This window comes from Sylvia atricapilla, chromosome 4 (assembly GCF_009819655.1).
Source record: "Sylvia atricapilla isolate bSylAtr1 chromosome 4, bSylAtr1.pri, whole genome shotgun sequence".
NCBI lineage: Eukaryota > Metazoa > Chordata > Aves > Passeriformes > Sylviidae > Sylvia > Sylvia atricapilla.
The window spans coordinates 18,544,870-18,607,919 of record NC_089143.1 but is presented as its reverse complement, the minus strand read 5'-3'; the positions used below and the strand labels follow the sequence as shown (position 1 = coordinate 18,607,919).

At 40.0% G+C, this 63,050-nt stretch overlaps 1 protein-coding gene across 1 annotated transcript; it reads left to right on the top strand.

The window, feature by feature from the left end:
- The first annotated feature begins 31,188 nt into the window (after positions 1 to 31,188).
- Positions 31,189 to 59,598, top strand: LOC136360174 (SH3 domain and tetratricopeptide repeat-containing protein 1-like). Its single transcript, XM_066317209.1, is given in 21 exon segments — positions 31,189 to 31,266; positions 36,449 to 36,700; positions 39,052 to 39,126; positions 41,180 to 41,307; positions 43,781 to 43,886; positions 44,093 to 44,236; positions 44,940 to 45,105; positions 45,419 to 45,492; positions 46,322 to 46,517; positions 47,505 to 47,632; positions 49,763 to 49,804; positions 51,454 to 51,723; positions 51,726 to 51,764; positions 51,767 to 51,979; positions 51,982 to 53,139; positions 53,506 to 53,686; positions 55,535 to 55,685; positions 56,867 to 56,989; positions 57,284 to 57,434; positions 58,322 to 58,518; positions 58,739 to 59,598. Coding segments are annotated over 20 exon segments (3,981 nt in total). The 5' UTR covers positions 31,189 to 31,266; positions 36,449 to 36,492; the 3' UTR covers positions 58,970 to 59,598.
- Positions 59,599 to 63,050: the final 3,452 nt, after the last annotated feature.

Below are 63,050 nucleotides of genomic sequence, written 5' to 3'. Positions count from 1 at the left end.
TTTCCAGCATATATTTCCAAAACAGAAGATAAACAGATAAATCTCCTCTCAGTTCAAATACTCCTAAAGTAAATGATGACTCACATGGTAAATACCCTTTCTATCACATCCCACTTCTCTATCATTTGGAGTGGCAGCCCTGCTCTCACTGAATTAAAGAAGGACAATTCTGCTTTGTAATGAATGAAATCAACATTCTCTCCTGTATGACTTGTTTTTCTGCACTGCTAAGCCCTATCATTATCTGGACTTTAAAACTTCCTCATTTTAACAGTGTTCCTGTAGAAACAGACCTGAAGTTCAAAAAGTTACTTTGCTTTTTGAGGTGCTCTCTTGAAATACAAATGTGATTGCCGCACTGAGCAAGGTGCTGAACAAAAACATTAATAAAGTTACCCTGATCAAGCTGGAAGCAGTGAGTATTAATTTCATATTCAAAGCACGATATGCAACTCTATGAAAAGACTGATGGTTTCCCCAGGGTATGAAAAAATTATATGATGCAATTGAATTATCTCAGCAATATAGTTTCTTACATAAGAGCGAGGAAAAGGACACAGTAAGGGCTAATGTGTTAAATAAGTGGAGAACTACAAACAATTCCTTAATGCAATCCAAGCCTTACCTATGTAATAATTTTAGCTACAGCTGTCACTGGGGTTGTGGAAAATGTGACATCTTGTGGAAATGCTTCTCTCTACTGACCACCAACTAGCTCACTCAACCAATGAGACCTTAGGTGCCAAAAGCAGAAAACTCTGAATTAGCCACCATGACTTGCAGAAATCCTTAATTTGACCTAGCTTCCAGACTCAGTCATTCTGACAACATTTTTCACATTGTCAATCACGAATCAGTCCCAACTCTTTAAGTGACTCTATTAGTAACGTTTGCTATATCACTAAGCATTAGAAATTCTGCTATCTCAATTTAAGTCCCTCTTCCAACGCTGAGCTGAAACACAGTTAAAAATTCTGGTCTGAATTTCAGTCTGGCACAGAACAATGACTTCCACTTATGCTCCAAGCCACATAAACTTGATGACCCCATGATGTCACAGGTTCCCTGTCTGACACCCTGGCAGCTCAGGGCAGACAGGTTTTAATGCTTTGCATTGCATCACTGAGTTAATAACAACAATGCTTTTAGGCACCTTCATATTTCTGCAGCACTATGAGCAAGACTAACATGAAATCTTTTCCAATGACAGCTGTAATCTTCAAAGGAACAAGTTTTCAGTTCTTCCCTCTATGTAAACATGAGCTTTATACAAATAGGGAGATCAGGTAACACTTCAGCCTTCCATTGTCTGCTGCAGTTTCCTGAAATGCTACTGCCAATAGCAATGCAAATTTTATCAGAAGAGTTAGTAACTCCCAAACAAAATCACTCGGTGAGAACACTGTATACGATACAATGTGCAAATATATTTTATTCAAAGCAAAGATATAACATCTAATGGTTTTAGCATTTCTCTCGGGCAAAAATTAACAGTGTGTGGTATTGCGTAATAAAAATGAAACATCTTTAATCTCTAGCTTTAAAATTAGGCACTGGAAGAAAAAATTCTTTCTGCTTATTATCAAAATGTTACAAACTTGTACTTCCAGATGCCAATTATGCAAATTCAGGATATAACCAAATATTAAATACATGTGCAAAAGGTATCTTTAATGTAGACCCATACCAAAACTTTACAGACTAAGTAAAGAACAAAGGAAGAAGAAAAAGAAAAAAGAACAAAGCTGTCCCTTTTAGGGGAAGATTTGTAAAATAGAAAACCCCTGCATACAAATACCTGGGAACTGCTGGCCAGAACAGATGTGGTACTGAGGAAAAAAAAGGACCAGGGGAAATGTAAACCCCACCAACTACTATTTTCAATAGTAGGAGAACAACAACAGGTTCTCTAGAGTTGAGAAATAGCAGATCTCTGCCTGATCTTGGGCCCTGCTATTCATACAAAATAGGACTTTCTTCATACTATATTCTCTTGAGAAAATGTAATTTTGCAAGGAATTCCTACTGTCAAATTCCTCTTAGCCAAAATAATAAAAGACTAGCTAACCATTTGAAAAAAACAAGCCTAATAATACTGTGTCATTCTGCAGTTGACGTCTAAAAATACAGGACTTTTTGATAAATATTCTTTTGTCAAGATAGTGTCATGGAAGTTCTCTATACACATAGCAATAATATACAAATATTATCTTAATTTATAAATACACCATTAACACAAGGCCATTCAGTTCTTGAGAAAGCTGCAGAATCCCTGCACCTCTAGTTCAAGAATATTTTCTGCTGCACTGCACAATTTTCTTCCTTTAAACCTCTATTTAACTTTTTTCCCAATTGCAGGTCAAATCTGCCACCTAATTCCTGCCTTCAGTGCCATTACTGACAGTCTGCTAGAGTGGTTATTTCCATACAGGTCTAATCAACACTTATTTACAAAGTGATTAGGTTGATTTCAGCTGTGAGTTCCACTCAGCATCAGGTAAGGGTAAAGGAAAATTGCTGGAAGTCATCTCTTCGTCCTCCAGACAGGCACCTAAGTGTCCAACTCTACAGCACTATAGCAGCAGGCCCCAAAGATGCTCCAGCAGACTGACAGATTCCCTACTTCCATATTTGCTCTGTTAATAATTACCAGAAACTATCAAATGACAGAAAATAAATTCATCATTATCATTCTGAAACCTATTGAGATGGAGTTTTCCATTAATTTTGAATGTTCTTTTCAGCCAGTGAGATTACATTTGTACAAAGGTAGAATTATAACAATCACTTTAAAGTTTATTATGCTACTCGCACAGTAAGATTTAATTAATTTTATTTAAAGCATTAATCCAAAACCTTTCAAATACACTCAGACCCACTCAAAAGCCTTAATACTTATATGCTAAACCTCAACTTTGGCACATACCAATCCATTTATTGGTTGTATGATTATGTATGGGCATAATTAGAAAATGTAATAAAATAAAGTTTGTTTTTTAAAATTTGAAATTGCATTATCTTTAAATAAAAGGTCCTTTTTCTCCGTATGTTTTGCTACCATTTTACAGACAGTTTTATACTACTGAGATTATACCTCTCCTATCTAGGAATTTCTTATGTATTTTACATTCAGTCAAAAAGAAAATAACGGTCCCAAGATTCAACTTTAAATCAATACACTATCTCAAAATTGGTCTAGCTGTAGTAACAACATATTAAATTATAATGAGAAGCTGTATACTCTGCTGTGCAGCAAATCCACAGACCATTAGAAATTTATTCTCAGGTCAGCTGTACAAGAGATTAGATCTTTTAATTATCTGTCACAGAATGGGATTTAGGAGCCTTGAATCCATTCAGCTGTCCAGTTTGTGACTTGTAGAAATAAATCTCACCTCTTAGAAGCACATGTATGCACCACACCCACTCTTGAGGCATGGCAATGGTTTTAAAATCACTATGTTACTTGGTTATAACCCTGGGCTTCAGATAACTGAGCTTCCCTTATATGTGAGCCTGTGTTTTTTGGAAGTGCTGCAGAAGCGCCCCAGAAGCATTGTCTTGCTGTCCTGCTTTAGCTTTAAAATGTATTTCAATCATGCAAAGTCAAATTTAGCACTACCACACGCTATATTTAGAACCAGAATAATTTAGGTTGGAAGGCACCTCTGTGAGGTCATTTAGTCCAGCCTCCTCCTCAGCACAGATCCCACTAGATCAAGTTGCCAGGGCCTCATCCCGTCCAAATCTCAAACCTCCAAGGATGTAATGGCTGCCACTTCCTGCTCCAGTGCTTCACAATCTTCTTGGGAATTTCGTTTTCCTCTTGTACCTAACCAGAACTGGCCAAGTTGCAAGCTGCCATGGGGTTGCCTTCTGTCCTTTTGCCCTGCACCTCTGAGCAGAGTCTGTGCCCCTCTCTCCAGCCCAGCACCGGGACGTGAAGACATTGATGCTCTCCCTCAGCCCCCCAAAGGAGCCTGGTTCCTGCAGACCCTCCCTTGGACATCCAGCCTCTGCCCACCCAGGCAGTCTGTCCACAGCCCTGCTCCACTTCTTCCACAGGACCCTGGCATGAACAGCAAAGCAGATCTCTCTAAAATCCTCTCTAACATGAACACCCCATAGGAGAGTGAGGACACAAATTTAAGGCAGAGTGATTAAAATTAGCATTCCAAACTCCTATTTGTATCATTTGAAAGGTGACCCAGTGTTAAGTACTGCTGAACACCTTTATCTCACAGCATCTTGCACTTTTTTACACAGCCATCTTCCATCACAGTATCATGTATGATAAGTAACAAACCAAAACTCTTCTCTCTGGATCTGCCATAAAGGAACTTGGAATGCCCTGAGGTAGGGTGTCAACATTTCTTACCTGAACATGTAGCTTTAGATCACTGGATTCTAAAATAATAGAAACTAATATTATACTCATGTTTAAATGGCTAATAAATGCCTTCTTTTAGATATAAATGCCAGAATTCATTTATTGTCCCACAGTGTTATGAGTCACAACAAATATGTAGATTTGCAGCAGCTTAACCCAAGGACTGACCCTACAGGGCAAATATTAGATACACAGTGACACTGGTGATCCCACCACCAAAATTCACAGTGGAAACAGAGCAGCCAAACAGTTTTTAAATCTATGCACAGACCAAACATAAGAAGAAACCACGGCAGCTTACAAAGTTACACGTGACACTGAAATTTGCCTTAGAAGTAGAGACTTTGTTGAGACAATAATACCAATCCCACCTAACATATATCCTCAGGATCACAGGCATTACTGCACAGGTATCCAGTTTCCAGCATCTACACCCTGCCCAGGTTCCTGGCAATGTAAAGAACAGCAATATGATTAACACTGCTAATCTGGCTGCGCTGTGAATTTTGGATGACTCTTCCATATGGGAGCTCTGGGAGTTTTGACTGCAATATAAGAGTATTGTTAAGTCTCAAAGTTCTATCACAGCCTTGAAATACTTGTTTGGTTTAAATTAAGTACCATCCCTCAGAGATATGTGACTGTGCAGCAATCTGTTCTTCAGTTTTTTATTAGATTAATTTGGTTCTAGTTGTCATAGTTGCAGAAAAAAGTTAAAAGTTTTTAACATTTTAGAAAATCTTCTCATCCCCTTCCAGTATGAACAACATAAACAAAAGGCAAATGGTAAAAAGAGCTCCAATTTCTGTTCCAACTTATGATTATGGATGCCACTGCTCGTGATTTTTTCCCTTAATGTTCTTGTGCATGTATATGGCCTAATTATAGATCTCAGATACATGCATAAGGTTTTGGTTTCTGCCTGTATACTCTCTAGTAAATTGATGCTACTATAGTATTTTTTAAAAAATACAAAATGCACATATTTTATGTATTTTAAGTCCTAGAGATACCCTATAATACCTTGCTTTAGAGAAAGAACACCAATCCCATGAGTTTTGATCTGAGGTGACTTTCCCAGCATGTTGGGAAGAGCTGGCAGGGCAATCCCCACTCACCAGCCAAGGAAAGGAAAAAATATTCAGGGAAAAAAAGAAGAGAAAAAAGCAAGTAATAGTCCTCTTGGAAACAGCAAAAAAAGGCCACTGGAGCAGGAAAACAGGACAGTAGTGACATTGCACACAGCTGAGCACCTTGTACCAAACCAAGGCAGGGCCAAAAGCATCTCACAAACGTGGCTGGTACCAAGGGACCCAGAACTGGCCCCAAGCAGTTCTCCATCACTTGGAGCAAATCCTGAGCTGCTGGATCCATCTGTGAATCTTTTACTATAATACCTCATTTTCCAGCCTGTAGGCAACTGACAGAGCAGATGTCACTGAAATGACTTACATATTAAGCTGCTATTTGTTTAATTCTGATGTGGAAAATGTGTCACACTCTAATAGTTTAGATGTTAATGTACCACTGCAGCAACCTACAGTAACCTTTAATCATTTTATTTTAGACTTGTTTGCTTATTTTAATTTAAATCATAATTAAAACCTGTTTTCTTGCTTCCTTTTAAGTGTAGTTACTCTTAACTTCACCTCCAGTTTCCTGAAGCTGAATAAACATAACTATTCTCACAAATAAACATTTAACGTCCTAGGATATTTTATCTACAATTTATTTGCATTAAATTACAAAGGACAGATGCAGATAAATTTTTCAGTATAATATATTCCGTTAACAATCTGCAGCACAACAGTTCATAAATGAAGGGGCTCTGGGGGCTTAACTTTAGGGAATAACACCTTAATTTCTGTGTCTGCATAAGAAAGCTGACCAAAGCTATATTTGCAATGGGTTTCTGAGTAGTAGTATTAAAATATGAAATCTAAATATTCTAACTTGAATCAAACTTTTTCAAAAAATTATTCTTCAAAATTTCAATTCTAAGGTAAGAACAGATTTTAATATCTACAGAATGAAGTTTTATTTCTTATACAAATACATAGTTTCTTATGCCTCAATAGGATTATATGTGACAGTACAGCTAGTCTTGAACCTGATGATTATTCATCTCAAAAACTTTTACGGAATCAATTTTAGAATAATTTTTACAACATTATGATGAGCAGTACAAATGAGGAATTCCAAGCCATAAAGATGAACACTGCACATTTCAACTGAAGGAGCAATATGAAGTCTACTGAACTTTTCTGAGTGTTCACAAGAGATGTGGCAGAGCCTTATTAGCCTGACAAACCCTAAGCACGTATTAACAAAAATAATCCCTTGCATGGAGCTGCAGCCCTTTGATAAGCCAGCATCCTTTGCATCAGCACTTCTGGGCACGAGTAAGACACATTTAGTTGGCCAGTGCCTTACCTTGCTGATCTGGGTTAGGCACTGCACTGTGACAGGCCTTTCCTACAGGCACTGCAGGGCTGGCTGCTGCTTCAACAGAGGGGTCATGCCCACAGCTCTGCAAATAACCCTCATGAACTTCTTAATGAACTCTAATGTAAGAACAAAACTGTGGAGGGCACTTTTAAAAATACAGCTTCTGAAACATGCTTCTGTGCTTGCAAACCCAGTTAAAGGATAATGCTGTATGACAATGAGGAATTCCTGCACAGAAACACTTGTCTGTGTATTTCTGTACAGGCTCATCTGACCTGATGGCGGGCAAACAGCCACTCCCCACTGAGATTGCAATGGTCCATTGCACAATGGGTGCAGGCACAACCCACAACCTCTGGAACAAAGGCCAAATGTCATCAAAAGGCTTCTAACAACAAAAAAGCTGGAAGGAGTGTGTTCAGCAGCAGTTCTTCATAACCACCCTGTGCTGGTCCTCTGCGTGGCCTTGGAAGAGTCCTCATTATGCATATGTTTTTCCCCCCAACTATTAAATGATACAAATGACTCTCTTCTGCAGTAATAAAATTATCAAAACCTGCTGTCAAAGAATATGAACAAAGGAATGTGATGCTTCCAAACAGAGAGCAATAGGACACAATCAACACGGTGCACTTTGGTCAGATCTTTAAGATTAGACTTGGTTGTCTCAGTGTCTTTTGAAGAGGAGTGCCATGTGTGGCCTGGAGCAGGTTCCCTTTATCTAGATAAACATACTCAGTAAAGAAGTTTGACTCAGTACCAGCCCTCAGAACTGAAATAATCTTCACCCCAACAACCCAGCTTTCAGGTCACTGGGAGTTACAAAAGCTGACATTTGCTATCAGTGTGACCTGGAACGGATCACAAATATTTTCTAAATTACCTACTGAATCCATATGATTGTAACTGATGAAAACTGCAGAAATTGAAGAATTGGAAAGTTGCCTCAAACCCCAGGTTCCCAACCGTCTGGGAAAGGGAGATGGGTGAGCAGAGGGAAACCCGGAGCTTTTCCACTTTGCTGCACTTATCCATAACAATGGCCTTTGGGGAAATATTAACTTAAGCCTGTCTCTAGAGGAAAAAGCTGCACGTTATCTCTTTGCCACGTTATGCCACCTTTAAAGAGCTTAAAGAACTGGCAAGTGACAGTGACAGCTGCTGGCAGGGGTCTGCTGGGACAGGCGTCACTGTGGGCTGCACAAATTCCTTGGTGGGGCTGCACGCTCACAGCCTGGTGCCAGCACATGCTGCCTTTTCCTATCACATTAAAAAAAAAAAAATAAATCAAAGCTTATTCCAGGGTAAAGTTTTAGGGAGGGGCTTTTTTTAAAGTATTTACATGTGCAGTGTTATCTGATGGGTGACATCAGTTGCAATCTTGGTTCTTTTGAAATGAAATCTCATGGATATGATCCAGAGAGGAACAAAAATCAAGGGCAGGAATATTTAGGCTGCCAGGGGCATGGAGTGAGCAGCAGGAAACTGGCTTTGTTGCAGACGGTTTTCTCAAGCCAACTCTTCCCTCCTTCCTTGAGCCACTGGACAACGTAAGGACCAGATATTATTTTCAAAACTTAGGGAAGATGGCAAAAATTAACCTTTCATTTTCCTTTCTTACATCTACAGACAAATGTCAGCCATTCATGTCAGTGCCAAAAGTAACCCAAAATGTATCAAGTCTTACACATGTAAAGTCAGAACCATATAACAAAAGGAACATTTAATTCAGACTTCTGTATTTCAGATTCCTCTTCTCTTAACTAATCCTACCCAACACAAGTCACTAATCTCTTCTCAGTTCTGCATGCACAAGCAAACCCTCTTCTCATGTAAGAGCTTTGCTGTCAATTGACAAAAATACTATTAGAAAGCTAAATATATTTACAAAAATATGAGCACCATCATGAAATTCTACCAAAAAGAAATCCTGACATCAGAGAACATAAATGTGATACATCCTACCAAAAAAGGAAGGGGCTCCTGCAAAATATGGCAAAGTTTTCCTAAAGATAAGATGTTACCTTTTAGTTTGGGATTAAAAATATGCAATTGATTACCTATGACACAAAGCCTGAGACAGCATCTCCTCCCAAGAGTTTACAAACTATATAAACTGCAGTCAGAAAAAATACAGGGAATATTAATATAACAGCAATTACTGTAATAATGACATTATTAGTATTTAAAAATTTTCCAATAATTTATTGAATGATTGCTTTCTTTAATCCATACTATTCCAGGATGCTTACAAAGAAGTGTATGCAATAAAAAGTTGAAATAAATTGATAAAAAGAGATTTAACACTGACAGTGAGATTCAAGAGCCATGTTGGAAGCAGCCTAGAGACAGGAAGGAGTGGAACACGTCGGGTGATTTGTTTATGGGTCAGGGCAATTGCTTTGTACATGTGCAGCTCCTCGTGCCCTCCCAAAGTGCTCCCTCCCCTCTGCTCCAGTGCTACACAGAGCTGCCAAGGTGAAATGCCAGGTAGCCTGTGACCAATCTGGTTCTTTAGTAAGTGTTAATTCTTCATGGTACCACAGTATCAAGGCAATGGAAATAATGTCCATATAATATTTTTTTTCCACAGCAAAGCTACAATGACTTCCCTAGAAAATTCACAGGGGCTATCTAAATTCCAGTCTTTTGCCTTCCAGCACAAGAGACATGATCTGTCTTCCAGATCCATGGCACAGAGCCACAAGGCAAGGGTTAGAATCTTCCCTTAAAATGTCAAGGTGTTTGTTGTTTACCCACTGCTAAGGTCTCTCTGAGCAACAATGGATGTGCAACTCCTAAAAACGGTTCATTTAGGGAAAAAAGAAAATTTATTTATTTATTACAAAAACGTAAACCAGTACAGCATTTTCTAAGCACGCAGTGTAACTAGCACAGAAATGGACTATCAGGAGAAGTGATAGGTTTAATACCTTTTATTGTCTTGAAAGCACACACTTCTGCTTTTGCGAGCGACTCAGTATTGGGAGATCCATGAGTGAAAACAACCACTTATACAGGAAGTAAGAGAGGATTAGATGGTTTAGCAACTTAATTTGACCCATAACTTAGGCATAAAGTAAAAATAGTTTATGCAAGTAACTAGAATTAAAGATGGCATTCAGAACTGAAATATCTGTGCTTTTTGATGCCCACAGTGCAAACAGCTATACTGAAAGCATCCATCACTCTAATAAATACATAATTACTGACCATACAAAACACATGTATGATAGCAAAATTACTAGGATGGAAGCTGGGACTGTCTCCAACATACAGGATTTCTATATATGTACAAAAAATACTATTTATCCTTGTATTTAGAAAGGCTCTGTGAAGCTTTGTCTTTTTAATTCTTAACAGGACAGGTAAATCAAGCATCCAACAAACGATGTGGCAGTTTCTGGCAGCTATAGCTTAACATCCAGACTTCTTCTGCCAACGTAAATTTGCAGCTCGTGCTGTTTGCTGCTTTCTAAAATAGGCACGACTGTGGCACATTTCTAGATCTATGCAGACCTCATGTGCTTCAGAGACAAGAGACAGAAAGCTCAGCCGAGCATTTCTTCAGAGCTGGCAGCACTCCCCTAACATCAATCTCATAAACTTCACAGGACACAGCCCGAGTTGTTCCCATCAAAAGTCAGCTTTGACCTTGGGAAAAAACTCAGGCGTATCACAAGTTAAAATTCTAGATCTATGGAAAGAAATGCCAAACATGCCTATTGCTTCAGCAGTTTTTCTGAAAATGTGTCATGACTTCAGAAAGATGATTTGACCCCGAAGTTTAGCAGTAACAAAAGTTAAGGCTTCTCAGCACAACCCAGGCTTTAGTCTGAGGTCAAATCCTATTAATAATACAGACAACCAAATCTACAGCAGTGTCAGTGGGTAGCTCTATTAAGATATAAATAGAACTTTGTTAAGTTGGCTTTCTGCATTCAACGAAATTTAGGCCACGCTACCAAAAAGAAGTTAAAATTAATCATCTGTGGTGATGATCCCTTAGTACCATCTTGAAAAACATACAAGACCAAGATGGACACAGCCACTGTCATCGTTAGTTCCCAGGTCAGGACAATGGTCACAGCTGCAAACAGGCTACTGGGCAACACAGACATTCAATCTGAGCTGGTACAGTCTAATGATCGGAAACAAAGACAATAAATGTCAGCAAATTGAAACACAATCTATTGTGTTTTATCATTACTAAAGGTCTCATGGCTCAAACGGACAGAAGCTGTAAAGAAGATGCTAAAAAAGTTTTGGTCATGCTCTCACTGACAACACATTAAGGCAATCTGTGAGATGCTTGCTACCTTAGTTTGGTATCATGAAAACCTGTGGCTATTAGAACAAAGATGCTGAAATGATTGCACCTAATTCCGTACAAAGGCACATAAATAAATGCCCTGGTTTCAAAGAGACAAAACACTGCAGTTCACAGTGATCTCACCCACGGGTGATGATACTTAGAACTTCTCAAAGTCTCAGCAGTGGAGAAACAAGATTTTCACATCAAACTCCATGTCCCAGTTGAGGAGGGGTTCTGCAGCTGCACATACATAACCCCCAGGACAAGTCTGCATCTTTAGGCAATTGTTCAACAAATTTGTGATACATAAACCCTGTTTCTCCATGGGGCCTGTTTCAGGAAAACTAACTTACTTCATACATGCAGCTGACACTAGTTTTTCTCCAATTCTCCAAGGCAGGAATGAGCCATCAAAACATGCCCAGGAAGACTGGTTGGTAAATGGCCACACAAAACATTCAAGATTAATCTGCCTCTGGATCACTGTAGCAGCACAACAGATGCTTTGCAGTCAGTAAAGGACAGTTTCAGATATCCACCAAAAGCTTTGGACCAGAGACCCAGCTGACTGCATGGCAATCTTTGGTTTGGTAAGTGCTACAGCAACCTGGCCTACTAACTTTAGAAAATCTCCGAGGCTGGGGATTTCACAGCCCCTCTGCTACCCTCCTTGGTTCAAGCACTTTCACTGGGATTTTACTTTTCCGTACAACCAGTATGAACTTCTGCTCCCCCTTCTGATTGTTGCTTCTTGCCCTTTTTCCATGCCTTTGTGAGAGGAGCTTGTCTTCATCTCCCCTTCACCCACCCATTGGGGGGTTGATAAACACAATTCAATTCCCCTGTCTTATCTTATCTTCTCTTCCCCAGGTGGATCAAGAGCAGACTTCTCCATCCCCTCTCACTGCCCGCCACACTCTCAAAAGAAGCGCACAGCAGCTTCCCCCATCATGCTCACTGCACCAACCCTGGGAGGTCCACTCTGTTGGAGCGGATGGGAACACAAGTGGGTGGGAACATCACAGCTGAGTTACACTATTAGTCATGGAAAGGTCAGTGCAAAACAACTCCCCTCCCTTATCACCACTATTTCCCCGCCACCTGCACCCAGGAACGTTTCCGTCACTGCCTGAAGCCAGTGGCAGAGCACAGGGTTGAGTTGAGTCTGAGCAGGGCAGGAGCTGCCGAGCAAACCAAGGCTCAGAGCACAGGCAGAAAGCCTGCAATTGGCAAGCCTGACTTGCAGCCAGGTTAACAGACAGCAGAACAGAGAGCATATGTGCGAGTCACAGGGGTGAGGTGCCGGAGCCAGCGCCAGACACGCGCGGCACAGGCACACACAGCCCCAGCTGTTCCCCACCGCCTTGTGCCCCGGCTAAGGCACTTGGCTGCACACCCGTTTCCATTCCCATCTTCCTCTCATCAAGGGTAATAGTGGCAACACAGCCATTTCTATGGTTTCCTTCGGTATCAGCACCCAACTGTATATGTGACCTTTAAGATTAGATCCTCTGTATCTGTGTTGCATCTAAAACCGGAGCCAAGTGATTGCCTTCATGCTGCAAAGCCAAAGGAAACACCACAGAAAACCCTGCAAGACTCCATAAAGTCAAACTTTCCAGCTGAACTCAATCAAATATCCTCAGTGGGCTCTTACAAGGTAAAGAACAGAAAAGCCTGTTTGACTTGCAGGTCCCAGCTGAGTTTGCAAAACCGAGAACACCATCAGGAAAAGAGAGGGGAAGAATTTGTAACCAGAGCAAAGCAAATGATGGTAACTGAGACAAAAAAACAAAAAGGAAACTGTATGAGTATTTTTCATGACTTTCAGAGTATTCACAATATTTTAAACTGCAAAATTTAAAGTGATCTAGGATTTACAAATGCACCTCAGTAAACTCTCTTGACAGAGGTAAAAATAACTCAAGAAAAAAACAAAGTGGTCTCTGATCAACAATTCTCGAAATGAATCCCTGCACACAAGGCTACCCATTCATCCAGTCCCACTCAGAGCTGCTCAAGAGAGAAGATCCCAGTATATATTTAGACATCAACTAGTAAACTGCCTTATGAATCACTTCTGAAATTCCCTTTATCCTAAGTCACACACTCTATGTCATATAATCTCTAAGCCATATACTTAGGAGGAGAAGGAAGTATATGACCTATTTTTTAAAGTGACAAGAGCTCTTGCCTGACACTTAAGCAGAACAGGTTCTGTGGCTCGTTCTTCATATGATATGCATCAAACTTTAACTCTTTCTTCACCACGAATTTCACCAAGTGCAGGTGAGGGATTTTTTTCCCACTGAAGTGCAAATGAACTTGGCAAAAGCAAAGAGGAAGAACCATATTTCATCCTCTTCTGAAATATCATAGTGCCTCATGCTAGAAATGAGCTGACAGAAGAGGTACTTGAAAACTTCCCAAGGAACTGGATGGTGTATCTGTGAGCAGCTACTACACAGTAACAACCAAGACTACACACTTGTTCTTCAAATCCACCATGAGGAGTGACTGCAATCTGTTACTGTTTTACAATGACAGCATTGCTTAAACCTAAAAATAACAGTTTCTAAGTAGAAAAAAAGCCAACTCGTAATTAAGAACATTGAAGTATTTTCAAAACCTCACTAGTGATCTCCTGCAATTCAGGAATGTGTATTTTTCATGGCCAACTGCATGTAGACTTTGTTTTCTTTCATCTACAGATCAAGAAACTTGTCCTGTAAGATCAGGAGAGTCTTCAAAATATAGTTAATGATCAATTTGACTAATGCCAGTAGAAGGACTTGATTTTACAGAGAAAGGGAAAAAATGTCTCCTAAAGCTACAGAAATATTCACTGAACAAAGTTTATATTCATCTCACATTTCCTGTCTGAAATGGAAAAATAAATAACAACGTTTCATGCAAAACAATACTCCATCTAGATTTCAGAGCACGAACATCAACTAATAAGCTGTGAAAAAAAAAACATTCCAGTGTTTCAGACGGTAACAGTTATGGACCTTGACACGCTGCTAATGGATCTTGACACAGGGAATAATCTAAATCCAGAAATGTTTGCCTTAAGGTTATAGTTAAGGATGCAGAAAGCAAGTCAGCAAATTGTCCAATAATCTCCAAGGCCCATGCGCTGCCCTCCATGTGATGCTGGGCTTGTGCAGAGACCCAGCCCTGCTGCCGGGGCCCTTTTTCAGCCTGGCACTTCCAGAGCTCTGTTTCTAACAGCCCCATGCAGCACAAGCCCTTTTAAAACAAGTATGTTTAATCCATTCTTGTGAGTGCTGGGTGCTTGGTTGGAGAACCCAAGATCCAAAGGTGAGTTAATGGCACCAGCAAACCCTTACAGGACCGGAGAACGAAGTAGTGAGCTTACAAATAACAGGAGAGAGGAGTTTCCACTACTAAAGCCTTAATTTGTGTCGTTAGAGGGGAATTGTTTGTCAAATTGAGCAAAACTAAAATCAGATTTCTTCACTTCTCCTTGAATGTTGGCCATCCCATTGCTCAGAGGAAGAGAGATAAAAGTTACCTCAGCAGCCATGCTTGTATAACTCAATTCTCTCTACATGTCTTAGCCCTTTATGTTTTTATGTCAAAGACAATCATTGGTGATTAAGTACATAAGCAATAACGTCCTGAGGTGCAAAACTGAAAGCATGCTACTTGTACATGGTACTGCAGGGGCAGTGAGATGTGAACAGACACCAGCCCACACCAGCCCAGAAGGGTGCTCAGCACTGGACATTTGCTGCACTGAAAACAGGCAAGTGGACAAGGAGACCTCACTCAGAAAGGCTGAAATACCTGAATTTTGTTAAGCAGATCTAGCCACCTTTCCAGAGACAGGCTGCAGCACTCAGGCAGCATGTGAAGGCCACTGGGAGACAAGATGTCCTGCAGTCAGGACTTACCAGCTGATGTGACATCATCTGAGAATCTCTCCTGACCTACTTCAACCTCACCTAACCGTGTTGTGTGTTTTCACCATCCAAGAACATGCTGCCGTTTAAAAGATACATACACTGAGCTGAAACCATTTTCTTAAGAGCTGTAAAGAATTTCCCAAAACCATACAAATCCCAAGGTACTGCTTCCTGTTTTTTGCAGTCTAAGAAATTAAATAGAGTCTTTGCAATTCAACCTCAGAGGAAGAAAATACCATCAGGAAAGATATGTAGTTGTTTATTTTTTCAGGGAAACTTGGCTAAAATGCCAAAGAAATGAAGTAGTTCTGCTTTTGTTTAATTATGAAACATGGAGGATTGCATCTAATAAGGTGAACATGTTCATTAGCTGGCAAACTCCAAAGCAAGCTGACCTCCTGGTGCTCCTGTCTAGTAATTCAATGCTCTTTTACCAGTGCTCAGAACGAAGGGCTGAAACAAAAATGCTGTATCTAAGTATAAAATATAGCACAGTCTGAAACAATCATAACTATTGTCTCTGGGGAGGATTCTTATCAGCACAGTTGCATGTGAACTTTGAAAAGGAATTAATCATCTCCAAGCTGAGCTGGACCCTGTGTGACCAACCTGAGTAACCTCTTTTGTAACCAGAGCCACTACATTCCTGCTCCATTTGGGCTGTGACACTCGATTAGCTGTTCTCTGATCCATGCAATCAAATTGTCCCTTTAACATAACAGTTTAAAGACTAAATAGCCGTGTGAATTTGTGTCATGACATTTAATTTAATCTAATCTAAGATAACTCACCTAGTATGTAATTAGCTCTGTGATTCCCTTTTTGCACTTAAATAGTAGACATCGTGTTACCCTATTTCTGGGAATTGAGGAGAACCTCATTTTCACAATCTCAAATATTTAACCTATTCTGTTCTTCTTGCTAGGATTTCAAGATGGCAAAGAACTGAATCATTACACTAAAAACCATATAATAAACTTTTAAAAGTACCTTTAGTATCCTAAAAGCACAAGCATTTCATGTAAATCTCCCAGGTACAACAAGGCTCTTTCTTAGAAATAGTTTCAGCCAAAAACTAATGTTAAGTACATAAAAGACAGCTGAGGAAAATAATGTGTGGAAAAATCTAATTACAACATATGTAATAATGCATCTAAGCCGTGTTACTATACCAGATGATCATATGCTTTCTAGATTTAAAATAATAGCATGAGTCTGCAGTCCATTCATCAGGACAATAGCTCAGTGCATGTACTACTGAACCATTTTAAATTGTATTACCTAGATCAATATATTACAAACTACATCAGATTTATCAAATATAAGCTTTTCTATATCTAATGCCAAATCTTATGGTTAAAGTGCCAAAGCAACGCCTAAACCCTCATGATACAGACAGTGAATGATGTCTTGCCTTGGCACAAGAGGGGACACTCAGCAAAAGTTTCTGGAGCATTAAGACAGATCCACAAAGTTTTTTCCATCTCAGGGGTAAAAGAAATATTGGGGATTTCTCCTAGATTACCAAACTATGCAGAAATTTCTTGGATCTTGTGTGGGGCTGATTTTGACACCCCACTGCACCTTTGTTTTTTCTGCAGAACCAGAAATATCTTCCTGTTACAGTAAACAGCAAACTTTGAATTAAAGCCTTTCTATAGTAATTTTGGTGAAATCTTTTGGGAACAGCAATTTTATAGAAACTGTGGCACTGAATTTGTGTACAATGCTTGCCCCAGCAATGTTAATGGAAAATTTCCATTGATTTTACTGAGTAGATATGGGCTCCTCACATTTAATTTATCATGAGAATTGATTGCACATTGTTTACATAGCCCACACAGACACAGAAAATCAAAATCTGGAAAGATCAAAGCTAACCCTGTACTTAAAACCAAAACTCCTAAAACTGCCATTTATTCTTTCAAATGAGACCTAAGAACTCTCAGGGGTTTTTTTCCACTCTCTTTTTTCCCAGGATGTTATTTTTATCTTGGCACTGTTCATTTTTTGCTATTTAATTTACACCGTGTTTGAAGCAATTACTGAGATAGAATTGTGTCAAGTCTTCTCTGTGCTAACTTTTCTACTGGGTTTATAATTTAACAATCTATTTAACTGACATTTAGAATATTATAAAGAGAAAAATTTGGACTCTAATATTTCCTCTACCACACTTAGCTCTACCACAATAGCATTTAAACATTTCTCAGTATTTCATCTTCTTGAGTTCAAAATTACAGCCAGGCGACCAAGGAAAGGATGCCGTACTGCATTTCACCAGTGCCAAAGGAGATGTTACCATCCCTGTTAACTCTCTCGACGCTCTTTAAAGACAGGAAACAGACTTGGGATTTCTATCGTAGTTCAAACACCCTGCAACACACACTTTTCTCTCACCTGCACACCTGCCTTGGCCTGGGCGCTTCCAACAGAGAGGAGCGGCAGTACGTGTTTCACCCACGTATGAGAACGTGGACAATCAGCCCACATGAAAGCACTTAAGCCATCAAAGAAACATGAGGAAACGCCAGAGTAGGTTTTCAGCTGAAATCTGCAGCAGGTGCCTGACCCCAGGTCACTCGCTGTCCTGACCTGGGGCTCGTTCTCCTCGCTGCGCTGTTTGCACCAGGCTCCCGTTTGGCTCCGTGCAAGGATGTGGTATGATTACGCATGTTGACATACAGAGTCACCACATAATTGTAGCTATTCAGCCTCTCCCTGTTGTTGTGGTAGCGCTTATATTTAGCACTACAGTTACCCTCAGAAACGAAATGCACAACCAACTCCAACAGGCCCCCCTGTCCTCTGTGCACAACCCGGCATTTGGCTTCAGGACTGTAACATTTTGCGATCAGCTGTGCTCTGAAGTAACCAACCCCCGCTGACACACAACGCAGTTGAATGCTGAATCGCTAAAAAATACAGTTCCGAGTCAGTTCTCAAATCCTGCATGTATCACAGGATAAATTACTTTCGTATTGCCCTGGCTAAGTGGATTCCTCCGGGTGGCAGTCCTAGCTTGGGCTTCGTGGCACATCCCCAATATCCACCTTCTCTATGACCACAGTATCTCGGCCAGCATAAAAGGCCGGGCTTTTAACCCGAATATCCCCGTCTGAAAAGCCGTGTGCGCCCACCCGGGATGCCGGGCGGGCCGGGGCACCAGCTGATGCCGCCCGCACCGCACCAGGGCTGCGGGGCCGCGGCGAGCGCCCCGAGCCGCTGGGTACCAGCGCGGGGATGGGCACAGGGCCACGGCCGGTCCAGCCCGTGCTGCGGGGCTCGGGCCGGGCCGCGGGGGCCGCCCGGGGCGGGGCAGCTCCGCCGGAGCCCCGCGCAGGTCCCGCCGCCCGCGCCGCGGCGGATCCGCAGCCCCTCCCGCCTGACAGCGCCCGAGGCTGCGGCAGCTCCCCCCGCGATGTGCGCACACACCGATTCTCGTATTTTCCGGTGATTTTAGGTGAGCAATTTTTATCCGGCCGCCCGCCACCCCGCGCGGCAACGACACGGACCCGAGCTGGGCAGCGGCAAAGGTCGCCCCGAAACATCGGGGGTCGCGGCCGCCCCCCGCGCCCGCCTACCTGTGCCGGTGCTCATGGCGCGCCGGAGGGACAGCTGCCGCCGCCGCCGCCGCCCCGTCACCGCGTCCCCGCGGGCGGCACCGTCCCCGCCCGCCGCCGCGCAGCGGGGCCGCGCTCCGCCCCCGCCGCCAGGTGCCCGCGCCCGCAGTCCCGGCTCGGCTCGGCTCGGCTCGGCTCGGCTCGGCTCGGCTCGGCTCGGCACGGCTCGGCTCGGCTCGGCTCGGCTCGGCTCGGCTCGGCTCGGCTCGGCTCGGCTCGGCTCGGCACGGCTCGGCTCGGCTGGGCTCGGCACGGCTGGGCTCGGCTCGGCTCGGCTCGGCTCGGCACGGCTCGGCTCGGCACGGCTCGGCTCGGCAGGGCTCGGCACGGCTGGGCTCGGCTGGGCTCGGCTCGGCTCGGCTCGGCTCGGCTCGGCTCGGCTCGGCTCGGCTCGGCTCGGCTCGGCTCGGCGGCACCTTGGGAAGTGTAGGCAGCCCCGCGCCGCCGCCCGCCGACTACATCCCCCTCCGTGCCTTGCTGCGGCCTCTGCGGGCACAGCTGCTGCAGCACCCCCCGCCCCGCAGAAACTTCTCCCCAGGTCTCGGCTGGAGCCGCAGCCCGCTCGCACCTGCCAGCCTCCACAGCTCCCTCCAGCCTCCCTCGCCCTGCGGCTGAGATCTTCCTCTGCATTTTCCTGTCCCGCTTATGCTCGGCTCCTATGATGCCTAGGCTAAGCAAAGAGGTGCACGGGTGCTCCGGCGTGTCCCCGAAGCGCCCGGGCAGTGACGATGAGGATGCTTGCGCTGTCCCTCAGCGCAGCCCCGACTCCCAGGCAGCGCCGCACCGCACGGAAGGTGTTGGCAGCAAGTCTGGGCGTTCAGCGGGGAAAAGCAGTGCTTTCTGGATCAGGTGAACTTTCACTGATCCTTTCTTTGGATTTGAAAGTACAAGGGCACACAATTACAATTAAAGCCATTTGTTTATTAAATAGCGATTTATTCGGTATTTCATCAATCTGAAAATCTCTTTCTGTGAGAATTAATAGGTTTAAAAAAAAATATCTGTTTTAACAAATACAAAAGCAGCCAGCGTGGTTGCATAAGCGTGCTGTACTGCACACCTGCTCTGATGCTGATTTCAGACAGGGCTCAGGGCAGCTTGGGGTTACAGTAACAGCGTGAGGAAATAAGGGTGGGAAGACTCGCTTTGCATTAGTATCAGTCTGATGATTACTCTGTTCCACTGACAGTTGCCTAAAAGTTATAACTTAATTAACAGTTGTAAGCATAAAACCTACACAGCTTTCCCAGCCTACAACTGAAACTGAAGAGAGATGAGCTCTGTATCAGTGCTTACACATCACACTTTGGTAGAGAATCATGGTCCTTGGCCCTGTGTAAGAATAGCAGTACCTTATGGCTCTTATGTCATTTGTCTGATGTTCGTGGGGACCCCCTGGACATAATCGCTGCTGTTAGGAAGAATGTGGACCTGCAATTTGATCAGACAATTCAAACAAGTACCATCCCACTCCTGACAGCCACCATCAGTGGGCATCTGCTGAGGGGATTTCCTGAGCCAGATGTGTGTTTGTTTAGAAGAACCTTCCGTGTATTTTCTTCTGTTGTCTTGTCCAGTTGTAGCTTGAACCCATGCATGCTTCAAACAACTACAGCATCCTGTGCAGGGAATTTCACAGCCAAACTGTCTGGTGTGAAGAACTATCTGCTGTTGTTTTGAACCTGCTGTTTGCTGTTTTTTACTTGATACCTGCTCATTCTTGTAGCAGAACAAAAGCAAACATATAATTACCTGTTCACTTTCTCTGTGTCACTTATGAATTTACATTCTCTATCAGATTCCACCCTTCACTCCTACTCTAGTTAGTCATTCCTTAAAGCTGGTGACTTCTAACTTCAGTACCATGCTGCTATCTGTCAGTTTCTATCATTTCTTCTGAAGTTTTATTGTTTGATTATCAACTTTGGGTTTAATCATCAAGTGTCTTTGCATGTAATAATCATCATGAGTTCAAGGCAATGTCTGAGTAATGTTAGTGACATTCACCCTGTGGCTATGCATATGTGTTGCTTTAAACGCTAAATTAGACAGAACTCTGGTCTTGAACGTGGTGGGTGTACAATCCCTATTGGGAGTAACGACGGGGAAAGTGCCTTGGGCTCAAAGGCTGTTAAAAGACAGTTTCACCCTTCTCCTGGGTGGCAGTGAAAAAGAAGAATGCATGCTAAAGCCTTTCATAATTCATTGCATTGAGAACCCCAGGGCCATAAGAGGTTTTTGGAAGTTTTTCCTGAAAGTTATAGAGACAGCTTAAAGGTCAAGGTTACTACACAAATGCTCAAAGTGCCCACACAGTGCACTCAGGGACCAAACACTGTGAGAAACAGGCCATGGACTTCAAATTTCCCCTTGTTTAGGGCAATGCCACCTTCCACAAGTTTGATTAAAAGCTCCTGTGAACCACTGGAAAAATCATGCTCTGCTTCTGGTAAGATCCCATTATTCCAACCAATGAACAAGGGAATAATCAGCACTTAAAAGGTCTACTGTCTAAAAATTGTCTTCTCCAAGCTCATCCAGGAAAAGTCCTGCTTCAATGACTTTTGGAGGTAGTTCAGTATCATGGATGACACAGATGACACAAGCATTACTTGGGAAGAGGTCACAGTTTAGTGCATGAGTGGTCCATGGCAAAAATAATCACCAGAGTTTATTTTTAGTTCTGTTAGATTTGATGCTGTCCTTGCTCTCCAGTAAGACATTGTCTCTTTCTCTGAGAAGCTGGCCTTGAAAGGGTGATAGCAAAAGTGTGGCGAAATTGTTGGCTTCACAGTCAAAATGAAACCATCCAGAAAGAGTTGCCAAGAAGACTTGTACTAAACCATTTAAACTGAGCACTCAGTCTCACAGAGGAAATAGCTCAAATCTTTCAGGACAATGATCCATCCTGAGAATGGGCAGATACACTCTTTGGCGAGCTGTAATATTCAGCCCCTTGTTACCAATCTCACTTTAGTGGGCAGTCATCTCTTGATTTTCGTTTTTGAAAGCAATCGGCTTGTTCAGCTACTATGAAGAAGGCTTTGAAAAGTCAGCCTTTGACCTGTCAGCACTTAGCACCACTTCTGTCATTACTGGGAATTGAATTGGCACCTGGCAAACCTGATGATCCTTCATATCCTCAGTGTCATCCTGAATTCTTCTAAAACCATTGATTTTTATTTTTTGGAGGAGCTTGAAAAATGCTATGCAAGACAAATTTACTTTTTAGCATAGAAGTGTTTCCTAAAATTTCTCCACTAATATGATTTGGACAATGTTATGGAAGAACTTTGCATTTTACTGTTCATGTGCATTTAAACTGTATGTCTCTTAAGTACATCTTTGTGTCTTGCTCTACTGTATTAGCTGTATCAGGAAAATAAAACCTTCACTATCTACTGAATTTTTAATCCCAGTTATCAGAAATGAATCCTCCTCACATAAGGGAATATATTTTTCTGCATCTGCCCTCAAGTAAGGGAATATGTTTTCATGTAAAGAAAAAAAGAGTGAGCACTGTCAATGCTGTAAATGTAAAGGAAAAAATTTATATTGCGTGTCTTCAGTTAAAAACAGTCCAGCTGAAGCAAGCAAAAAGGATTGTTTCTAATATTTCTGAAGCTTACAACTTCAGGGTGGTCATGGTCTTCCAATGCAATAAAATTATTACTTATTTGATTATTTGTCTGCAAAGTTTTTTTAGGCCATTGCCATATGAGAGAGGTCATATTTTAAAAGCACCTCAGTGATGGAGGGTCCAGTGAGAGCGAGAGAGGAACTAGGATTTCTGCACTGGTAAAGAAGCAGAACCTTTATCTCTTCCCAAAAAAACCCAACCAACCAACCAACAAAAAAAAACCCCAATAACAAACAAACAAAGCAAAACAAACAAACAAAAAAGTGAAAAAAGCCATTATCCATCCAGTTGCCAGGAGTCTTTTACATGCTAATGCAGACTATAGAAAACTACAAATCTGAGCAGCTCTTTAACCTGATGAAGTTTTCCCCTGGCTTCATGTTCAAAGCTGATACAATATCACAAGATTCTCAGGTCAAATACCAACCTGGAGTGAAACTCAATAGAACAATTAGTTTGTACCAGCTACGCCATACAATTGTTAAAACCCTTCTGAAGTTGTCCTAAATGGATATCTCAGGAAAAAGAAATCAGAAAAATTGCATAAATTAGGCCTGCTTTTGTAAATCTTACTGTGCAGCTCTGTGTTTGATGCCATTAAGTCCTATTGTATCGTTTTGAAAACTAAATTTAAGCTCCAAAGAATCTACAGTAATTTCTACCTTTTAACTTGAAATCTACTTCATAGGCTGATATTCCATCTAAGCTACTGTCTTTTGACAGCTGTTATATCTTCTGGAAGACAAAAGAAATCTTGCAATTCACAGTAATGTATTTTGAAGTGCTTCTGTTTTAAATGAGAAATTATCCTTCAATCACGTTCTATAAATTTACAGAAATATGTCATTTTCCTATTAATTCAAAAATAGAAATTCTTTTGTATCACTGAAGATTAAGAACCTGACCTGACATGCTGTCTGACCCCTCTTTTGCTTTTTACTGATTCTCTTTTGTGTGAAGAAGGCTCCCTAATCAACTCTGTGTTAAAAACATTTCTGCTTTTAATTTTCTGGTGTCATATATCTCTTAGGAATTCAGGGCTAGGCTACTTTGCCTGGGTTACAGTCCTGTAACAAGACTTGAACTTCTTAACTTTATGACTAATTCCATATTGAGTTACGAGTTTTGACATTAAAATTACCATATTGCAGAATTGCTGGTACTGGGGCAGTTGCCAAAACAAGCCACCCTTGTGTCTGCAAGCAGTGACAGCAGTTACCTCTCCACCACCTTACTCTGTCTGTTGCATTGGAATGACTTTGGCAGTAAATAAAATATAAGGCAAGTCTGAAGTCCCAGAAGAGTAACAAACTGGGATCTTAAAATGAGATTCTGGATATGGGAATAAATTGCCAGCTACACACTGAGCCAGAAGCACACGTGTTTATAAATAATGAATTAGTGTGAAGCAGCCATTATGAAATAATAACATGGCACTCTATTAAGATGTCTGAGTTGCACTATCAAGATGTCAGTAATAAGTTTCATACAAAGCTCCTCTCACACCGTGGGAAGATCATAAACACTGCATCAGCAGCTATAACTTAGACATCCATTACCCATTACAAACCTAAATGCATTACGATCAAATATGGTCAAATAAAACTCCCAGGCAAACTTTGAAAACAGAAAGCGTGAAATAACATCAAAGGGAACAATGGCTGAGGATGAAAGAAGTCTTTGTTACAGTAAGACAATCAAGGACTGTTCTCTCATGTCAGCAGTCAGCATTTGGAAAGTTGATCAGAACAAATAAATTTTAGTATCACAGGCTGCTGCACATGGCAGGAAGTCCAGCAGGTAATGATGAGCATCCATACAGAATTCCTACACAGGGAAGACAAACTCCTAGGTTACAGCAATGAAATGGGCAGAAATACAAATGCAGAGAAGGGTCTGGGGAAGAGCCAAAACAAACCATGAATAATATAAAAGTCACTACACTTGCAAAAAACATTGGCAAAAAAATTAATTTTAATTTGGGAATGGCAGATGAAGCTTGCAAGGATTTCAGTGCAATATCACACAGTCTGTGTAACCACTGATATCAATACTTATGACAGTAAACATGTAAATAATGTTGTGCTTTCTGTAGCAAATAAGAAGAAGGATATTGTGGTCCCTTTTGTTGCAGAGAGATCAACATTTATTAAGCATATTGTGATCCCTTGCGAAGCTGACTCCTTGGAAAACCACTCTATGTGAAGCTACAGCTTCTCCCTTGGAGTAGATGGTATTACAATCCATTGGCCCTGAGTCAATTTAACTCTGTTTTGCAGCCCAGGCTGATGTGTGCTGATTTCCCATTCTTATCCTACACTGCCTATCTAACACTGTTCTTACTTTAAAAAAACCCCCGTACAATACAACCTCATGCCAGCAGAAGTCTTCTGAGGTGATAAAATTCTCATGTAGCACTGTCTGTGAGTGAGGCTTTGCCTGGGAAGATGTGTGAGAGTTTGCAGGAACTTTTGGCCCACTCTGGCAGTGAACATTCCTGAGACATCAGGCCCTAGAGAAATGCAGCTGTGACTGATACTTCCCTCTGCCTCTTCAGCTGCAACAAAGCTGTCCTGTACTATCAGGCTTCCTGTACTTTCCAGGCTTCACTAGGGAAGGTCTCAGTCCATGTGAAATGGCCTGGACCAAGCCCAGCTAAAAGAGAACATAAAGTTTACATGGGGATTGTGGATAGCATATGCACAGATGTCAACTAGAATAAAAAAGGAGGAATGGAGACATAATTTTTTTTTTTTCAAATGTGGGAAAAACTGGAAAAAAATTCACTGAATATAATTAATGAGCATGAAACATGCTGTGCATTTAACAGAGTGAGTCCAAAATATGTTAATGCTTATTAAAGTTTTTGGGTTTAGCTGCATGGCCTTAAACTTAGTAGGAATCTTTTTGTAGCATCCCCCCACATATTCACACCTTAACACCATTATTGTCTGTAGTGGCCAATGCAAATACAGTTGATTTAATCAATAATGCCATAAATGAAATTGTAAGATGGTTCCAAGTCCATATTTCAGAGAGAAAGTTTTTGTGATTATCAGACCCATATTGACAAAAGTTCCACTGTCTCAAGTTTTCCCTGATAAATAGGAAATTTTTGCTCATACTTCTCAAGACTGTGGGTTGCTCCATACCTTTTAAAGATTTTATTTTTCTTATAAGAAATACTACCTCGAGCATACAAAGCTGGATACTTAAGCAGGAAATATTGTGCTTGTTATGTTTATGAACACCTTTTAATATACTTAGTTCTGGTACCTGTGCCCAAATGGTCTAAAAAGATGAATGTGAAAGGAAAGTTGTTACTAGATATTATAACTTAGATCTACAGATAAAGCTGCAAAAAATGGACATGTAAGCCCTTCTTTGGGTCTCAACTGGAGGGCAGCAGTAATTTGGGAAAATTGCAATTATTTTGCTAGTTTTATGTGAAGACAGACTTTTATAATTATTAGTTGAAGTCAAAAGTATCACTATAGGATCTTCTCTACTGTAGACATTTTGGTGGTTGGAAATGCTAGTCTTAAAACTATAGGAAGACAGAATTTTGGGCTACCTTGATTAAAGGGAAAACTACTGACACTAAACCCACTTGCACTTAGTGAATGGAACAGAGCTTATAGGATAATAAATTCAAATTCTGTGATTGTTTCTATCTTAATGGCTGCCTATTGGTTTTGGTTTTCCAGATATTCCTTCAGGCATATTCTTTCACAGAGCGTTAGGAAAGCCAAAAGCAAGCCTTTATTCCTACTGAATCTATATTGAAATATCTTTCCTCCACTTTTTGAATGCCTAAGGAAGTCAAAATCCACTTTCTCAATGCCAAAACTAGCTCAGGAGATATATGTATTCGATACATATATTTGAGGTCCTATAAATAAATTTCCATGGCCCTGCACTTTTTAGCACTAAGCAGAATCACCAAACAGATGGGTAAAATTTCAGTTCTGCAAATTAAGTGTTTCAGTGCATGGCTAAGGATTGTAAGTGCTTATTTCTTGAAAGTCTTTTTATCCATCCCAGAAGTGCTCTGGCATGCTAGTAAAGAAAAGAGTTGAATATGTATATAGAAATATAAAAAAACATTTCAAATAGTACACATTTATGCAAATCCTCAGAAGGGAGAAGGAATTGAAGCAGAACTAAATATTCATTGCTGCTGCTCCTCCTTCTTTTTTAAGATCAAGGAGCTGTGGCTTTCTACTCCACTCATCAGAATAAACAGTTTTAGATATACTGACATAGTTTTCTCTGCTTTAGGACAGCAGGAAAGCTGTGACAACCTCAGGGAGAAATCTTATTCCAGGAAAAAGCCTTGAGTGGTGCCCTTTTCTACATGCTTAATGTGGGACTCGATGGTCTTGAACTCTTTTCCAACCTTGATGGACACGTGACCATGTGAAGAGAGTCCTCTGAAGAAAAAGAGATATCAAGTCCATTCAAACAGCATAACAAATAATCTCTACTCAATATATGGTTATAATATATAATTATTTTGTGGCTACCTATAAAAAGGTTTCCTTAAGAATAAGCTCTTATTTCCACCTGTTGGCTTCAAGCAGCTGAAAATAGTCAACCTTTAATTAAAAATCACTTCACCTAATTATAAAAGGAAGTACCTAGTTTTCCTTTAATTCCTCTGTAATGCTGCAAAAGGTGGGGATTTAGCTTGTCAAGGGGAAGGATTTTTTTTTTTTTTAAGGCTGATCTGTGGGAGTTTAAGTGTAAATTGCTTGGAATACAGATGGCTTTTTTCCCCTTTTAATAGTTGGAGGTTTGTAGATGAACCGAATTATTGTTTCCATGTCAATACATATTTCCTAATTTCTTGACACTTGGATGTTTTAGAGGATCTATGTGCCAAGTGGTTTGTTAATTCCAGTATGTAAGAGTAATTTAATTCCACTTGCAAGATGAAAGAAAAATAGGGAAAGCTCATTTCCTATGCTGAAGCTTGTGAATACAAGCTCTCTGAGTGTGTTTGGTTTGGGGTGATTGAGAAGTAATGTGTTTTCTGTACTGCATGAAAGGCCAAAGTTTTTGCTTGATTTGGGGAGGCTGTTATTCCTATGAGGCAGAAAAGAAATCCTGCTCAGCCATAACATATAGAAATGAAATGATTAATCGAAGTATTAGTGATTCTAAGTGGTAAGTGATGAACACATTTTTTTCTCAGAGCTGATGAGACTTTTAGAAGTTTCTCCTTCTCTTCTGTAGGAAGGCTTATGATCCATGGCTGAGATGAAATTGTGAATCCAGTCATGACCAGATCCCTTTTTGCCTGCTGAGATTTAAATACGGGCTTCCTTGGTTAGGAGCATGTTGGCTTTTTGGTCTGCAGATAAAAGTGTTTTCAAGGGTGTAGCAGCAGCAGCTGCGAGATGCTAAACCTGGGAGGAAGCTTTGCCAGGTGTGTGCCATGGTCCTTGTGCTCAGGAATAACAAGCCCAGTAACATCTATTATTAGCATTTGGTAATTGTAAGCAAACTTAGCCATTATGTAGTGGGCTGAGTAAATAGCTCAGGAACTGTGTAAGTGGTGTAACAGCTGGATGTTTTGACTCAGCATTTTCCTGCAGACTATAAGGCGACGGCATTTCCGTACAGATGGGTGGCAGTACGTTTTTCTTTTCATGTTTTCTGTTTTTCCTTTCTGAACCTGGCTATGGAGCTGAGATGGTGTTTTTTCAAGACCTGGTGGGGAGTAAAGCTATCTGGGTCTCAAGCAGGCAGATGCAAAGATGACAGGACACCAGAAGAAAGCACTTTAGCTAGTTCTATACGCAGTTGCTGTGGAGAGATAACATGCTAATCAAAAGGAAACATATGGCTAAACCTATTTCTGTGGAAGTTGTGTGCAATCTTAGCATGAACATAACACAACTAATATCCATGCATGCTGATAATCTGGCTAGTTAATTATAATTGGGTAAGTTTGCTAAAATGTTTCCACTGTGAGTTAGTACTTCAAGCTGAATGTTTTTCACATCCAGGGGCTCGACTGGCTCAAATATTTCTTTTTGAACTTTGTGATACAGATTGTACTTCTTTTTACATGGGTGTACCTCAATTACTAGATGAAAGAGGAACCAACAGAGACCAAATTAGCCAAGACAACAGTCAGTATCTTGTATTATTTCAAATTTGCCATGATAGATGCAAATACTGGAGAATGCCAGTTTCAGCAAAACATGGAACAAACAGGGTCATTTCGTGACCGGTAACAGCAAGGGGCAATAAGCTTGTTAATATATATTGGACTTGGGATGAAAGAAAGCAGACAGGAATTCAGTAAGATGTGTAGAAAAAATCGCTTCTCACCAAAACCGGTATTTCTGTCACTTATCAGTGAATAATCAAATGAGTTATGCCTCAGTATTTTTACAAGTTAGAGTTAGTCCCTTTGGCAGTGGGTTGTTCCTTCGTAGGTATTTCCCCAGCTGTGATGGAATAGTAGTTATACTGGAAGGCATAAGTTGGCCATAATATTAAAATGTATTGTTTTTGCTAAAACAAGCTGCTGAAGTGAAAAATAGTAAGAAAAACATGCAGCTGCAGAAGGACAGACAAACAGGATGGTGAAAAGCAATGCCTGAGAGAGACAATTAAAGGAAGTGTTTTTATCAACACCCAATGTCCTCCTCAGCCTCCTGTCAGCTTCTTTTAATAATTCTAAAGCAATCAGGGACAATCCAACATAAACAGGACTATTGAGTCTTCATGTGATTTTACCAGTTAAAGAACTGACTAAAAGAAGCAACTTTGAAGCCTATTTTTAGCAAAAAGAAACATGAAACAGGTAGCACAATTCATAGTAATTATAGGCAGTAGTAATATATAGTAGTATAAGGGATGTGATTACTAATGGAGAAACCAATCTGTGCTACCTGTTTTTTCCTGTTTGCTGCAATATATTGGTCTCTGGAGTTATTTCATGAGAGCAGCTGTCCAATGAGGTTATCCACCTAGATTTTTGTAATGCAGATTAGTACTGTTCTATTCTGATAAGACAACAGGAAGTCCAGGGCCAACTTCTGATGTCATTACCTTAAAGCTGAAAACTTTGTTTTTCTTGTTTCCACCTAAACTACATGTCCATGTACACCATCAAGAACTGAAGTACGGGCTGGGTGTGATGAAATACCATGGAGCATGACTTCTGAGTAAAATCATAAAGGAAGCAGAACCTTTCTGATCTAATTGAAGATTACAGGGAAGAGTTGGATAAGACAACTTTTGAAGGTCCCTTCCAACCCAAACTATTTTATGATAATAAGGAAAAGGGAGCTAAGGAGCCTGGATTTCAGTTGGTGCTATTTTTTAATGTGTTTCTTGAAGTGAGTTGCATCTCTCCTAATTTCAGTACTCTAAAATAATAACTAGTTGTATCTTTTAAGATTTTAGGAACATTCTAATCAGCGATAGATTCTACAATGATTGTGACTCAGAAATAGAGACTAAAAGATTATTATCCATTGGGAAAAAATATAGGCTTAGATGATTCTTTGAGGCTTTTTCCCAAAACTACTTTGAATCATATAAAAGAAAGAGGAATACCAATGAAGAACTGATGTAATAAAATGTAATCAAATATTCTCTTTAAATATACATATAAAATAAATGTGATGAAAAGACTTAGACATTTATGAAACTCATGGAAAATTAGTCAGTAAAGTGGTGACAGAAGTGTGGTATTTCACGCTGTTGGCATAGTTACTACATAAATAAATTACTCCTGAAGTGGTATGCTTTGTGTACTGCCTTATAGTACAAATATCAAATTAATTCCCTCTGGGATGATTGCTTGGTTGATACACAATCACTTGAGTAACTTCCAACTTCATAATTTCTGGAAAGATGGAGAGTTCCCAAGCACACTGCAGGAACAGACTGCCCGATCAGTGTGAGCTAGCATTTATAATTCATGTTTACATGGTGTGAGGGGATGAAGTAAGGTAAATGAGAGCATGACTTATAATTAATATCTGATTTCTAATGTTTAAAAACAACTCTTAAGTTCATGTTCCTTGAGATGGACTGGCAGGAGTCAGAACTGAGGCCTCAAAGGCATTTGAAGGGTGTGGTTCTGCTACTCCTGCTGGCAAGGGCTGTAGGAGGCAGCAGTGCAGTGGGGACAGCCCATCACCTCAAACCCCACTGCTTTTGTGGGTCATTTAGGATATGGCACATGGATCTGTCTTGTTACACAGAAGATAAACTCTGTGTGCATTCCACAACAGTCTTGCTCAACTCCCCAGAGTGATATTTAATGTTGCACAGTGCATGATAGGTCTGCTAAATAACACACATCTGCGATTTAAGCCTGAGCATACTGGTGTAAATTTTTTGTCAAAAAATTTTTCACCAGTGTTTTTTTTTTTCAGCTGTAATGATAGCAAGAAATCTAATTTTTCAATCAAAAGCAAAGGTGTGATAAAGCCCTGTACTATATATGAAAGACAGTTTGTTACTTTTTTTCTGAACAATACTTTTTTTAATGCAATGTCCTGGATGTGTCCTTTGGAGCCTTTTAGCCACCAGTGCAAAATGCCACAATGAATTATTACTTCAAAAAGCTGGAGTGTGTGAATGAACCTTCCAGGTACACTTCTGCTTTGCATCATGAACTTTAGTAGCACAACTCCAATCTCAGGAATGTTTCTTTCTTAAAAAAAAAAAAAAAAAAAAAAAAAAAAAAAAAATTTTGAAATTAACAGTATTGGTTAATAGACAACTTTTTGTACTGGCCACATGCAAGCCAGGCCGTGCAATCAACAGGAAAGATAAGAAGGTCAAACAGGAAGAGCTGTGCTGGAGTCAGTCGTGAGCAGAGCTGAGGAAGGCAGGGATCTGCCTGCTCTTTACCAGCATGTTACAGTGGATCAGACCTGGAAAAGGTAGGAGATGTCCTGTGTTCCATGTCTACATCTCCTTCTTTTGCTCTCTTTTAGGTCCTTGTGGTCTGGCATTTGACCGTGGGTTTATTGTCAATGTGTTGGAATTGGAGCCAGTTAAAAGGGTTAATTTTCATAGTGTCCTGTTCTTTGGTGTGTCCATGAGGAAATCACTGGAAAATATGTGTAAATGTGATCTGTCACAGTTATGAGGACCTGCTGGGATTTTCTCTGCTGCTCTGTTTCCCTCTTCTAGGTAGTGTGGTGTTAGCTGAGCTGCAACTCAGTAGCAAGAGCTCCTACTTTATTCCTCTGCATTATCTGCCACAGGCCAAATTGTGTCACATCTAGCACTCAGAATGAAATACAGAGATTCACAGATGCCTTTTATAGTTTTCTAACAGTGATCTGATTTTTGTTTTAAAGCATCCCTAGAGTTTATGCTTATTCTTTAGCAGTTATGAGATTGTGGAACTTAGTCTCCAGTTTTCCATATCTAAAGTTGGAAATTTTGGATGTATGGTGCTTTTAGAGCTGTGTTGAGGATGGAAAATATATTTTGGTGGTACTGAGATATAAAGAAAATTAATCATAGAGAGGACAAAAGCTTTTAAAGGCATCTATTGCGTGGCTGAAGCTTGCTAGGGCTTTTTTGTTTGTAGAACAGCTGGGAACAATGATACTGCTTGCAACATTGTTTACTGAGAATTGCTAACTAAAGTTACTTCCGTGATAAAGAGGGTCAATCTTCCATTTTTGGAAAGCACTCACATTCCTCAGTTTGTTTACCTCGAATATAGATTTGCTTACCTTTCAGTGGAATACATAAAAATTGTTGCCTATACATGGCAACCTAATATGGATTTTTTTTTCTTATATTCATGCCTGTGACTGAATTTCATAGAGATCAAGTCTGTGATTTACTCTCTAAAGAAAAAGCTTGTAATGATCTTGACTTTAAGATGTTTGTAGCCTAGTACAGAAAATGTGGAATGTTAATTGAAACTGGAAGGAAGGAATAAAATGACTACTCTAGTAGTCAGTTTGGGAAAATGACCTCAATTAATTTAGGGCAGTATAGTTGCAAGACAGGTCTTTAGTAAGTCATTAGTATGTTGTCCTGAGGCTCCTCTAGAGGGAAGATGATAAATGAAAAAAAATTGTATTGCATACAGGTTTTAGGCAACTATTATTGCCATTATAGTATACCAGATCCTAATCTCAGAAATACACCTTTAGAGGGTGAGAGAGAATCTGGTTCAGTGAATGTTATTGCTGTTCTCCTACAACACCCTTTAAATGGGAATGAATTGGTGTTCCTGTCATCCACAATACCTCTTAAAATAAGAAAAAAAGGCAGGAGAGAAAAACAACCCTCAGCCTACATGGAAAATATCAAACTATATGTTTTCTTTACTGCTTAGCTGGGCTTTGAAAACACTCAGTAAAAAGGAAGCAGCAACATACAGATAAGCACGATAAAGGAATTATTCTATTTAACTTCCAGAAGGAAAAATAGTGTCTCATTTCCACCTGATGTTCAACAGCTGTTGGATACTGTCCTTTCCTGCCTGCTGTGCCCTGAGAAGGGACAGGGAAGGTGGAGTGACCTTCTGAGCCTGGACAGGGGTGTGGGGCAGCACACAGAGCCATTGGACACACTCCCAGTGCCCAGGGAGCACAGGGAGGGAGGACACCAGTGCACCCAGGAGCGCTCAAGGTGCTGAGCTGCCCAGCATCTGCCACTCCTCCCTCTGCTGCCTTGGAAACTGGGGGTCCCCTGACCTGTGGGGAGTGCCACATCTTGACTGCATGCCTTTTATTTTGATTAGAGACTGGCTCTGGGTTCAGAAAAACAGGAAGATCATTAAGTTTTATGGCCAACATCCTGCATCAAATAGGAATTTTTTTAGTCAAGCCTCTAAGAGCATGAGAAAAAAATAGCTTTATCGTAAATTATAAATAAAATGCCTAGTCAGTACACATAATCTACACATAAGTGTAGATTCTAAGAACTAGTTAGGGATGACAAACTTTATATGGTGAGTGCTAGATCTTTAATCTTGAAGCTCTTAGTCTTGTATTTGTTGCCATCAACAAATGGTTAGTTGCTAACTTACCATTATACTTACTAGCATTATGGGTTTATGAAAAAATCTCTAATAATGAAAGTGACTCAAGCAATGCAGTTTAATATTCTCTAAAGCTGCTTTATATTGGATGAATGTTTTTCTCTGGTTCTGTGCCATTAAATCTGCTTTAATTTGTGGTGGAACAGTTTAATAATTGAAAAAGCATCTGCATAATAAATGGGAAAATTATACTGCAGCTTTGCTTATGTGTCTTGGGGTACTTACATGAGAGTTAAAGGCAAATAAAAATAGTACAGAGATGTAAATCTTTGTCACTTGGGACCAAATTTATGTCAGGATACATTTAGATGCCAGATAGACGTTCAGAAGGGCCTAGGTAAATGAGGGGTCTAGCTACAAGAAAGTTCCTATTTTGTTCTCAGCACTTAGACAAAGCTACATGGGTTGAAATTTGGTGGTTAAGGTAAACAATAAAAATGGGAAATGAATCTGTAGAGGAGAATATAGCTGCTACAATATTCGAGGTTTGAGTTTTTCTTCTGTGCATCTTGGAAGAACCCAGAGAAGACATACAAAAGGAAATACTTGTTTTGTATTCCTTTCACTCATTCTGATTTTTTTTCCCTTGGCTTGGGCTCTATGACTGAAACTTCTTAAAAAGTTTATATCCATTCTGATATTTTCAGATGTCCTACTTGCTCTTACAGCACCAAGCTTTCTATGTTCATTCAAGGACCTGCATATATGTTACTCTTACCAACAGAATGGAATGTAGAAGACATAAAAAATTTTACCAGTATCTCTTCTCCAATTCAACTGAATTCTAATAATTCCAGTCAGAGTATGTTTGTTTTCCTAAATTTTGTGAAGGATGATACTTTTGCTTGTTGATAGGAGCTTATGGAAAAAAATGAATAATCTGAACACTGAATTTCATTTCTGGGATTAAGGGTAATCCTGATCTAAAAATAACAACTGGCTTTGGATTCGTGGATCAATGTAATTTAAACAACATCCTTTGGAACTAAATTGTCATAAATACCAAAATATTTACATCTTCATCAACAGGAGATACTATTATTTACAAAATATATGCAGAAAAGTATTTTATTTCTGAGTGTGAAAATTGGAATGCATTACATATAATCCTGGTACAGTAATGAAAAGAATGGTGTTAGCTACTGTCATTACTTCAAGGAAAAGATCAGGTATATAAATGGAAAAACATCACTGGCAAAGTGAGTTTGGCCTTTGGCAGGCCTGTGTTTTTAATCATTTATAACTAGGTCATCAAGCCTGATAGGCAGTTTTCCAGTGCCAACCAAATATGTTAATGAAAATTTTCTTTTGTGAGAGAAGGGATAAAAAATGCTTGTGTTTGAGTTACCACCTGTGTTTCATAGGTATATATACGGATTTTTACACATAGCTTTAGATAGACAACTGTGATGCAGCACAAAAAGCATCTTCTTTTTTTTTTTTGAAAGTCAGCCTGTCAGCCTCAGCCTTCTGATGGGCACCTTTGAATAAACGGCAAAATGGGACAATGAAAACATTAAAGCAAAATCCAGCCTAGATTTCTTCATACTTCATTAACTTGTGGTAGATATGGTTATGATTTAATTCTCTGAGCTGGTCATACAACCTGTAACTATACCTCATTAATTCTCTATAATTGCATAACTTGCCTCGGTCTATATATAGTTCACTGTTTTTTCAAGAAGTGCTCATTTGGGGTAAAAGTTTCAATGACTGTACAAGAGCAGGGAAGTTGTGCAGACAGATCCTGCCTTGTCCCGTGTACCTGCCTACCATGGCAGGCTGCTGGCAGCTGTTGTGCTGTGCGTGTTGGTACCTGGTTTGCTCAGGTTTAGGGATCTGTGATGTGAAGCTTGGAGGGCAAGAACTGCAGGAAGGCAGGGTTGTGAAGAAAAAAGCCAGAACCATGTGATTTGGGACACCCCATTGCATGGTAAATGGAGAAGTGAGACATTTCTTGACCAGACTGAAGGCTGATCATAAGTAGATACTAGGTGAACAGGCACTCATCTGAGCCTTTAGGAGAGCAGAAGTGCATCTTTCATCTACAGCTTTAGATTTAACCAATTTCTGCTGGAAAACAAATGAGATGAAATTTCTGGGAGGCCGTAACCTTGGACACTCATCATGACTGTAGCTCATTAAAGAGTATGGCTGGAGTAAACACAGAGGAATTCAGAATAAATCCAAATGACAGGACTAAAGTAAAATCTCTCCTGTGGCTTTATGAAATCGTTCAGAGACATGTGCAAGCCCACTGAGGAAAAGGGTGTAAATATCACTGGGCATGTTCTGGCTACGTGAGTTGCATCTTTTGTGGATGCTTTGGCTGGTGGCCTGGCTGCACCTTCCTGACCCTGAAGTAGCTTGTGCCCAAGAAATGGGATTACAGGATGCCTCACCTCAGTGACTGGAGGGAGCAGTGAAGCTTGCAGCTGCCTGTGCTCTACTTCCATTTCTATTCCTTCTTCCTGATGGTGCCAAATGGAGGCTTGCTGCCAGACTCAGCCTCTAGCTTCAGTAGGGCTTCATTTTTCTGCTTTGCTGCAAGGTAATACTTGGCTCCTTGGATGCCCGTCTTCCTGCACAGTGGGTTCCTGTGGAGGATTCATTCTTTAGCTGAATTTATATAAACCTTCTTTGTTTCAATTCAGCATGCAGTACTTGTTCCATTCTTGTCACCTTTAGAAAATGATGTTTTTCCCCTCCAATTCCTCTGTTAATGTGAACGATGTTATCCCTGGGAGGCTCTGCTTTATAGCTGGCCAAGAATGAATAATTAGCAGTGGGCACAAGTACATTTCACTTCAGGCCTTGGATTGTTGCTGTTAGCCAAGCCTATTTCTTTGTTCCTAAAGCAGTGATGCCACCTCATTGCAGGAGCTTTTTCTGGGATAAATTTGGGTATTACACAAGAGTTCCTCTGAAAGAAGCCTATAGGAAATGCTTTAATCTGCATTACAATTAAAAATAACTCCTGCAGGAGAGGGACAGCTTTTGAATATGCTAATCTTTTCTGACTCTTTTTTTTTAAATTTTTCTTTCCTTTGCAGGTTGTTGATAATGTTAATTGTGTCACTGTGAAGAACTTCAAATTATGGAGAGTTTGGCAGTGGCAGGTGGCTCATCTGTGCTCAACACTAACACCACTGTCCCTGCTCTGGAGGGAGAGCAAGACAGGAACTTGGAGAGGGAAGAAACAGAGGAGGGAATGTGTGGGTGTGACTGCAAACAAGCAGGGAGCAATGCCGCCATCAGCACTCTCAGGGATGGAGTTGGAATGGACACGTTGCAAGAACAAGTGGGTAAGACCTCAAACAATATATCCTGGTGCCTCTGCTCCCACCTTCTCCTTGTGCTTGAATTACTGTGTTTTTTAAATGGTGCACAAGCTGAGAAACTGTCATGTATTTTTCACAGCATCACAGAACCCAGATGGGCTTTTTCTGAAATACAACAAGCAGCTATGTTTCCTCCATAGAAACGCTGCATAGATTGGACTACTGAACAATCTACACTGAAATTCACTTCAGGCAGGCAAATGGATTATCTTTTAGTAAGATGAGATCAAAATTATCTCACCAAAGAGCCAGAGTACTGAAATATAAGTTCTTTTTCTAGCACTTTTTGCTATATCTATCAGATTCAAAAGCCAGATTTCTATTTTAATTATTTTTTAAGTTGCTTTTTCATCAGAGGTGTAGAACTGCTTTGTGCAAAACAAAACCTATCTTGTGGGGTAAAATCATGCAAGTCAGAAGGACCCTTTGGGTAGAGGAGTGGAGTGACACAGGTAGGTGGCAATGGCCAGGCTCTTAGTTTACAGTAGGCTCAAGTGCTTTCTTAATGTGAAAATACTTCAAACAATCACGGAAAAAACTATTTCATTTTGAAGTATATGTCCTGTGACTTGCCCCATGTGTTTCTGTTCGCAACAGCAATGCTTCTGACATCAAAGACCAGGTACAAGCATCCCAGGGCAGTATAAAGTTGCTCTTTAGCTTTCCAGGGAGTATGCAAGACAATCCACCAAGTAGGAGTTCATATTAAGTTTTTGAACCTAATTATATATAGTACTTTAAACTGTTTAAACATATTCAAACTGTATTTATAGTAACTCTAACTTTTTACTCAAATTGAACAGCATACTATTATTTTAAATTAAACTGATGAGTAACAAAAAAAAATGCTTTCTGATAGCCTTTGCCTTTTCCTAAAAGTCACAGAAATGGATGTTAATGTCTTGATAACTACCTTTCAAGGAAAGTTCTAGTGTTTAATTTGAAAATAATGGTGATAATAGTTCACATTTCAAAAACATATGCTAATTTATTGTCCTTGTCAACTATTACATGATTATCAAAATGAAAAAAATTGTCAAAGTTTTGACAAATTCTGTGTTTGTAATTATGACTAAAACCAGAAAAGGTAGAACTACAGGTAAGTCTCGTCCCAGAAGCTCTGGGGGACTTAAATTTAGAAAGTTTCCTAAACACAGTCAGCCTGCACTGTGGTGAGCCTACTATCAAATTTCTATTTAATAACAAGCATCACAGTAAGAAATATATTAAGTCCATATTAAGAAAATAAATAAAACCCCAACCCAATGCTTCTGTCAAACACCCAACCAAAACCCTACAAAGCAAAGTATTTGGGGATTTCAATTTCTAATTTGAGTGTGTGCTAGTAATAGGACTTAAAGACAATGTTTTTAGTGCCTACTTTTTTTTCTTTGGGAGGTGGGAAAACTCTCTTTTATGTATACTTATTTATTTGCATGACTTTTTTCATGTAACATTCATAGATGCACTTGAGGGAAGATGCAAAAGACTTGGAAATTACCATGCCCTGCTATGTTACAGAGTTGTTTTTAAAAGCAGAGTTTCATCGGATAATGTCTTGGGATACATAAGAATTACCTCAGAAATTTCCTACTAAAAATGAAAGATCTATTTCTTTTACTTTTATTCTTGGAAATATGAAGCTTTGTCTTCACTGATATTTGCCCAGGGAGCATTGAGAAAATGGAAGTGGTTGCAGTGTTTTATCAGCATGAAAATATATCATTCCCTGAAGGACAGGAAGAAATATGGGCTAAAGGAAAAAAGCAGATTACTATTAATACAAAACATATCTTTTTTGTGCTATTTCTCTGAAACTTCAAGTCACTTGTTTTATAGCACCCCCTCACATGTCTGTAATACACATGTAAGAGATAAAGAAAAGAGTTATTTTTCTCTGTATTAACTGGTACAAGGCACAGCAATTTACACCACTGAAGCATCAGTGCCATTTTTAGTGTAGGTGAAAGGGAAGAGAAAATTAAGTCTGACCCTTGCTCCTTCCCAAATGAAAATTCTGTTTCCTGAGGACCTGTCTTTCCACCAATTCTCCATCTTGAAATTTCATATCAAAATGATGCAATAAAGATTTAACTTCCCCTCCAGCTCAGGAGGAAAGAAATATTCTGCAGATACTTTTTGTCAGGTTTGGGAATTACATGTCAGGAAGGGGAGAAAACAGTTATTCTCTCTCAGAAATTATCTGATGCATCAAATGCATTGACAGCATGTGGTATTTTGTTGGGGTTTTTTAAAAGTGTGATTAATATGACTTAGAAAAGGCACATAACCATTTCTTTCATTTATCATAATAGAGTGTTCTCCAAGTGAAAAAGGCATGAATGTCAGTTCAAGGACTCTTCCCAGTCAGGCAGAGAATTTTCCAACTGGTAAGGCATTTTCCCCCCAATCCTATCTTTATATTATAATGCTTTTCTCATTGCTTACTTTTTATTTTTGAGACAACTCAACTATGTCAACATTTGCAATCATCACTGCTGTAAGGTTTATAATGTATTTCATGGCACCTGTGAAGTGAGCAACTTGTACATAAGATTTGTTGAGAATTTCTCACAATTAGAGGGAGCAACTGCTATAAAACCCAGAAATAATTTATGTACTATATTGTACTGGTTACAAAAAAGAAAAACAAGAGAAGCAAATAAAAAGTTCATCACTTATTTTACATATGCCTTTCAATCCTTCAAATGTCTTATCTTTTAAAGCTTGTGGCCTTTCCAGGTATTTATTTTTATTGTTCTTAAAGCTGTATTTTCAGTGAAGTGTCAATTGAGTGCAGTTCTTCAGTAAGTGGGTTCAGTAGGCTTCACCTCTGGAGGGCTCATGGCACGCACAGTGAACTGAGGGTCTTGGCACATTTCCCTTTTTGTGCCACCAAAACCAGCACTGAGCTGTTCCCTGCTCTCTGGCTTGACCTGACAAATCACATCAGTGGCAGAGTCTTCCCCAGGCATATGGTTATTTCAAATAGTCAAATCATTTGTGCTTTATGTACCTGCTTTTCTTGCTGTATACAGAATTTGGGCTCTTTGTAACTGGAGGTATGGGTCAGGGCTCACAGAAGCAGACAGCAGATTATAATGGGGGTTTAAATCATGTTTAATCTCTATAAGGCATTATTATAGGGATTTTTTAAAGAAATAGCTGTATTTCTGTTGTTTCAATTCATTATACCAATTATTTCATTAACATTAACTTTCTATAAAAGATTGTGTGTCTACCATTACATATTTACCTCGGAACAAATTTGATTATGAAAAATGAACATATACATTTTTAAGTCAGTCCTCTCTTGTGCAAGTATGTTTTATGTTTTCAGGTAAAATGAAAAGGCCAATAGTTCTGCTCTAGCAGTGATCTGAACAACATTCAGAGACTCTTGTTTGTGTTCTTCCTACTAACAATTGACTATATGACCACAGCTTAAAGGGAGAGGCCTTGTAATTGAGTAACACAGGTTTATATTTCTGAGCCACCCTTCTTGACCTTAAAGTAATGAGTAATTTAGGTGCAAGTCATGGTAAAACTCCTGGAGGCATGCATAGGGAGTCCTCTAAAAACAGATCAAGATACAGCATATTAGACTAGAATGTGAAAAGCATCTATTTTACCAGATCAAAATGTGAAGCTCAAAGGAGGTGGAATATTTTAGTATGCACAACAGTCCCCTATTGCTGGAAGTGTGACCTATTTACATACTTTGGAATTGGAATTCTTCCTGACTGGGTATTATTGGCTTATATGTGCCCATCTGGGTGTCTGAAAACTTATGATTCACTGTTATTGGGCTAAATTAACAAATTAATGCGGAATGAAAGCAGCTTTATCAAAGATCCTCTTTATGTGAGAGAAGCTGGCTGGAGCTGTACCCTTAGCTGTAGTAAAAGCTGCTCATAAACAGATGCAAGAGCTTGGAAATAGCTTAGTTGAGAAAGATAGTTGTGAGTTTAAGATTACTGTAAAGGGTTGTTACATGCTGAACTATCTCTTATTGTTCAGGGTTTTTTTGGGTTTTTTTTTTTTTTTTTTTTTTTTTTTTTTTTTTTTTTTTTTTTGGTGATGCCAGTATCTGTTTGCTTTGATTTTTGATGTGTGTGGAATATTTGGAAATCTGGGCATGTTTGCAATGCCCTGAGCTGTCTAAATTGGCAAATGACTAATCTACTTGCTTTTTTCTGCTTTTTTTTCCCTTCTCCATCCATAAATATCAGTTGTCTCTCAAAATTGCTTCATGCTAGGCCTCTATGTCTACAGGATAATAAAAATGTAAAATAAATGTGCAATAGATCACTGTTCTGTATGCCTGTCTCTGAAGCTGAAAAAATATATTTTTATGTGTATTCTATAATTTTGAGGCATGTTCTGTTTCTGCAAAGCTGATTCACAAAGCTTGTAGCACTGAAAACGAGTATTCTCCTCCAGATATCTCCTTGAAGTTAACAATGGTAAAGAGAAAGAGTGGAAGTCCTGATTCCAGGCTCCAACGACAGCTCAGAGGACAGCTCCGTCTTCTGGAAAATGACAGCAAGGAGGTGATGACTGTCTTCAGTGTAAGTCAATTGCTTGGAAATTGTTTTAGTTATTCAGTTAATACCCCCTGTGCTACTGAAACAGTCTGCAAGATATTTGAGTCCTATTTCCATCTACATGCTGGGTGCTTGAATTTGAGTGACCAGTTTCCTGTGGCCTGAAAACATTTAGGGGCTTTACAAATATTGAATTATTGAAAAAGACCGGAATGTCAAATTGATGTAAAATAAATAAACTCACTTTAGTAAGTAATTGAATGAGTTTATTTTAAAAATTTTCTGCATTCATTTACATCAAGGGAAATAATGGGGCTTTGATTTATTTTAATTTGCCCTTGTATTGACCCATCACTTCAGTTTCTAGACACTGGGAGTTATTTGGAAAGCTAATTTCCTGGGAAGCTCACTGCTAGGCCAGCGAGGAAGTCTGAAGGAGAATGGCCCAAGCATTGGACTTCCTAGGGCTCAATGGCCATAACTATAAATAGCATACGATTGTTGGCCAAATTTTATTACTGTCTTTAATTTTTTTGTATATGGGAAGCCTGTCCTCTACAACCAACGAGGTTTACTTTGAATATAGGTTAGTCTCCTCCTCCTCCTTGAAAAAATAATCAGAGTGATACCACTTAACCTCTGGTGTGTATTTTTTTTGTGTGTGCCTTGGGTACCAGCCTCCTTCACTAGCAGACCAAACTGCTGAAAACTTAGTTACGGTTTTGACTTATACAGACACATGTTTCCACACCATTTTCCTTTCATGTGCTGTGACCACCCCACCATCAGGCTGCTGACTTTGTGGCTGTGCACAGTCTATACTTCTGCTTCTCTGCTCTGGATGTGTTTAGAGGGAGATGGAGGAAGGAAAATGGGATTGGGAGGCAAAGGAAAAGAGTAAACAAATGGATTAGATTTGTGGCTTTATTAGAAACAGACTGGAAAAGGCTTTGAAGGAAACAAGATTGATAATGTTAAGCTTCATTAGAATGTTATTTTGATATTCAGCAGTGCATGAAGCCCCTGAGGCTGACATAATTTAGCATGTGTTGGCAATTTATTAATAGATTTCAGGCTGTCATTAATATGTAATCTAGTGTAGAAAGGTGCATGCAGAAAATCAAAGCAGCAATGAGACATGCCTGCTGAAGAAGCCTAGGTTGGACTTTTATATTTTAATGTGTTCAGATTGCATGAATTGAAAATATGGATGTTAAACAAAATTAATTCAGAGAGATTTAAAAATTGTGCTGTAGAGGTCATAAAATCAGTGGATCAGCTCCATCTTACTCAAATTATAGAAAAAGTTTGAGGGACAATTTCCTCCCTGATGCCTTGAGTTAGAATCAATTTCTTGATCAGTCCTTCAATTGTTTCAAGCTGCATTTCAGTTTTAATGTGACAGGAGCAAGAGTACAGTAGCATCATACCTGTTAGCTTTACGTTTGATTTATTCTCTGAGATAGTGATTCAGATACTTGTTCTCATAAATTACACAGTTCTTTGTATTTCCCTGAAAGGCAATAGCCAGCATCACTGGGGAGCCCTGTTTTTAAGCTACAGCCTGGAGTGCAGCCAGACTCTATATTACACCTCTCTGCCTAGAATCCATCAAAATGTGTTTTTCTTTCACTTATTTGAAGGATTATGTATATGTTCCTTTTAGCATTTCTGGAATAACTTAATATCCATCATCATCACTTACAATGATTATTGCTTATCTTTGTTAGAAGCGTAATTTAATGCTATTCTAGCAATGTAAACTAGTACAGATGAGGATAAAAAGATTTTAGTGCATCTTTAAAAAAAGAAAAATAATAGCTCAGTATATTTGTTTTAATCTAAAAAGAGTGAACTTGGAAATAATTATTCAGTATCTCTTCTGGATAAAGACTGATAATACCTAGGTAGCAGGTTCAAAGTTGCATCAAAAGAGCTGCATTTTTGTGTGTACAGAACTCTGAGGGTAATCTACATCAGGAGGTTGTAGAACCTAGAAATTTTCAGTGATAGAGTGAGAAATTTCAAGTTAAAAAAAAACCCCTAAACTAGCTCCTTTCCACTGTTTAATATTAATGCCCACACACCTGGCAAAGGCATTTCCCAAGCTGTAAACCACTTTGTGCAGAAGATATTCTTGGAAGGAATTACTATGTGCTTGCCTGTGTATATGCATTTGACTATATGGTTATACATATGACTGTAGATAGACATTTCTGGACTAGACAAACCTTCAGTCTCACTCAGTGTGGTCTTTATTTCCTCTGTAAATTTTAGCCTCACTGAAACTGTCAGTACAATTGCTAGGCAAGAGTCATTAAAATTTGGCTCCCTGTATGTTGTAGGTGTATGTTAAAGAACAGGTATCTCATACAGATAAAATCCTGGATTATTTTTTAATCCTTGATGCATAGTATTTTAGCCTAAGTGTTACCTAGTGAGAAATTGTGCTTAAAGCTGGTGGAATTGTAATTGAAGCATTGTTTTTGATTTTTAGGAGCTTTCTGCCAGACTCCTGTCAATTCACAGTGATCAAGATTTAATAGTGGTGACATTTAAAACTTTTGAAGAAATATGGAAGTTTCTAACCTACCACTCACTGGGTAAAGTTGTTTCACTAGACAATAGCTCAGTATGTTAATTTGTATTCAATTGCACACAATTTCTGGGAACATGTTGACCACAATTTTGTGATTTATACACTGTGCATTAAATAATAATAGAGTTGTCTCCAACTCCCTGAAAGTTTGTATTTCTGTGTAATACTGTAAAAAGACAAAGAAAAAAAATTGGATTTTCTTTTTCCTAGGTTTTATAAATCATTGCATGGAGAATTTATTCTTAGACCAGTCTTTCTGGCTATATTCCCAGGAGGAGGAAGATACAGGCATTGAAGTCTGTATAAATGAAAAATCATTAAATTTGATGTACAGAAGCCTGCTAGTGCAGGAAGGTAAGTAAGACTGTACATGCTAAGGCTAGGTTCAGGGAAGAATCTTTATTTAAAACCCCCAAATTAGACATTAAGACCTATTCAAATACTTAACGAAGTTGAAGCTTAAATTTACGCACTCCAAACACACATTGTAAAGAGAAAAGAAAGGAACAAACACGGATTAGGTTCAGTAAGATCATGAAGGGATTGAGAAAATTCATGTGCAGCTGGTGCATAAATGGATACCAAAAGGATTAGGGAGTGATGTACATTCCAACTTGCTTAATATTATTGCAAGTTCTGGAGATGTGCAGGAGAAGGATTATAAACAGCTTCCAGACTCATGTGCTTCTCCTAAACAGCATCACCTGCTGGTACTGCCAGAGACAGGATGACAGGATAGGTGGATGATTTGTTTCTGCAATAGGAATATGCAGAATTGCAGCAGAGGGCTCTGTGCTTCATTAAGACATCATCTCTGCTTGCTTTGTTTTGTTGGTTTTTTGTGAGTTTGGGGGGGGTTTTTTGGGTGGGGGTTCTTGCTGTTGTTGTTTTGACTGAAAAACACACTAGATGGAAATGTATGAATATTTGACAATCAGCAAGTTCAGAATTTCAATTTCCAAATGAATATTACTGATGCTTCTGAAGACAGTTTTAGGGCTTATATGACACAAAAAAATTACATAAAATGACATCTGCTCAACTGCTTTTGTTTTAGGATCTTTTTTTGTTTTATATCCTGATAATACAATACAAAAGATGATGGTTACTGACAATGAAACAACTTATTTTGAGACTGGGGCTTTTACTGAAGGTGGATCTTTGGATAGTGACATGCCTATGTGGTCTAATGCTTCTCTGGAGCCATTGGAGCCTTTCCATCAGTAGGTACCTGACACTATCTACCTATTTCATATACATCCAATTCATATATGCATACCTGCTTAGAGATCTCTCTACATGGGGCAGGGAAAAATAGCATGACTTTCTCAGTTTGGTTGGTTTTCCTGAAGTAGCAGTACTTTTACTACTAATATTAATCAAAATGTGTGTCTGAAGTGTATGGGCAGTGCTAGAATTGGAAGGTAATTGTGGGAGGGATGCATCAGTTTTCATATGTATTTTAAAGATGACTGTTGTCACAACACTTAGTGAAGTGTTCTATAAACTAACTTCACTTTCTTTTTTTGCTTTCAGATGGTTTCTTAAAGGGTATTCTAATCCTGTCGATTTTTCATGTAAAAATGAATCTAAATCCATCAGAGAAGTTGGTAAGAAATTTCAATCAAACATCAGTGTTAGAATAACCCCAAATTTACTCTATGCTTTTGCTAGAACAGTCTCTAAAAAGTCCATTTTTTAGACTTTCTGTCCATTGTATTAGAGTGGGGAAACAGCTTTCAAAGTTAGTTTACACTAAAATTAGTGAGAGTGTAAATTTCTCTAAGATTAAACTCTAAAGAGTCAAACTCTAAAGTCTTTCCCCTTTTTGCCCCTAAATAGAACACAAGGTAGTACAGAGTAATTGAGTTGAGGATGCCTCAGAAAATGCACCAATGCAATTGTGGATCTTTCACATGTATGCTGCTTTATCTCATACTGCCAGAGAAATAAAACTTAACCAGATGGTTTGAGGTTAGAGAGCAAATATGGTATATTTGCTTCCATGATGTCAGTTTTAATACTGTACTGACTAGTATATACCCATATTTATCCCATAGGGATTGTTTTAATTGTTTCAAAATTGGTTCAAGTTCTTTATGCTGGCCCAAATTCAGAGCCCTTTGTAAAAGGGAAAGTAAGGACTTAAAACATTTCTTTTTGCTGCTCTATGATGAAATCTGATAGAACTGTGAGAACATTTTAAGCTGTGCTCTCCAACAGCTGGGAAAATGAGGATTTTATGCTATTTACAGATCTAATCATCAAACTAAACCAATGAAGTTTTGATAATTTAAATCTTGTCACAGCAGATCTTCAACTCACAGGTTCCAGAATGTCTCTTGCTAAATACATTCTTCTGAGTTGCCATTCTATTAAGTGTAATTCTATTGTTAAATGGCTTAATCTGCAAATATTATTTATCTCCTTGTTACACAGCAATGGGATCCTGTCTAGCTGTGATCAATTACGAAAGCATTGTGTCAGAAGAGCTGAGTTTCCAGGAAGGGGACCAAATTGAGATCCTTGGCTACTTCGTTGCATGCATGGAATGGTTTCTTGGAAGGCATGTGTGTACAGGCCAAATAGGTTTTGTAAAGACAGGTCATGTTAAACTGGATTTATCTAGAAATAAGTGAGTGATACATATTTGCATTTCATAAACAAAAAGGACCTAGTCTCCTAGTCTCAGCTTTAAAATGCTGAACATTATATTCAGAGTGGAGGGGACGGTTGGTTGAGGGTTTTTTTGGGAGGGGATGGTTTTTCTCATGTTTTGGCTTTTTTGTGTTTTGGGGGTTGGTTGGTTTGGTTTCGGTGTTTTGTGGTTTTTTTTTTTTTTTTATGTTTTAATTTTCATAGCATGTATCAGTCAAAACTGCAAAGGAATTGGAGTATGAACTCTGCTTAAACGTTGAAAAATATTAGTCTGTAGCTGAGCTTCTTCCTGGGAAAAGAAAGTTGCTGGACTTACTATATTGGTTCAGTTTCTATTCCTTGGGTCACAAGATGCAAGCAGCTTTGCCCTTGCAGAAGGGTCTCTTGCTGGTCTCTCAAGATCTGTGTTAAAGCATTCAAGTTCTGGGGGTTTTTTCTAGTACCCTCAGTTATATGCCTTAACTTGCTTTTAATGGGACCTTTGCAAATAGTTGCTAATAATGCAGACTGAAACCTCTAACAAGGGTGTATTTCATCATGCATTGGCACCACGTAAATGGGCTGCTCTTTTTAATATGCCTGAACTGTTTGCATGCTGAAACAAGGAGTTCTTAAATGCTGCTTGCAGGTCCATTTCATATGTAACTTAAAGCTTATATTAGAAAATCAATACCATAAAGTCCTTCAAGACTCATGCTTCTAATAAATACTCTCTTAACATGCTACAATGAGACTGACATAAAGCTTATTCTGATATGGCAGAAACTGTTTGCTGTAAGCATAGTTACTATCAATTTATATGCATATTTTTTAAATTGACTCAAACTAATTTTGAACACAGCACAACCTATAATGTAAAGATTGCATTTGTTTCTCTAACAAGTTCATGTTTAACTGATGTAGTTGAGATCCTTAAGCCAAATCTGCTTTCAGGTCCCTTTAAATGTACTCCTTTCCTTGCTAGAGCACAAGATCTGGATTTTCTTGAAGCAGAAGAGCTATCTTTTTTTTCAAAAGAAAAAAATCTGGAGGAAGTAGTACATTTGTTGAAACAAACCTCCATCACAGATGTTTGCTCTTTGTACAGAATAGGTAAGTATGAGTTTACTCCTTCATACTGCACAAGATACGTGTGTAGTTCATATAGTCCTGTGATAAAATATTCTTTCAATATCCCAGCATTTACACATTTTTTGAAATATCTTGGCATTCAATTGGATCTTTGATATGGCATGTAAAAATCCTTTATATTATCTTTTTTTATTTTTTTCTTTACTGTCAAGACTTTTCCCAGCAGAGGGTTTGTAAGTCTTTTGTATTTTTTTCTTTTTCCTGAGTGGATTTAAACAGCAGGCTTTTAAACACTCTTGTATTGAGCTGCACAGATCTCCAAGCTTTTACATGACTGAATTATAAATTATAATTCATATGGCTGCATTATAAAAAGCACTATGCTTACCCAAACACTGCTGACTTTTTGTCTCGGGAAAGGTAGCACAGCATAATAATTATTGACAGCTAATGCAAACACACACCTCTTCATGCTTGATTTAATTTTCAAAGGTATAGAAAAGTAGCAAAATCTAGTCATAGAAACATAATCTCTGCTACAGCTGTTATTTCTCTGTGCTGTGCATAAGCAGTTGGGGTAACTGGGGTTTCACCTTTATAGGCTTACTGGAAGGCAGGGTGATGCAATAGTCCTGCTGAACTGAAGAGAGGCAGTGATTTCTAATTCACCACAGGCTGTTGGTGATGCATATGCTTGTCCAATATCTAAGGAAGTTTTAGCTCCATTACTGGCACCCTGAGAGACAGGCCTGTAGGCTCCAGGTTGAAAGGAGCCACTGTATAGGTTGGAGTCAGGCAGGTTGGTTTAATTCTGCAAATCAGAGAGTGTGTGTGAACAATAACTAGGACATGTCACACCTGCTGTGGCAAAATGTGCAAAATGCCTTCACATCTCACCTCCTGTGCTCTGATGAGAAGCCTGGGAACAAAACCTCAAACCACTAAGGTACTAAAGCATGTAATGGGTTTAATGGACCTATTACTACTTTTGCTGCTGTGCATTTTTCACTGCATCTCCTACCTAATCTAACTATCACCTTCTTTTGCATCTTCCCCAGCTCATAGTACCATCTTTACCACTCTTCTCTTAAACAGCTCAATTGATTCTCAGAACTCAATTTATCCACAGCAGGCATTTTCAATATTCACTTGATACTTTGTTGTGTGATCTGACTAAATGGATTTTCAATTCCTCCATCTACATCAATCTACTGAGAAGTATTTACTTATGAGCACTTCCCCGATTAGATATTTAGAGCATTAAGTTACAGCTGCTGTAAACATCTGTGGCTTTCATCCACGAATGTCAGGAAAGCATTTATAAAAAGGAGATCCAGAAGTAAACAGTCAGTGAGAGGTCATTCTCAAAGGCTAGTAAAGTTTTTCCACCAGCTTAAATAGAGCTTAAATAGGTCTGTGAGCCTCTGTGTATTTTGTATATATCCTTCATACCCTCAGAACCACTTCTATTGCATCAAATGTATGAAAGACAGTGAAAATATTAATGAAATACAGGATGACAACTGAAATGCCTTGAGAAATATCTGCTATACAAAACAGTAATTCTTAAAATGGTCTAGATGTAAAGCTAGATCTATAGTTATAATATCTACAGAATTAAATAAATCTTTTTAAAATAAGAGAGATTGTCTTCACCCACCTGCTATTGGAATGGCTACAAAAGCCTGACACTTATGTACACAAACCACCCCAAAAAACTTTCCTTCCCACCTCTCTCCCCATTACCCTGGGAGTGATACTAAAAATATTAAGGGCTCCTTGCTCTCTCATTTTACGAGTGGGTTGTGGAGAACGGTCATACCTTTGCTGCCAACTTGTATTGTAATGCAGCAGACATGCCTCCCTCCAGCAGGGACAGGTTGGCTTTAATTCTGACTGTGAGGTGCTCCTCACCTTACTGAGCTGCTTGATGATAGCCATGCAGAAGCAGTGAATTGTGGCAGCAGGAGGGTAAGTCCCTGCTAGCTTTGGGTCAAACTTAGAATATTTATTTTCTTCTAAAATTTCCAGGATGTATCAAATTCTTCTGACATAAAGAATTATCAACTAAATATAGCCTTATTTTAGGATATTTAAAACTGAAAAATAACCAAGGTACTATAGCTATCATGATTTTTTTCTTTCTTACAGATGAATTGGAAGAACCTGAATTTCAGAAAACTCATGAATGTGGTAATACTTCCTACACATCCAACTTTTGCATAAAATTTAATGAGACTTCTGATATTTTTTGTGTCTTTGCCAGCTATTCTCCTTCTAATGTCTCTTCACATGATAATTTTCTTCTCTCATTGTTTGCTTTCTGAGAGTTTGCTTTAACCCCTTCTTACTAGGTTTTCTGTAAGACATTGTGCATTTCCACTGATATCAAATGTCATTCTTGGGACTTGCTATCCAGCTGCAAAATTGTATGACTTCCTTTCACTGATGTGACACACATACACCACCTCTCAGCCCCTCCACATTGTTTATCACGGCAAAATACTGCTTATGGGGCTCCTGGCAACTGCTGAGTTTGAATTCCAGCAGATTTTTCTGTCTACTAGAAAACTTTGTCTCAAAATAGATTTCCCAAAGGAGATATTTTGTTGAGGATGCAAAATTATTTCCCTTTGGCATTTTGTTGCTAAGCTGTCACTATCATTACTCATATTGTACTACATTTTCCTAAACAACAATTTTTGTATTTATGATTCTGCTGCAGTTTCAGAAATGAGACTCTAAGAGAGATGAGCTCTAAATCTGTGACTTCAACAACTCCTGTTGATCTGCAGCTGTAGACTTAAGAACTGACTATGACTGTATACTCCATCCCTAATCCCTGCCCTATTAACTGGGCTGGAAAACAGTGGGAGGACTAAGAACTGATGGTGTATCTGTCTTTATTTTATCTGTAAGGTATCCAATGATATTGTCACTATAAAAATTTGGATCAATGGCCACATCAGTTGCCACAAATTGGTAATTTTGTGAAAGATAATCTCTGCCAACAGAGAATCAGGGCTGATATTTGATTGATAGAAGAAATGCTATTACACAATACACAGGTCTGGCAGGACAGGACAGGAGAACACTTTCGCAGGCACCTCAAAAATCCATGTGAGGCTTCACCAGCTCAAATAGCACAGTCCTTCTCCCTGCCCTGGCTGACCTGCCTTAGCAGGTCAAGACATAGGCATACCCTTACTCTACTTGAATGGTTGAATTCTCATTTCCCTCATACCTTAAGTCCAACCAACATCCATGCCCTGACCCTGGGCCCTTTATCCAGCCCCCACTTCAGACCTTGGATCTTCCTAGATTTCCTTCTGCTTACCAGCTAGTCTGAACTGCATTTATTTGGCAGGTCTCTTGTTCACATACTGCTTACCAGCTAGTCTGCTTACCAGCTAGTCTGAACTGTATTTATTTGGCAGGTCTCTTGTTCACATACACGTGGAGAGAACAGAGAATATACACTGATTGTACTTTTTGAGTATACACAGACAAAAGGCAGCTTGAATTAATGCTGGACTTCAGTTGGATTAGTATTGGATCAGGCTCAGGGCCTGGCTAGACCAGTGTACTGATCACTAACCTGCTTACATGTTGCAAATTCTGTTTATTCCCACTCCTCCAGTCTCCCACAGTTCTTCATGCTCCTTACTATCTTTTTACACCTTCGGTTTGTCTTCTAGACATACTGTTAAGAAATCACAGTATGTTTATATAATGTTTTCATAACAGCATCTTCACTGACAAATGTTCCAGTTGGTCTACCGAAGATCTTTGTGTGCATGCATACAGGAAGTTGTGGTTTCTAATTTATTTTTAAATTTCAGAAATTCCACGCTCACCTTCTAGCCCAGGATCCACTACCAAGAATGGAAAGATAGAAGAACTGCTGAAGAATTGCTTCAAGAATTTGGAGGCCACTCAAGCTGAAGAGCCAACTACTGAAGGGAAGGAATCTGTTGGCTCTTTGAAGACTGAAATATTTCCTCAACCTGAAGGGCCTTGTTTCCACATTTGTCAAGAAGATATTCAAGCATCTGACATTTTTGAGCCATTGTTACTCTTCTTAAATAGGAAAGAATATGAGAGCAACTTCAAAGCCTGTATGATTTCTCTTATTCATTTACCAATAGCATGTTTATGGATTTTCAGAAGAAGAAGAACTGGTTAGTTTTTTAAGATTAGCAAGGGAAGCAGCAAAGAAAGCAAGTCTGTCCTGGGCACTAGCAAGACTGTGCTTTCTCTTAGGCAGGCTCAGTGTCAAAAAGCTGAAATTTTCCCAAGCTCGGGTATATTTTGAGGAAGCATTGAGAGCAGTAGCTGGAGGGTTTACTGATTTGTACTTTGTGATTGCTCTTATACCAATCTAACAGTCATCTACTTGACCCAGAAGAACAGAGAAAAGTGTACTCATATTTTTGACAAGGCTGCATCTCTTCTCATGGGAATTCCTAACTACATTTGCAGTGCTGACCTGGAATCAGACATACTGAAGTATGCTCTGAAGAGGACAATTTTGAGCCAGAACAAACACGCAGAGGCAAGGGCATGCTTTCTGCTGGCAAAACATTACAGTGCACGCAAACAACACCAAGAGGCACTGCCATTCTTGGAAAGGTTTCAGCTGTTGCTCAATGACCTGGGTTTACAAAATAGTTTATCCAACAACTGTTACTTCAAACTGGCAGAGTCCTACCATGAAAAGTGTTTGCCACACATTGTATTAAGTTGCATTAAGGTTACCTCTCCCCAGAGCTCAAGCACCTTAATGGATTCTCTGAAAAGGATTGATTTAGTCATCAAAAATTCTCCCAAACTATATGGCCTGAGAAGACTCAGACAAACATTCCCATCCCAAATTGCACCTTACCTCTTACAGGCCCTTTCTGCTGTGTTTACTACTGAGGAGGAAGGACTGTGCAGCACTATTTATCTCAGCTTAGCAAAGCTGTACAGCCACCACAAACAGTACGGAAAAGCCATTGCTTACATGATGAAAGCACTGGACTCGACTTCTATTAAGCCAGAGGAAACTATCAACTATTTGGTTTCACTTGCCTGGCTATACATTCTTCACAAGCAGTATGATGTGGCCTTAGCAATTTTAAATGCTGTTGTAGGCTCCGCATGGAGCAGTCCTCAGCAGCTTGGCATGGCTTATAACATGCTTGCCATTGCTTTGAAAAGGACAAACAACACAAAAGAAGCGGCTGAGAGCTACTACAAAGCACTGCGTCTTTCAGAAGAGACTGAGATGAGCCATAACCAAGCCATAGCCCTGGCTAATTTTGGGGCACTCTGCCTGCATGCAGCAGCCAGCAAGCTGGCAGAACATTATTTTATCAGGGCAGTTAAGCTATTCTCCAAGCTTCCGGTTATGGACTGTGGTCAAGACTTTATCCAAGTCCTCCTTCAGCTGAGTTGCTATTATGTTGGTGGAACTGAAAGAGAGAAAGGAAGGTTTTACTATGAATGGGCTTTTTTAGTTGCAATGGAGACAAGTCATCTGGAGAGTAAGTATATACTTTATAAGTTACAAAATGTACTCCATTAGGGAATGTTATTCATAGAGATATGTTAGATCAGTATTAAGAAGATGCATATCTTGCTTTGATATTCTTCCCACCATGCTTGAGGTAGCTTATGCAGGTAAGGTGACATTGTCACTATTTTATTTTGGAAATGAAGTTTGAAGTAACCCCTGGCCTTTGCTAACTTTGGGGATGAATGAAATGGCAGTGGGATATCCTTGTTATGATTTCTATAGTTTTCATTGTCTGTGCTATAATTTGTGAAACAGTGAAAATGAATAATTTTAAAATTAATTAACTTTCATTTTAAAGTAGATTCATATTTGTATTTCCAATCTATTCTCTTAGGTCAACTACAAGCAATTAAAATGCTGTGTCAGTTCTACAGTACAGTTGCTCCCAATGAGACTCAGTGTGTCATCTACAATGAATATCAACTATCTTTGGCCAGAAAAATGTCCAACAAAGTTCTGGAGGGACAAATTTTGGAAACTATTAGTCAGCTCTATTTGTCTTTAGGAACAGAAAGGTAAGACACGCTGAATGACTTTTCTTTCATTCTGATTTTAGTTTTTCCATCCTGTGGAGGATCTCAATTTGCAAAAGCTGAATATGACTCATTTTTTTTCTCTCTGCTTTGGTAATATGCTTTATCAGAATTGAAAAGTCCAGCGCTAATGGAGAATTTTCTTGTTTCTTTTTGAGTAACTATAATCTCTTAAGGGAGACAAGATGTTCTGTGGGGATTAGCACCACTTCAAAAACCAGTTTATTTTTAAAATCTGAGTAAAAACATTTTAAACCTATTATATGTTATGCAGCTCTTGATGACTGCTATATCAGGTGATTTGTTTTGTATTATTTTTGCAAGACTTTTTTTTTTTTAAGACACTAAAGGACATATTCCAAACAGGTCAGGCATTAAATTGCCTCTATGTAAGTGTTTCTCTTTGAGGAAAGGCTTTTATCCAAACTTACATAAGTATGAAACCAATGTGCAAACCTGCATAGTTTTGCTCTTCTGCAATTTCTATATTGCTCTTCTTTTCCAAACACCAATTTTTTTCTCTGATCTAACTGAAAAAACAAATTGCACAAGTTAAATTATAGTAGGAAGTGCTGAGGAAACAGTTTTCTTTAAGAATTTTTAAAGTGTTTTTAAGGCTGCTTTGTCTGTTTTTTTCTTTCTGTATTTCAAGGAGTCACTTTAGATTCAGATATTTTCGAACTTGCCTTAGTAAGGATGGAAAAGATATTCTCAGTCATGGAAAGAGAACAGATGCCTATTTTAGCTTTAAGTAGCTGTAGTCTGAGCATCTAATGTTCTTAGTAGGTTGCCCAATTTATTTTGCTTTGTTAGGGCTGGTAAATGATATAGTTGGTGAGCATCCTTAGGAGAGACTGAAGACAAAGGAGTTGGTTAAGATTTCAAGCTGCCTGGAGAAGCTGCTGCTTTCTGTGCTCGTAGTACATGGAATCTGTATATCCCAGTAGCCTGGCTTCCAGATGTTGACTGTATAACCTTAGCATGCTACCAGATAATAGCACAAACTCAATATGGTGTTAGACCGCAATATCCCAGGATTGTTTGTTATCTGTCCCAACTAAAAAGGAAATTCGGCTCTTCCAACACCGTAACTGTGCAGGCCATGTTACATTTTAATACGTTTGTGTCTTGTGCTCAGAAGAAAATGCATTGGGTCAAGGTGATGGGAGCCTAGCACAAGATGGAGAAAGATTTAAGACATCTGGGGTTTCTATGTCTGGTATAAAGCACCATAACATCAATAAATGCGGCAATTTAAGTGCTGCTGGAACTGATCATGACCTATCCCATTCTCCTCTGCCCTACCACTCTTGTCCCCGTCTCCTGTTTTTTTCAACTATTTTGGGGTTAGTCTGAATTGCACTTAAGTCAGGTGTATAGATGATTAAGAAAAAAAGATGTGATTTCTTTGACGTTTTTAGGAAAAATCTATAAATGATGGAAGAGTTCAAGATGAGAGACTTTTCTACTTCTCATAAGTTTGAGGTAGAGGAGGGACACATATAAACCATCTTGAAATAATAGAAAATATAACAGGAAAAAATTTATGACTAACATAATATAATAATATATAATTTTATATATATAACATATTTATATAATATGTAACAATATAATAGGTAAAAATCGAACAGGAAGCATAGATGGAACAAAAAAAAGAGGGGGGAAAAAAAAGGCTCTTTAGTTACTAGCGTAAGATAGCTGAAAAATTATAATTGTGCCCTAAATAGGGGAAATAGAATGTCTTTTATAGTAACATTTCTTGTTATGAAGAAAACCATTTGCAATTCTGAAAAACCCTTCTGTGAGTAGTGCTTTTCCCTGGTTCAGGGCCTACAGGTCAGCTCTGGAATATACCAAAAGAAGCCTTGGAATATTTATAGATCTCCAGAAAAAAGAGAAGGAGGCATATGCTTGGCTCCGGGCAGGAAAGATATACTATGTTCTGAGGCAGAATGAGCTTGTGGATCTTTATATTCAGGTATGTTGTCAACACTTTTACAGGCATGCACATGGTATCAGTGTTGTTCAGCTGGCATGGTAAGGGTAAGTAGTTATGTATAAAATTCCATACATTTTACCAGTTGATGTTCTGATCATTCAGTGACATCATTCATGTAATGCTCAGCACATGAAGGGGAAGTCTCAGCATTTTCCACTGGTGATCCATTTAAATGTGTTGCTTGATTCTGGAATGATTTTGGATAGTCACCTTTCTTAGTTCCTGTTAATTCTGTGCGTTTTTTCAACATCACTTACCAGCTCTACAGCACCAGAGCAATTATATGACACCTGCATGCTACACGCTGGTGAGTGACAGTGAAAAATCCCCTTAGCATGCTGGCCTGTGGGCCAGATTCCCAGGGAAACAGAGCAGCTTCTTTAGGAAGCATTTGAACCTTTCCTTCTGTGGCTGTGCCTAGTATGACACGGACCCAGCTGGAGCTGCTGTTGTCTTTTCACCTGTGAGAGCAGAGGCATGTGTCTTGCACACCTCTGTGCTCAAGTAGAAAGGAGGACTTGTATAAATTAGTGCAAATCAAAAACTAAAGGGGACAAAGCCAGAGCTTTGAAGATTCACAGCAAAGATTCCCAACCTTGCCTTATGTAAAAGGCACATTTTCAATAATATTTTCTCTATCAGTAACTGAGGAGCCTGGTATTCTTGCTTTGCATGCTGTCTATCATTAGATCTTTTTTGCTAACAAGACATGTATTTGTCCATGAGAATAGAATAGTAGACCGGCTTTTTTTTTTTTTTTTACAGAAATTAGTTCACAGGCCTTAAATTCTGCAGCTAGCAGTATCTAACTTACAAATTGAATTTATTTCTGTGATGTGTTTGATCTAATTCAAATTTACTATGTGGCAGCTATTGCATACACTGTTGTTTTTAGAATACCATGTGCTGACAAAGATAGCAGGATACTATTGCCAGGAAACGGAAACTAGGTTTTTGTTTCTTCTTCAGCACCTGCCACTGGCTTCTTCAAAGACAGGGTACCAAAAAAAAAGCATGTTCATAGCAAATAGAGCCTTTCTCATCATTATAATAGGAGAGATAATAAAAAGGTCTTTTTAAAATTGCTAATGCTTATGATGTTTTACTCCATGGTTAAGCAAGAATTAATTTTTCTTTCCTTTCCAATTCCTTGTTTTCAGGTTGCTCAGGATGCTGCTCTTTGCACAGGAGATCCAAATTTAGGAATGGAATTGTTTGAAGCTGCTGGAGACATATTTTTCAATGGTACTTGGGAAAAGGAGAAAGCAGTGACTTTCTACAGGGTTTGTGCAGTTTTTCTGCTGCATTGATAGTTATGTACCTCCCCCCATAGCAGGTATTCTACAAATGCTGAACTAAGGCTGAACCTCTCAGCAAACTGCTTATAACCTATTGCAGCTGCATACTTGTCATGGTGTCAGTATATATCACCTGTTTCAAATCCACTTCTGGTGACAAAAACTGCTCTAAGCAAAGAGCAAAATGAAACCAGAAATTACCTCATTTGATACAAGTGAAAGCCTATCACTGAACATCTTGGGGTCCAGCCATACCTAAGCTGATGTTGTGTGTTTCAGGACAGGGCTCTCCCACTTGCTGTTCAGACTGGCAACAAAACCACTGAACTCAGATTGTGCAATAAGTTGGTGGAACTGCTGATGAATCTGAAGGCTTATGAGGAGAGTCTGGAATATGCAAGAGTAGCTCTCATCCTCAGTGTAAATTTAGGTAAGAATAATTTCCATTATATATGAGTGATAAGTCTAAAAATACAACAGAACTCTAAATTTTAAGTTTTCTTCCCTTGCATTCAATCATTTCTTGCCAGGATTTCATAACACTACTATAATTGCTTTTTTTTTGCTTCCATTTAAGAACAAGCAATTTATTGCTTCTTCTTCTAACTTAGGATCAAATGGAAAACCTTTGGTAGAGCACCAAAGATTTGGTAGAATCAAACCTGAAATTTTATGTCCAAACCAAGTGTGCTTCTAAGAGCTAAGATAGAATTCTCATGAATAATATAGTCCTAAGGGGCTTTTGAGTGACACATACTTTCAGATTAGCCCATTGCTCTGAGGAACCAACATAAGATGGAAAACCCAAAAATTTTAAGTCCTGTTTCTAAATAACTATTCTTCAAATTTGGGAGCTGTTCAACTGAATAAGAACCTTCTTAACCCTCGGTATAAGAACAGACAAGTCATTTTGATCAGTCTAAAAATAAAGTTTTTGTTGTAAATTTTTATGTAAAATATATATTGGGATGGGCAAGGGAGTGTTTATTCCCATTATTTTTCTTTCATAGTAGCCTATTTGTATTCTTTGTAAGTATGCACAAAGTGTGTGTGTATATATTATAATATATACATGAGAGATGAATGTAGTTATTTCTAGCTATAAGTCCCAGATACTGTCAAATCCTATGGGAGGAAATTCAGAAATTCCATAGGATTTTTCTTGAAGGGCAGGTTTTGACCATGTATCTCTTAAGCAAAGGTGTTCTTATTCAACAAAAGCTCAGCAAATTCAATACAGAATTTTTCTAAAAGTAGCACAGATTTGAGTACTTTGTCCCTTTTGTTTTTATCCTGACTCACATGTTATCTCATCAGGGAATCAGCTAAATGAAAGAATAGCTTACCATCGCCTGGCAGCCATCCATCACCGTTTGGGTCACTGTGAACTAGCTGAACACTTCTATTTAAAGGCCTTGTCCCTCTGTTCCTCTCCTCTGGAGTTTGAGGAGGAAACACTCTATTATGTCAAGGTGTATTCGATCTTAGGAGATATTATATTCTATGACCTTAAGGTAAGAGATTTTTATAACTTGTGTAGAAAACTTTTATACTGAGTAATATTTCACAGAATCAGATTTTGCCATTTTCCAGTTTTGTGTGTTTGGGATGTGAACAGTGAAGTGGGTAAACCACAAAAGCTTAGAATCTATATTATTCTTGTTAGAAACTCACAAACCTGAGCTCTGCAGTCCTCTGGCACTGGTTGTACTATCTTTGAACCTCTTATTTCAGGATCCATTTGATGCAGCTGGCTATTACCACTTGGCACTTGCTGCTGCTATGGACCTGGGCAACAAAAAAGCTCAACTGAAGATTTACACCAGACTTGCTGTGATCTACCATAACTTCCTCGTGGATCGGGAAATGTCTCTCTTCTTCTACCAAAAGGCAAGAACCTTTGCAACAGAGCTGAATGTAAGAAGAATAAATTTAGCTCCTGATCAGTGTTACAAGAGTTCATAAGCATTTTGGAAAATACAGCCTAACTACTGCAGAAATACCTATGGAAACACTGCACTGACTTTGTAGGAGGATGCAGCCTGCATTCAGTGATTCACTATCTGTGTGCTGTAAGGTGGAGCTCCTCATCCCAGACTAAATTACTAGTTTATATGACAGTGAACTACATTTCATTGTCTTTAAGATACAGTCTTGTACTTATTGGTTAAGGATCAGTCAGTGAACTAAAACCAAAACCAACAGTCTTTTTTTGTAACTAAAATTTTCTTTGCTACATCTTTCTGCTTTGATGGGATACTGGTAAATGATTAATGCATAGATGTAATAAAAAATACTTAATAAAGTGCTGCAGAAGAAAAACCACTCAATATAATTTGTGGCTTCCTTTGCCTGACCTAGATTTTTGTCTTATTAGACATCAATAAAATGCATCTAAACAAGCATGTGATGTTGGGAAAGATGGGGCAGGAAGGGCTTATGGATATGATTGTCTGGTAAGAAATACTGGAGATATAAAATCTGTGAGTGAAATAGAAATGAAGGCCAGCTTTGAGATGTAGGCATGGCAGGCAGGAAGACGGTGATTAGCTGGACATAGGCTGAAGGACAGAAAACAAAAGGACCCAAGAATGCAGCCCCTCTCCACCCTGCCAAGGCATCAGGGAAAAAGTAGATAAGAAGAATTGTCTTTAGAGCTTAGAATATAGGATGATATGGTAACTTAGTAGTTCTCATAGGTTGCATGCAAGGTTTGTAGGTTTTGTATCTTGAGCCAGTTCGTCACTGTAAATTAGAATATTCAACACAAAAGGAGATATAATGTTTTGTAACAAGGACCTTGCTCTCTTCTTATTCTCTCTTCTCCTCTTACCTCTACTCCTTCCCCTCTCACTGCTCTCTTTTTCCCTGCTCTTTTGCCTGTGCTCTGTTAACTCTCTTACATCTTCGCCCCTTCTCTTGCCCACTCTCTCCCTCTGCTTCTCCTAACTCCCTCTCTCCTGGCACTCTTCTCACCTCCCTTCCCTCATACCCCCCCTCTCTCTTTGGGGCTTCCCTTCAGCCGAGGCTGGTGGCTGAAAGCAGCCCTCTTTACTCGCCACCCTTGCAATAAAACCACGTGTTTCTAGAATATCTCAGGTCTGCAGAGTTCCTTTGTCCCTGCCATCCATGGATGCCCTTACTATGTAAGATAGGTTGAGATTTGTTTTGAGCCAGCTGCCCTGACACCACTCCTCATTTTCTGTCCAATTAATCCACTCCAGTACTTAGGGGTACAAGTTAAGATTTATTTCCCAATTTTGGAAAACATATGTACATAATGTAATAAGAGCCAACTGGTTTATAGAAACGAAGGCTCTAATAATATGTGAGCAGCAGTTTTCTGGACTTCAGTGGTAAAGTGAAGTCACATTCAATCCGTCCAGGAAAGAGAATGAAATCTTGAAGTCAGAGGACCAAGTCAAACAGACGGTCTGGAAAGGAGATATGATGGGAAACAGTGAAATTGCAAAAAACTGAGAAAATCTGCAAGTGCAGCAACTGCAAGCAAGTGGACTGAGATGAATTGAGGGGCAGTGAAAAGGACCAAGGGTTGCCAAAATGACCCCAATTCCAATCCTAAAATCAGGGAAGAAATGTAAATTAAGAGAGGAGAAGAAACTACAGGAATGAAATCTAAAAAGAAAAAAAAAGAAAAAAAAAAAAAAAAGGAAAAATTTCGAAAGCAAGTGAAAACACAAAAAGTGAATGGAATGACAAGAAGTGGAGGAAGAGGGCCCGGAGCTCGCCCAATTAACCTTCATTGAAATCCCGAGATTTCGTTCCCTTTCCCGAAAGGGAAAGTATGGACCCGATATTTTCTGAGCCTGAGAATCGCTAGCTCTTCCCAAGGGAAACTTTTCCACAGTTTTCTTTATCCCAAAACAACCTCGTGGAAACAATATTCCTTTCCCATAACAACACGTCTTGTCTGCTATTTCTTTTACTTATCCAGTGAGAGAGGTGTCACTCCTTAGCAGCAATACCCTGCCTCTTTAGCGTAGGATGTTATAAAATGGCTGAATTAATGGTAAATAAATCCTTTTGAGTTCAACTGCCTTTTGACTGGGGTCAAGCACCTTTATTTCGTGTCCTGTTGCGACATCTGGTGACGGCCGCGTGGAATTGCAGCACCGCAAGGAGGTATCGCGCCTTTCTTTCTCCAACCCTCCTCACCCCGTGTTTTAGAAAAGTGGTGGGTTTTGTTTGTGTTGGTTTGTTTTTTTCCGGCCCGGTGCGCGGGACTTGCCTGCTCGCTCTCCTTCGCCAAGGAGGCGAATTTTGCTGGCCAGTACATTTTTCTCAGCGAGCTTCAAGCGTGGTGTCAGCTATGCTAGCTCCCGAAGGCTCTCTAGTCCTGGATCTTTGGGCGGACGCTTTTCGGCGCCGCACAGTGAACATTCCTATTGCCGCTTTTTAGGCTCTCTGTCTTTGGGGAAAGGGGCCTGGTTTTGTTCCTGCTGCGGAACAAGCGATGTCGAAAGGCCGCTGGCAGTCCGTAGGCGATGCCTTGTTCGGATCTTTGTTTTCTGGAGACGTGGTGGCGGCAAGACTGCTTGGAAAAGAAGTTATTACGTTGCTTCAGAGCTCTGGAGAAAACTCTTAACTTCCATTTTTACCGAGGAAGAGATCTCGGAGTGTGGCTCTGAAGGAGCCTGATCTGACGATGCTCTGGCGGATTTTGAATCGCCGGGGATGAGCGGATTTTGGACAGGGCTGTGCTTTTGGGGTTCCCTCTCGCACCCTGCGCAGTGCTATGCGCTGCTGGTCCGTCTCTTTTGGGTCTGACCCGCGGAGGGACAATTCTCCCGTGCCGCAGGGGCGGGCGGCCGGCGGGAACGGGGCTGGGATTCTCGGGAGCGCCTTCTCCCCGCTCAGCCGGGCCGCTCTGCTCTGCGCTCGGGGAACGGCGGGAAGGAGGGAACGATGCCTTCTCCATGCCTGTCCCGCTAGAGGGGGACGGACAGCTGGCGGCTCGATCTCCGCCGGCATCGGTGCCGGGACCGCCGGAGTCGGTTTCTACGAATTGTCCGAACTGTGGGGTTTCTGCGTTGGTTACTCTTAATAACGTGGACCGATCCCCAGTGCAAGGGAGGGGGATCGCCCCTGTTCCCAGGCCGCCGCTCGGTCCGGACCGCACTTTCCGCAATGGGCCGCCGCGGGCGGGGACGGCTGAGGGAGCCCGGCCCGCTGCGCGCCGCCGGCCGAGCGGGACCCCAGTGCGCCTGCGCAGTCCGCCGGGGCGCCTGTGGGCCCGCCGCGGGACCCGCGGGGGCTGGCCGCCCCTCTCCGCCTCCTCACGGGCGGCGCTGGGCCGCTCCCGGGCCCGCCTTCTCCGGTTTTCCCTGCAGCGCCGGGCGCGGCTGACGGCGAACCTCTGCCCGCCCCTCCTGCGCGCCGGGTTTGGATGCGCTGCCTGGGTCCGTGCCTGCTGTGAGCTCTGTGCCACGGCCGTCTGCAGACCCTGCCATGGCTGGCCCGGCTCCTGCGGATGCTGCCGCGGCTCCCGCGCTGGTCCCGGGGCAGCCACGTCTGCTGTCCGTCCCTCCTGTGTTCACATTTGGGTCTGGCACTGACAGAGCCGTCCTGAGGCAAGCGTCTACTCGGAGCAAGGGGCATCGAGCCGGTTCGTATTCCAGTAGCCACTGGACGCTTCCTCCGTGCCAGGTCACGGTTCACCCAGGGATCCCAGGCGTTTTTGGGACCCAGTCAAAGCCAAGGCTTCCAGATGGGGGAATGGGACCTGCTGGACCGTTTCATGGGGTCTGGAGATGGTCTTCCTGGCTCTGCAGGTGCTGGGGGGGACTTGGTATCTGGTGCTGTGGATGTGAACCCTGGCCACATGTCTGTCCCTGGTCCTGTGACATCTGTAGGGCTGGACCAAAGGGACGTTGTCACTTTGGAGGGAGGTCTCCAGGCTTTCCCTGTGCTTAAGGCTCATCCTCAAACGGGACAGTCTGACCTTCATGTTACATGCTTCAAAGCTGTGCTGGATCTCCGAAATAAGGTGGGGTTATACAGATATGATTTGGGTTCTGCAGAGGTG